Consider the following 71,501-nt stretch of genomic DNA (forward strand, 5'->3'; position numbering starts at 1 on the left):
TGGGAAATCTTGGCATCAACTTTGACACCAGGAAAGCGTGATTTCAAGTGTCAATCCTACCAGCTGTCATGAGATTGAAACTGCCAGAGTGGCTGCAATTTAGAGTAGCATGAACAAAGGAAACAGAACAAAAAGTATAATGAAAGTGAATACTTGGAACTAAAGGGAGAGAGGATGTCACATCAAGGAAGGTAGGAAATGCAGAGAAAGAGAGAAGGATTGCAAGTGCTGCACAGAGCCCTGGTCATGGAGAAAGGTAAGAGGGAGAGAAGCACACGGGGATACACACAAGGAGAACACTTCCCCAAAGACAGCAGCTGGGAAAATGGGAGAGGCTAATTGTGAGTTCTTGCGAACAGCAGGACTTAAAGCCTAGAGTTTTATTTATTTATTTTTTTTTTTTAAGCCTAGAGTTTTAAAGGTCAGTGGGCTTGGCTGGAATAGCATCCTGAGAGTACTATCCTCCTCCTGGAGAGAAAGTAGGCAGGTGGTGGGATGGAAAGAAAATCTGAAGAATGTTTGGTATACACAGGGAGGGGATTATTTGCCCTTCTTGGGATCCTCCCTGAGAGGGAAATGTTCAGGAGGATGCTCTCCAGGGACAAAGGAGCCAGCCAGCACCATTTTATTTCCCCATCTCTCAGCATAAACACAGAGCCACTCACTTGTGGTAAACAACACTCTTTCTGCCTAATTTGCTTATACCAAGTCCCACACCCCTGTGCTCTGGCAGTAATGCCCTTCTCTGTAAAGCCTGTCTGAATCCCAGTGCAGCAGGCCCTTTCCCCAGAAGACCAGCACAAGCCACTGCCCACACCATGTCTCCTATACAGAGAGTTCTACAGGGCCTCGGTTCAAGTGGAAGTAGTATCAGATCTCATTTAACAAGCAGACCAGAGCATACCTAATTAAAACTTGCCATGTTCTGACCAAGACCCAATTACTGGCCACAGCAGGCAAGGAGAACCTCTGTGGACAACTGGGCTGAAGGATAAAAGCAGCCAAAACACAGCAATAGAGTGCACATAGCACACACCAAGGACACTCCCTGAAGTGCCAGGCCCTGGAAACTGTATAACTTCTTCTTCACAAAGCCATTACTCCCAGAAGCCGGAAATATAATGAGCTCTTCTATCTAACACAGAGAAAAAGACAGACTTAGACAATATGCCAAGACAGAGCAATTCAACCCAAATGAAAAAAACAAGATGAGGTCACAGCCAGAGATTTAAGTGAAAGAGATATAAGCAACATGCTTGATAGAGAATCTAAAGTAACACTCATATGGCTACTTGCTGAGAGTAAAAAGAGCATGAAGACATCAGGGAGACCCTTACAACAGTGATAAAAGAGTTTTAAAAAGTAAATCATGGAGCCTGCTTCTCCCTCTGCCTGTGTCTCTGCCTCTCTCTGTGTGTCTATGAATAAATAAATAAAATTTTTAAAAAATAAATCAGAGATGAAGAATGTAATAACTGAGACTGGAAACAGACTAGATGTAATGACCACAACGATGGAAGAATCAAAGGAATGAATAAGTGATATAGAGGACAAACTAATGGAAAAATAATGAAGCTGAGCAAAAGAGTGAAAGAAGAATTATTATGGGACATAAGAACAGACTTAGGGGACTCAGTGACTCCATCAAACATGATGACGTTCATATCATAGGAGTGACAGAAGAGAGTGCAAACAGGGTAGAAAATTAATTTGAGGAAATCATAGCTGAAAACTTCTCTTATCTGGGGTGGAAAACAGACATCCAAATCCAGGAGCACAGAAAATTCCCATCAAAATCAACAAAAGCAGGCCAACACCAAGACATAATGTAATTAAATTTGAAAAATATAGCAATAAATTCAAAAAATCTTAAAAGCATCAAGACAAAAGAAGCCCCTTCCCTTATGGGAAGACCTATAAGGCTAGCTGTAGACCTCTCAACAGAAACTTGGCAAGCCAGAAGGGATTGGCATATTATATTCATGATAAATAGGGAAAATATGAAGCCAAGAATACTTTATTTTTTAAAGGGAATTTAGAAATTATTTTTATTGTTCAGCTCCAGAAAGCATCAACCCAAACACAGGCTCTCCCTGTCTTTTGCCTAGTGTACCTGTTTATTTTTTTTCATTTGTTTATTTTTTAAATTTAAATTCAATTTGCCAACATGTAGTATAACACCCAGTGCTCATCCTATCTAGTGCCCTCCTTAGTACCCATCACCCCATCCACCCACCCTGCTCCCCTTCTGCAACCCTTTGTTTTCCAGAGTTAGGAGTCTCTCATGGTTTGTCTGCTTCTCTAATTTTTCCAAATTCAGTTTCCCTTACAGTCCCTTTCAATATTTCTTATATTCCACACATAAGTGAAACCATATGATGATTGTCCTTCTCCAATTGACTTATTTCACTCAGCATAATACCCTCCAGTTCCATCCACGTCAAAGCAAATGGTGGGTATTCATCTTTCTGATGGCTGAGTGATGTCTCATTGTATATATAGACCACATCTTCTTTATCCATTCATCCGTCGAAGGACATCATGGCCCCTTACACAGTTTGGCTATTGTGGACATTACTGCTATGAACATTGGGGTGCAAGTGTCCTGGCATTTCACTACATCAGTATCTTTGAGGTAAATATCCAGTATTGCAATTGCTGGGTTGTAGGGTAGTTCTACTTTTAACTTCTTGAGGAACCTCCACCTGGTTTTCCAGAGTGGCTGTACCAGCTTGCATTCACACCAACAGTACAAGAAGGTTATTCTTTTTCCACATCCTCTCCAACATTTGTTGTTTCCTGTCTTGTTAATTTTAGCCATTCTCACTGGTGTGAGGTGGTATCTCATTGTAGTTTTGATTTGTATTTCCCTGATTGCAAGTGATGTGGAGCATTTTTTCATGTGCTTGTTGGCCATGTGTAGGTCTTCTTTGGAGAAATGTCTGTTTATGTCTTCTGTCCATTTCATGACTGGATTGTTTGCTTCTTGGACGTTGAGTTTGATAAGTTCTTTATAGATCTTGGATACTAGCCCTTTATCTGATATGTCATTTGCAAATATCTTCTCCCATTCTGTAGGTTGTCTTTTAGTTTTGTTGATTGTTTTCTTCACCATGCAGAAGCTTTTTATCTTTTTTTTTAAGATTTTATTTATTTATTCATGACAGACACACACAGAGAGAGGCAGAGACACAGGCAGAGGGAGAAGCTGGCTCCATGCAGGGAGCCCAATGCAGGACTCGATCCCAGGACTCTGGATCATGCCCTGGGCCAAAGGCAGGCACTAAACCACTGAGCCACCCAAGGATCCCCCAGAAGCTTTTTATCTTGATGAAGTCTCAATAGTTCATTTTTACTTTTGTTTCTCTTGACTTCACAAATGTGTCTTGCAAGAAGTTGCTGTGGCCAAGTTCAAAGTTGTTGCCTATGTTCTCCTCTAGTATTTTGATGGATTCTTGCCTCACATTTAGTTCTTTCAACCATTTTGAGTTTATCTTTGTGTATGGTGTAAGAGAATGGCCCAGTTTCATTCTTCTGCATGTGGATGTCCAATTTTCCCAACATCATTTGTTGAAGAGACTGTCCTTTTTCCAGTGGATATTCTTTCCTGCTTTGTCAAAGATGAGTTGATCATAGAGTTGAGGGTACATTTCTGGGTTCTCTATTCTGTTTTATTGATCTATGTGTCTGTTTTTGTGCCAGTACCGTACTGTCTTGATGACCACAGGTTTGTAATACAACTTAAAGTCAGGCATTGTGATGCCCCCCAGCTTTGGCTTTCTTTTTCAACACTCCTTTGGCTATTTGGGGTCTTTTCTGGTTCCATACAAATCTTAAGATGATTTGTTCCAACTCTGTGAAGAAAGTTCATGGTATTTTGATGGAGATTTCACTGAACATGTAAATTACTCTGGGTAGCATAGACTTTTTCAAAATATTTATTCTTCCAATCCATGAGCATGGAATGTTTTTCCATCTCTTTATGTCTTCCTCAATTTCTTTCATAACTGTTCTGTAGTTTTTGGAGTATAGTTCCTTTACCTCTTTGGTTAAGGTTTATTCCTAGATATCTTATGGTTTGGGGTACATGCAGCCAAGAATACTTTATCCAGCAAGGCTATCATTCAGAATAGAATGAGAGATAGAAATTTCCCCAGATAAAAACCAAAGGAGTTCATGACCACTAAACCAGCCCTGCAAGAAATATTAAAGGGGACCCTTTGAGTGGGAAAGAAAGATAATAGCAAAAAGACTAGAAAGAAACAGAAAATCTCCAGAAGCAGTGACTTTACAGCGAATTCAATGGCACTATATTCTTATCTATCAATAATTACTCTGAATTTAAACGGGCTTAATACCCCAATCAAAAGACATGAGTGCCAGAATGGATCTAAAAACAGGGCCCATCTATTTCTGATACAAGAGACTACATTTTATACTAAAGACACCAGAATATTGAAAGTGAGGGAGTGGAGAAACATTCATCGTACAAATAGACATCAGAAGAAAGCTGGGATCACAATATCTATATTGGACAAACTAGACTTTAAACCAAAGACTGCAATAAGAGTTGAAGAAGGGGACTATATAATAATAAAAGGGAAAATCCAACAAGAAAATCTAACAATTGTAAATATTTATGCACCCAACATGGGAGCACCCAAATATATAAAACAATTAATACAAACATAAAAGAACTCATTGGTAATAATACAATAAAAATAGGGGATTTTACACTCCACTTACATCAATGGATAGATCATCTAAATAGAAAATCAATAAGGAGACAATGACTCTGAATGACACATTGGACAAGATTCAGAGCACTTCATCCTAAAGCAGCAGAATACACATTCTTTTCCAGTATATAAGGAATAGTTTCCAGAACAGATCAAATACTAGGTTACAAATCAGGTACAAGTACAAAAAGATTGAGATCATATCATGCATATTTCCTTTATTTTAATAAAAGATTTTTATTTTTATTTTTTAATAATAAATTTATTTTTTATTGGTGTTCAATTTGCCATCATACAGAATAACACCCAGTGCTCATCCCGTCAAGTGCCCCCCTCAGTGCGCGTCACCCATTTACCCCCACCCCCCGCCCTCCTCCCCTTCCACCACCCCTAGTTCGATTTTTAAAATTTATTTTCAGGAGAGAAAGAGCATGAGCAGAGGGGCAGTGTGACAGGAAGAGAGAATCCCAAGCAAACTCTACTCTGAGCACAGAACCCAACGTTGGGCTCCATCTCACGACCCTCCCTGAGATCATGACCTAAGCAAAAAACAAGAGTTGGGCACTTAGCCAATTGCTCCACTCAAGGTGCCTCATACCATGCATATTTTTCTGAACATGATGCTATGTAACTTGAAGTCATCTACTAGAAAAAATTTGGAAAGATCATAAATATTTGGAGGTTAAGCAATATGCTGCTAAACCATAAGTGGGTCAACCAGGAAACCAAAGAAGAAATAAAAAATACATGGAGACAAATGAAAATGAAAACACAATGGTACAAAGCTTTTGGAATGCAGCAAAGTGTTCTTAAGAGGGAAGTACATAGCAATACAGACCTGCCTCAAAAAATAGGAAAAATTTCAAATAAACAACTTTACCTTATGCCTAAAGGAGTTAGAAAATGAACAACAAACAAAGTCTAAAGCCAGCAGAAGGGAAATAATAAATTAGAGCAGGAATAAATGGTATAGAAAGTAAAAAAAAAAAAAACAGGAGCTGGTTCTTTAAAAAAATAATAATAAAATTGATACACCCTAGCCAGACTTATCAAAAAGAAAAATGACCCAAATAAATAAAATCACAAATGAAAGAGGAGAAATAATAACCAACACAACAAAAATATAAACAATTATAAAATAATATTTTGAAAAACTACATGCCAATAAATTGGACAACCTGGAAGAAATGGATAAATTCCTAGAAAGGTATAAACTACCAAAACTGAAATAGGAAGAAAAAGAAAACTTGAACAGACTAATAAACAGCAAGGAAATTGAATCAGTAGTAAAAAATTTCCCAAAGCAAAGTCCAGGACCAGAGGCTTCACAGGTGAATTTTATCAGACATTTATTTTTTTTTAATTTATTTATGATAGTCACAGAGAGAGAGAGAGAGAGAGAGAGAGAGAGAGAGAGAGAGGCAGAGACACAGGCAGAGGGAGAAGCAGGCTCCATGCACCAGGAGCCCGACGTGGGATTCGATCCCGGGTCTCCAGGATCACGTCCTGGGCTGAAGGCAGGCGTTAAACCGCTGCGCCACCCAGGGATCCCCTTATCAGACATTTAAAGAAGAGTTAATACCTATTCTTACAAACTATTCCAAAAATAGAAAAGGAAGGAAAACTTCCAAATTCATTCTTTGAGACCAGCATTACCTTGAAACAAAACAGATGAAGACTATAGTAAATAAAAGAACCACCGGCCAATATCCCTGATGAACATGAATGCAAAAATTCTGAACAAAATATTGGTAAACTGAATTCAATGACACATTAAAAAGAATCATTCCTCATCATCAAGAGGGCTTTATTCCTGGGTTGCAACAGTGGTTCAGTATTCAGAAATCAATCAGTATGATACATTACATTAATTTTAAAAAGGATGAGAACCATATGATTCTTTCAATAGGTGCAGTAAAAGTATCTGACAAAGTACAATATCCATTCATAATAAAATCCCTCAACAAAGTACGGATAGAGGGAACAATCCTCAACATAATATTTAACGTAATACTGGAAGTCCTAGCCTCAGTAATCAGACATCACAAAGAAATAAAAGGCATGCAAATGGCAAGGTAGAAGTCAAACTTTCCATGTTTGCAGATGACATGATACTCTATATAGAAAATCCAAAAGACCCCACCAAAAAAATTGCTAACACTGATACATGAATTCAGTAAAGTCACAGGATATAAAATCAAGGTACAGAAATCTGTTGCATTTCTTTACACCAATAATGAAACAGCAGAAAGAGAAACCAAGAATCAATCCTATTTACAATTGCACCAAAAACTATAAAGTACCTAGGAATAAACCTAACCAAAGAGGTAAATGATCTGTTTTCTGAAAACTATAGAACACTAATGAAAAAAATTGAAGAGAACATAAAGAAATGGGAAAAGATTCCATGCTCATGGATTGGAAAAAATAATCATTGTTAAAATCTCTGCATTACCCAAAGTAATCTACAGATTTAATGCAGTCTCTATCAAATACCACTATCATTTTTCATAGAGCTAAAACCAACAATCCTAAAATTTATATGGAACCACAAAAGACCCCAAATAGCTAAAGCAGCCTTGAAAATGAAAAGTAAAGCTGGAAGCATCACAATTCCAGACTTTAAGCTACATTACAAAGCTGCAGTAGTCAAGACAGTATGGCACAGGCACAAAAGGAGACATAGTGATCAATAAAACCAGAATAGAAAACCCAGAAATGAACCCATAACTATATGGTCAATTAATCTTTGACAAAATGGGAAAGAATATCTAATGGAAGAAAGATGGTCTCTTCAACAAATGATGTTGGAAAAATTGGACAGCAGCATGCAGAAGAATGGAACTGGACCACTTTCTAACACCATACACAAAAGTAAATTTAAATGGATTAAAGACCTAAATGTGAGAGAGGAAACCATCAAAATCCTAGAGGAGAACACAAGCAGCAACCTCCTTGATATCATCTGTAGCAACTTCTTACTAGATATGTCTCCTGAAGCAAAGAGAACAAGAGCAAAAATGAACTATTGGGAATACAGCAAACTAAGAATCTTCTGCACAGCAAAGGAAACAATCAACTAAACTAATACTGCATGGGAGAAGATATTTGCAAATGATATATCTGATAAGGGTATTAGTTTCCAAATTATATAAAGAACTGATATAATTCAACACACACAAAAAAAGTAATAGTTTTTTTTTAATGGGCAGAGGATATGAACAGACATTTTTCCAAAGAAGACATCCAGACGGCCAGCAGACACATGAAAAGATGCTCGACTTCATTCATCATTAGGGAAATGCAAATCAAAACTACACTGAGATATCACCTCACACCAGTCAGAAACGCTGAAATTAACAACACAAGAAACCAACAGGTGTTGGCAAGGATGTGGGAAAAGGGGAATCCTCTTGCACTGTTGGTGGGAATTATAAACTGATGCAGCCATTCTGGAAAACAATATGGAGTTTCCTCAAAATGTTAAGAATGGATACACTACACTACAATCCAGCAAATGCACTACTAGGTATTAACCCAAAGGATACAAGAATACTGATTTAAGGGGGCACGTGCACCCTGACATTTATAGCAGCATTATCAACAATAGCCAAATTATGGAAGGAGCCTAAATGTCCATCAAGTGATGAATGGATAAAGACGTATTATATATATATATACTTGCCATCAAAAAGAATGTAATCTTGCCATTTGCAAAGACGTGGATGGAGCTAGAGAGTACTATGCTAAGTGAAATAAGTCAGAGAAAGACAAATACCATATGATTTCACTCATATGTATAATTTAAGAAACAAAATAGATGATCATAGAGGGAAAAAAAGAGGGAGCAAACCAAGAAACAGACTCTTAACTAGAGAGAACAAACTGATGGATGCCAGAGTAGAGGTGGGTGGGGGGATGGGTTAAATAGGTAATGGGGATTAAGGAGTGCACTTGTCCTAATGAGCACTGGGTGTCATATGTAAGTGATGAATCACTATATTGTACACCTGAAACTAACATTACATTGTATGTTAACTAACTAGAATTTAAATTAAAAAGGGATTTGTTTTTTGTTTGTTTGTTTTTTTAATAATTTTTTTTTAATTTTTTTAAATTTATTTATGATAGTCACAGGGAGAGAGAGAGAGGCAGAGGGAGAAGCAGGCTCCATGCACCGGGAGCCCGATGTGGGATTCGATCCCGGGTCTCCAGGATCGCACCCTGGGCCAAAGGCAGGCGCCAAACTGCTGTGCCACCCAGGGATCCCTGAATATTTGTTTTGTTTTAAAGATTTTATTTATTTATTTATTTGACAGAGAGAGTACACAAGCAGAGAGATCAACAGGCAGAGGCAGGAGAAGCAGGCTCTCTGCTGAGCAGGGAGAAGCAGGCTCTCTGCTGAGCAGGGAGCCCTGGGTTCATGACCCAAGCCAAAGGCAGACGCTGAACCAACTGAGCCACCTAGGTGCCCCAAAAGTGACTATTACTATTTGTCTTGGGATTTAGACTTTCAAGGATTTTTTTTCTGAATGGCCTTATTTAATTGAATCTCTTAAAGACTACAAGAAGGAAATGTCTGGACAAACACTAATGAAAGGATTTCTAAATGCCTGTTTAGTGCTCCACTGAAAAGAAGATTGCACAACCTTCAAATATTATTCAAACTGGTTTTGACCATTTGATGACAAAATTTCCTTTTGTGAAAATCGAATCAGTTTATCAGAGGCAGTAGTAACTAAAAATTGTTTTTCCCACAGCTGAATGACAGTGGGAATAGCATTTTTCTCCTTTATTACCATCCCTGGAACAGAAACTAAGGGCAATAGGAGCTCATGTGATAAAAATCCAATAAAGGGGCCCCACTATTTATGAATAACAACATTAAAATAGCAAGTAACCATCAAATGTCCCAAATGTTGCCAGATGAGAGATTATTCTAGGGAAGATCCCACAGTTAGTGATGTGATTCAGGACCAAAGAAAATGTGCACAAATAATTAATCACTTGGTTTCCCACAATAAAAGAAATGAATCATCCTATGTTTATAAACATAGTGTCTGAGGGCACTTTGGGCCTACAAAGGGAAATTTAACAAAAGTCTCTAAAAACAGTGGTCTATCAGTGAAAAAGAGAACTTGTATCAAGTGAGACCTCAGGGAAGTGCTCACTTAGTCCTTCACTCATCACTGGGTGAATATATGAAAATAAACCAAGAGCACTCCTGTTTTGAATAAAACCTATGTAAATCCTTAAAGTAAAACCAGTTTGGTCTCCTCAGAATAGCTGATTTATTTTCCTACTCATTCACAGAATTTCTGGATTTTCACTCCAGAAATAAAAATCTCATCTACGTACCGGTCTCTTCAAGCTCTACCCTGTTAGTTTAGCAGAGTGGCTCTTCAGGTTACTCTGAAAAGTTTCAAGGACTTTGAAAAGTAGCTATGCAATAACTCTGAAAACTTATAAGCAAGCATATTCTTCATTCCATCAGACCTACCTTGAAGAATCTGTCAGAAATAAAATATCAGGGCAGCCCTGGTGGCTCAGCGGTTTAACGCCTCCTTCAGCCCAGGGCGTGATCCTGGAGACCCAGGATCGAGTCCCACATCGGGCTCCCTGCATGGAGTCTGCTTCTCCCTCTGCCTGTGTCTCTGCTTCTCTCTCTCTCTCTCTCTTTCTCTCTTTCTGTGTCTCTCATGAACAAATAAATAAAATCTTTAAAAGAAAAAAAGAGAAATAAAACATCAGTAGTTACGAATGTATGGAACTAGGTGTTTATTGAAGCTTTGTCTTTATGATGACAATCCAGTAATGACCTAGATGATCATAATAGAGGAACATATTAACTGCTATATTATATATTATATTTAAAAATAATGACACAAGTACACTATCAAAAATACAGATCCCTATAATATTATTGACCTTGGAAAAATAATAAATTAAGCATGTTCATACCAAGAAATGCAGACTGTTTGGCCCATTTTTTAAATTTAAGTAGAGTTCAGTCAAACACTGGTCAAATATCACCTGGCTTCTCAGCACAGTCAGAATGTGTGTGAATCCACTCTTCTTCGCCATAGTTTCATCAAAGCTTTTTTCATCTCACTGTTTCTCAAACTGTAGATCAGTGGATTCAGCAGAGGTGTAAGTGATGTGTAAGCCAATGACATGAGTTTCTTAGTTTCTGGGGAGTAGCCAGATTTGGGTTGTAAATAAGTCATACTGGCTGTGCCATAGAAGAGGGTCACAGAAGTGAGATGGGAGGCACAAGTGGAAAAGGCCTTTTGCCTCCCAGTGGCTGATGGCATCCTCAGGATGGCAAAGAGAATCCGAATATAAGACAGGAGTATCAACACAAAAGGAACCATGACAATCAAAATGGTGCCAGTGAATGCATAGATTTCAAACAGAAACGTGTCTGCACATGCAAGTTCTAGCACTGGGGGAGTCTCACAGAAGAGATGATTGATTACATTGGGACCACAAAAAGGAAAACTGAAAACCCATGTGGTCTGCACAGTAGCCACCATGATCCCTGAGACCCATGAGAACATTACTAATTTCATGAAAACCCTTTTGTTCATAATCATTGGGTAGCTCAGAGGGTGACAGATTGCAACAAATCGGTCATAAGCCATCGCCCCCAGGAGAAAACATTCAGTGCCACCAAAGAAAAGGATGAAATACATCTGTGCAAAACAGCTCACAAATGAAATGGACGTTTTCTCCCTGGTGAGGACCACCAGCATTTCAGGCATAATGACTGCACTGAAACTCACGTCCACCACAGACAGGTTCTGGAGGAACAGATACATGGGCACGTGGAGGGTCTGTTCCAAGGCGATGATGACTATAATGATGGCATTTCCCATCAGAGTCACCAGGTAAACAGCCAGGAAAACCCCAAGGAGCTGCTCTTGGAGTTCAGGAAAGTTAGAAAAGCCCAAGAGGATGAATTCAACCACAGAGCTTTGATTTTGCCTTTTCATTTCAGTGGAAAAGAGTATGCTGTTTTTATGGACATTGTATACAAATTATGAGGTCACACAGTCCAATAGCTGGTAGTTTAAGTCTTAAATTCTTGGCAGAAGATGTAATAATGAATTCATTTGTCAGATCTTCAAGTTGGCAAATTTTGAGAATAACCAATATATTGGAAGAGTGAGTCGTTCAAATACAAATGAAGTGAGAAATTTTGGCTCAGAAATCTTGCTTTCAAGGTATGAAATAGCAGGTGTTCTCTGCAAACTTTTTTGCTAGGTTGAAAATAAATCCTATTCTTAAAACACAGAATCCATTGTCCATTACATTGATGTATGCATTTCTGTTCTTTTCTATTGTATTTCATATGTGATTTTTCCAATAAAGGCTTTAAATAAAAAATAGCCAAAAAAGGACAAAAATTTATAGCTATTAATCCTAAATTAAAACAAATTTTGATGAGTATTTATTACAAATGCCAAAGTTCAAAATACATTTATATTGCCTTATGAAAAACGAGATACATGAATAATATACCAAATAGAGAAACACTCAAAAGGGGTTGAATGCTCTTATCTCAGATCTATTTTTTGGTTAGAATGGATCTATTATTCTGAAATTTGCCTGAATGAAAAACTTTAGAGATCAGTTCTCCATCGCCCATCCTTATGACCATAAAATGAATTGGGGGGCTATACAAAATTCCATTTTTGGTTATTCTGGTCCCGTGATTTAAACTCTCTCCATTTCTCTCTCTCTCTCTCTCTCTGTCTCTCTCCACCCCCCACCACACACATATTATTAGCAAGTTCATCTAACCATTAACAATTAATTAAACACTGTTTGTGCACCCACCATGTGGCGCCCATATACCCTCAAAGATACATTCATGACATAAATTTGACAGAGAGGTCTTCCCGGAGAGAACAGCATAAAATAGCATCCCCTACGCCCCTCCTCCAGCACCCTATGACTTCCACCTCCCTGGTTTATATTTTGCCATAACACTTGTCACCAACTGAAATCACACATATTTATTAGGGTTTTATGCTTATTATCTAATTCCCCCTTCTGGAACGTAAGCTCCAGGAAGACAGGAACTTTGTTCTGTTCTTTTCTGTATCTTCGGTGCCTGGAATAGATAATAACTAGATATAATAGATGCTAAACCAGTATTTGTTGAATAGATGGAAGAATATTAAAATTCAGAAACCTGGACTCTGACCTTAGGGAATCTATTGTCTGAATGAAAAATAAATCAAGGGAATAGAGAGCCCCAGAATCAACCCATGGCTTTTTTGTAGAGGTTTGCAGCCCCTGTAGGATTGGAGATATCACTGAATTGGAGGGCTGGGCCACAATCCTGATTCTGCTACTACCTCCAAGATGAGTCTCTGAGTCTTCTTGCACTCAGGCTCCCCTGTGTGGTTGGGAGCAGGGCCTCCCTTCTAGACCTGACATGGTGTTTCTCTGATTTGTTCATAGAAAATTGCAGCCTTCCCTTCCATTCAGATGAGGGGGAGGCTGAAGGGAAGGTAGAAAAGCGGTGGGTGGGCACAGAGGAGGAGGCATATATGCTGAGTCCTTTGGGCTTACCAGTCCCAAGCACAGCTGACCATCTTCTTCCTGTCTAGCTGCTCTTCTGAGCCCCTATCTGGATGGAGCACCTTGCTTCTCCCCCCTCTCCTCCCTTGTCACTCGGACCTTCTCTCCCTCCCCTGTCCCCAGCATCCTCTTCACTGTCAGACCCACAGGTATTTAAAATCTGGAGTCATGGCCTCTTTCCTTCCCCTGCTTCCTCCCCCTCCCTACCCTCATCATTAAATGCTCTCCTAACTGGCTTCTCCATGTTTTGTGACTTCTTTTCCAATCTATCCCTCATACCTCTGCCAAAATAATATCATCCTTTCTCCCAGAATCTTCAGGGTCTCCTTTTAAGACTCCTAACTCTGGGAAACGAACTAGGGGTGGTGGAAAGGGAGGAGGGCGTGGGGTGGGGGTGAATGGGTGACGGGCACTGAGGGGGGCACTTGACAGGATGAGCACTGGGTGTTATTCTGTATGTTGGTAAATTGAACACCAATAAAAAATAAATTTATTATAAAAAATAAATAAAATAAAATGCCTACTTCTCAGACTGGCATTTAAGAGAAACTAGATGGGAACAAGTGTTTTAGAAATTTGAAAAGGGAAAATTACTTCTGAGTGGAGAAGGGAAGTAAACAACCATAATCAAAGGATGCTATGGGTGAAAGAGCCAGGAAGTAGAAGGAGGAAGGCAGATTTGTTCAAATCAGAGGTTATTTGTGACATCTTAATACTAGAGCGGGGGCCTCCTGGTCTTTGGATGGTGCTTTGAAAACTGACAATATTTCATTGTAGGACATGAAGAAGCCGGGAAGACAGAAGCTGAATATATGTATTGTTGCCTTGAACTCAGATTATTAGGACATTAACAGAGAGTAAAAAGCAAACCATGGTGATAAATCAAATATCTGTATTAACTTTAATAATTATGTTTTGGATATCAAGTAATCTCTAAAGTTAGTAAGGTGGACCCTGAAGAAAAAAAAAGCATTTAAGTACCATTTGTAGTAGATAAAAATATATATTAAGCTCCAGGTATATAAAACTAATAAGTTTTAAAAATATTAAAATTTAGAGTATCTTATTAAAAATAGATGAACTTCAGGGGACCGATAGTTATGAAACAAATCTAAATCACTGTCTTTATGTATGATAGAAAAAAGAAAGAAAGAAGAAAGAAAGAAAGAAAAGAAAGAAAGAAAGAAAGAAAGAAAGAAAGAAAGAAAGAAAGAACAACTGAACCTGAATGCTCCATCTTTTCCCTTTCACATGAGTTACCCTAATGGTGACCTGACTGATTCAATGACATGTCCTTCTGGTTCTACTGTTAACTTTCTGTATGACCTTGGCCAAATCACCCCCTTCTCTGGGTTTCATCTTTGTGCGTGACTGGCCTTATTTCTGATCACTTCCCACCCCAGCTACAAAGCTCTATGAATTGATGATTAGTGCAAGCAAACTACTTAAAGTTCTAATTATTGCCCAAAGTGTTATGTGACTATAAAAGACAGAGTGGTTGACATTCTCACTTGAGCAATGATAAGTATCTCCAATCATCAGTGAGAAGAACTTTAAATGGCAAACCCACTAACAGGCACATAAGCAGAATCTTCAGTTCCTTACCTTCAGTTCCTTACCTCTCATTTTCATTCAATCATCTGTTTCACTTCTTTAGTTTAAAAAAATACTCTCCCATAAATAAAACTTAGTGATTCAATGCACTGATTATATAACATTATATAATATTGAATGTTTGCCCTTGGAGAATTCTCTGGAAAACTTACACTCAATTTATATAGACTTCCCCCTATGGACATAAGAAAGCTCAATTACTCAAACTTGAAGCAACACTCCTTCAGGTTTCTATAGGGATAAATGTCTATTCACTCAAGAGACTCAATTTCACCATGATGCACCCAACACCACCATTAAGGAATGAAAGCAAAGGCTGAGTAAAAGTAAAGACAGTGAAGACAGGCAGGGATAGGGGTATAAGGAAAGGCAGATTTATCTAGATTGATTGCATGGGATGGGCAGTTTCTACAGTGATGGGAAACATGTTAAGACAAGTAGGTTGAAGTTACTTTGTGGAAAGCCTGGTGTCATTACCAGTTTTTTAAATATTTTCCTGTAGAAATATGGAAACACTGAAAATTCGGTGGTGGGGGGGTATTAGTCATTTAGGTGATTTTATAGATCGTGCTTTTTATCTTGAAGAGAAAATATCTGAACTAACTATATGACTGAGCAAATATATAACTTCTCTGGCTTACTTTTCTGCTAAAATGATATTATTAATCTCACAAGGTATGTGAAAGAACCAAGGGACTCATAGGTTAGCCTGTACTGACTTGAGCAATCAATGAGACCATTGATTCTGTCCCACCAGAATGTAGGGACGAATGAATTTACAGGCTTGGCTTTATCCTAAATTCAGATGAGGTGAACAGGATCTGGTTCCCTTTCTCTATTTTTCATCTCTGCTTTCCTAGAGTAGGTTCCATTCTCAAGGAAGCTCTCCCCAACTACAGACAATGTCTACCAATTCTTAGAGATACATCCTTTCTAATCTGTATCCAGTGGGAAACATACTAGTTATCCTGTGGGGAAAAGGTGTTCATTCACAAAAAACAATTCGAGGACCCCTCTCATATCATTTGCTGTAGGAGGATTACATGAGAAACCATGGACCAGACAATGTGATTGATGAGGATGGAGAATGCTGCCAAATGGTACCTACCCCATAAATGAGGATAGCATCTACCCCAACAGTGCATACTTTAAAAAGTTTAATTAAAAAAATCCCCAAGAGAAATAATGGTATTTTTGGCAAAGGAAGGAGACTAGGGACACCTGGGTGGCTCAGCGGTTGAGCATCTGCCTTCAGCTCAGGGTGTAATCTCCAGTCCGGGGATCAAATCCCACGTAGGACTATCCTGAAGGACATGAATGTAGAGGGTGAAGAAGACAGGATTTCAAATCTTAGTGAGGGAGGGATGGAGAATAAATGGAAATAGGGCAAGGAAAATCTGTAAATGAATCACTTCAAGGACTTCACACTCTTCGGGGTCTGGTTCTCAAGTTTAGGAGTGAATGGGAAAAGATTATAAAAGAAGTCAAGAAGTGAATAGTTACACATCCTACTAACAAAACGGACCTTCTTGAGATTGACCATCCCATCATTCAGGCTGAATTGGACTATACAGGGTATTGCTAAGAGCACAATATAGATGCCCCCATCACCTTCTCCATGGTAACAACAACAAAAAAAATCCACTGGGTCCTTGAAGTGGGAAATGGGAAGCATGAAACATAGAAATTATTGTCTTCCTGAGTCTCTAACGAATTAAGAAGCATGTTTTGTTTTGTGTGGGGTTTTTTTGTGTGTGGGGTTTTTGGGTTGTTTTGTTTTGTTTTGTTTTGTTTTGGTAAGGAAGGAGTTACATTTCTGCCAGTGTTCCAAAAAGGGAAGAGGAAATTCTAAATTATCTGAGAGAAAGCATAGTCACTGACAACCATGTCAAAAATCAATTTACACATGAGTCCAATCTCAAAATTGCCACAGATTTACTAATATAAATTCAGTCTTTTCCTGGCAAGTGTTCTCCACATATTTCCAAGAATACTCACATTTCTAACCTACTTAGGAGCCTTCCCCCCAGTTTGTGGGTTCTGCAAAAGGCCACTTTCATTTTAAGAGTCCAGAGAAGGGGAGAAGAAATAGGGGAATTGTCAGGACTAATTGAAGCTACAGCAGCAGATATGTACTATGTGGCTCATGGCTGCTGCCTGCCCCCACCACCCTCCTCTACTTAGGGTTGCCAGATTGAGCAAATAAAAACATAGAATGTTCAGTCAAATTTGAATTTCGTATAAACAATCTTTTAGTGTGTGTCCCATGCAAAAAAGAATATTTATAGTTTATCCGAAATTCGGATGTAACTGGGCATCTTGTGTTTTGTCTCACAAACTTCCACTACCTGCTACTCTCAAACCACAGTCTTTCCGAGGGGGTCCCCATGGTTATTCCCTAGGAAACCACAACCTTCTCTTTCCCATGGTTTGTACCTCTCCTTCTCCAGAGGGAGGCTAAGTCAGCACCAGGTAAAACCAGGGTCTCTCTGCACCTAGAATCACTGCTCCCTTCAACCACCAAGCTCTGGATCCCAGTTGGACCCATTCTTTCAGACTTCTACACACAAGTGTCTCATGGCCTCTTCCTCTTACCCAGCCCCTCAGGGAACCCCAGACCATTGTGTAATATCTGTGTGACATATTATTCTGTATGTTCAGAATCCTTTCCTTTGGGGAACCACTCTCCCATTCCATGAGTTTCAAGAAGTGCTGATCCTTTCTTACTTAGCCCGCAGGTGTGAGTGTGACCTAGGCCATCAGACTTAAGCCTATGTAATCAGAGAAGTTCATATTCCAGACCACAGTGGTTGTTCAAGGCTTGGCACATACCCAGGGTCAGGTCAGAAGCCTCTTCCAACTTCTCTGCTAGACCTATTGGTAAAGATGATTCTGTTCTTTTAGGGTTGTTGACTGTAAGGATGGCTTAAGTTGACACCCCTTATGTCCATCTTCTCTGATACATAAGAGCCACTCTATGAAATAAGAAGAAAGGGCAACTATAAAAAGAGCAATAGAGGGGAGAGAGAGTGAAAGCCTTGATGCCATTACCTATAAAGAGCTGGACATAGCTAAAACTAGAAGTCTGTTATCTGTAAAAAATAAATACAGTGGGTCATTTAATTTTTTGCTTCAGCTAGTTTGAACTGAATGTGAATCCTAATCAAAATAAATTATCTAAACCTCAATTGCATGTTAGACCTATGTTTTTTTTTTAATGGTCCTCCTTGACCCCATGAATATCCAGCAATGTGGCTGGGCACCTGTTCCCTTGTTCCCAGATTCTCTATGATATTCAGGAGTTGGTCTGCTGTGAATATCTAATCTCTTAGGGAGTGACACAACCTCACCCACACTGGATGCCAGCCAGCCTCTGTAACAATGCAGTACAAATTACTCTTTAAATAAGCACATGTACACACATACTGTTTGTTACACATATTCTGGACACAAACACAGTCTATGTGTTCAATATATCATCTATATAATTATCAAATTTGGAGCCACCAAATTTCCTGTGTGAAAAAGAGTGAATTGTTATGATATCCCAAATTGACCACCCAAGTGAAGTTCCCTTAGATTCAGAAGTTTGGGCATGTCCAGCAGTTTGCTGGAAGTGGTACGTGTGGAATCAACTTGTAAGGAATCATGACAGGAATAAAAATCTGTGAAAAGCAAAATGAGGGGTGTCTGTAACCTTTCTGTGGGGCACTGAAGGTCAAGGCAGCACTGGCATTCTTGGCTGCTCTGGCACCAGCAGCAACAGCTGGGGTGAGAGTAGGTTTGTGGTGCCCACACCAGGTCCTCAGGGGCCTCTACTGTGTTGGCTGAGGGGTAGGACCAAAGAGATCTCTCTGAGGAACCCCAGAAATTTTTATTTATTTATATATTTTTATTTAAATTCAATTTGCCAACATATAGTATAACACTCAGCCCTCATCCTATCAAGTGCCCTCCTTAGTCCCTGTCACCCAGTTACCCTTTCACCCCACCCACCTCCCCTTTTGCGACCCTTTGTTTGTTTCCCAGAGTTAGGAGTCTCTCATGGTTTGTCTTCCTCTCTAATTTTTTCCCACTCAGTTTCCCTCCTTTCCCTCATTGTCCCTTTCACTATTTCTTATATTCCACATATAAGTGAAACCATATGATGATTGTCCTTCTCCAATTGACTTAATTCACTCAGCATAATACTCTCCAGTTCCATCCACACTGAAGCAAATGGTAGGTATTCATCCTTTCTGATGGCTAATATTTTCTATTATATATATACCTCACATCTTCTTTATCAACTCATCTGTTGAAGGATATCATGGCTCCTTCCATATATTGGCTATTGTGCACATTACTGCTATGAACATTGGAACCCCAGAAATTGATGGGTCTCCTAAATGAACTTCAATTTCCTCATCTGTGAAACGAGAGTCAGGAACTGACCCCACCTATATTTAAAATTCCTTTGAACTCTTCTTGTCTATACAGAATGAGCCAGAGCAGAAAAAAAGGGATTATGACTTATCTCTGGGAACTGGCTGGTCTTTCCAAAAAGAAAAGGGAGGTAATGGCATCACTGGGGACGAGTGACATGGTATTAGTACAGAACTAGGTCAAATCACAGTAGACTTTAAGACCAAAGGTCTGTGACAGACATGGTTCATTTCCAACACAGAAATTCTAGAAGTTTCTAGAAAGATGGGAAGCTACTATTTATTTAAGCAGCAATTGATCACAAAACAGAGTCAAGGGGATATTCCCTTATAACCCAGTACAATATTTCTTTTAAATGTTGATATTAATATGCTTCACATTATCCAATCTTACTGAATGAGGACAATCCATAGTTTACCAATCACATGTTTGGTCACTAATATAAACATTAACATTAAATTCCACAGTAGAGGAGGTTATAAGCAGCTTCTGTAGGAGGAAGAGATGCTAAATAACTGAATTTGAGCCACTGATGGTAAATGTGATTGTTCCTAGGGACTCAGTCCACATGGCCTTTCCCTATGTCCTATATTCCAAGTTTTCTGATCCTGTATTATCTAATTTTCTTTTCTACTTGCTCTTCTGCCCTTCCACTCTTTCCAGTACCTATTAGTCTAATCTCTCATCTCTCCATTTTTTTTACACTCTGTCTTCCCCCATCTTCCTGTCCCTGACGCTCCAACCTTCCTGACCCTTCAGCTCTACTGTCCCATTCCTCCACTTCCCGTCCTACTGCTCCTACCCTCAGCATCTCTTGTTTCTCCATTTTTCTGCCTTTTCCATTAGAAGCCTCCATTTGTGTCTTTTCTATATTATCTTCGTCCACAAAAGGACATTTTTCCTTCTCTTTCCATCTATTAATCAAGCTGGTTTTGACAGAAAATGAGTTCCTGTCATGGGGTTTCTTTTTATTTGAAAGTTGCATCTTAAGCGATACATCACTTATCTGAACACCTTTTACCAGATTCCTTATTTTAGACTGATTTAGGGAGAATTCCAAATCCCAGGCCCCTTTATGCTTTATAGATTTCATTTGTTCTTTAAAATGCTTCAGATCCTGCTTTACCAAGGGAGAAATTTTGAGGGAGAACTTTAGCTCGAAGTTCGAGGAGGTCTCTTTTTTCAATATGTCCAATAAAAAATGCATACTGAGAGTCATCTCCTCATTCTCTGCCTGCCTTTCTTCATCCAGAATCCTCTTCACTTCTTTGCGGGACTCTTTCCCCAGCTGACTCTGGTCCTCTTTCACCAGGTAGGACATGGCATGAAAAAACTCCTGGAAGCTAATGTGGCGAAAGATATAGAACTTCTTGATGTCAAGTCCCTCTTGGTAATCCATGCTACTCAGAAAAGCAGCAAGTCTGGTCCCATCTAAATTGTGCTTCCTGAGGTCAGCTTCTTCAAACATGAACCTCTGGTGCTGGATCCCCTCAGCTGCTAAGGAGCACAGACCTTTCAGGACCCTGTGCCGAGTAAGCTTGGAGCAGCCTTCATTGTCACTGGGGGGCAGGAAGGTGGAGACATAGGCCATGAAGATGTCTGTGCCATTACTGGGAGTCTCTGAGATCTCTCTGCCCTTCTCCATCTGCTCCTTGATCCAGGAGCAGATCACCCAGCAAATGCCTGGAATTTGACATGATTTGTAGAGAACGTCATTTCCTCGTACAATGTCAAAGGCATTTCTGGCTTGCTCTTCATCCATGAAATAGGAGCTGAAATACCTCCTCCGCTCATCCTCAGAGAAGCCAAGGATGTGAATATGGTGTGATTGTTTCAGCAAGGGATTCAAATTCTGCAAAGCCAAGGGCCGGGTGGTGATAAGAAGTGAACATGTGGAAAGCACTTCTCTTCTAATTAGACAGTGCAGCACTTTCTCCATGGGGCTCAGCCTCAGACTCTTCAAGCCCCTTACAAAGGGTCTCTGCAGTTCATCAAAGCCATCCAGGATGAACAGCAGTCGCTCAGCCTCCCTCAGCATCTCTCTGACAGGTGCTTGGTTGTCCCCACAACACCAGAAGAGAAGCTGGTCCAGTACGCCCTCCTGCAACAGGACCACTTCTCTGCAGCTGACATAAAAGACATAATCAAACCGGCCTGGGTACAGGGTACCAGTGGCCCAGTCCAGCACCATTTTTCTGGCCAGTGTTGTCTTTCCGGTTCCAGCGGACCCCTGTAGCACCACTGTGGGTGGGGCTTGGTAGGACTTTTCTCCTGGATCAAACAGAGTCTCCACCAAGACAGAGTCCAATTCCTGCTCCAAGACAGGGCAGGCAGATGATTCTGGGCTCCCTGGGCTAGAAGTGGCCACCAGAAGCAGTTGACTGTGGCTGCCGCAGATTGACTCCTCTTGCCTCTCCTCTAGGCAGCAGCGCACATGCTCTCGATATATTTCTCTATAATCTGAGCCAGACACATGGGGTGTTAGTGGGTCAGACAGAAAGAAAGACAAAGAGGGCCCTTCAAACTCTAGGCTCTGCTCTCTAGTTTCATCTTGTATACTCTCTGACTTGTATCTCTTGAAGTTTATATTTTGGGCTTTAAGGGGAAGGACCCCTGGACATGTGGTGTGTTCCTGCATACAGACACATGCATGGTGTGTATATGCACATCCATGTGAGTGTGCAAGGGTGTGTTTCATGTGTGTGAGGATATCGGTGGGATATGAGTGAGTGTATCCACGCACACTCATGGGAGTACACTTACGCAAGTTTGTGTATTTTTGTGTGAGGAAGGTGCATCAGTGCGCATCAGCAAATGGGCATTTGTAAGAATACATGTATGTGCAAAAGTGTCTGTGCGTATGAATATCTGAGTGCTCCTGTGAAACATCCCCATTAGAAAGGTGAGGACAGAGTGGAGAAAGGAAAGGGAAGCTGGGGGATGGTGAAATAAGTAACAGGAGCCTGTTCTTGGTAATGATCAAGCTGTGTGCTCAGGATAAACCAGCTCCTGAGCTGAAGCTATGATTATAGGTCAGAAGAGCTCTTGGGTATAAGAGGGGCCCCTGGAGGGAGCACAGGCACCTCCCCTGGAACCCCACAAGAAAGGACAGGCGACCTTCTGGGCTTCAAGCCCACATTGTTCTCTAGGGCAGCATTGATGCCCCTGTTCCTTGAGAGAGCAGAGAGCAGGATGCAGGAGCAGGCTGTCCTCTGTGGAAAGGAGTCTGGGCTGCCCGCTGGGACAGCAGCTAAGGAAAGATCTGACCCCCACACCCTGAGGCCATTCCTGCTGATTAGTGGAAACCCCTTCACCAACACCATCTTCATTCAATCTCTAAGCCCTCTCTGCTACCCTCCTCTTCTCTGGCACTACAACTGGAAGTAGGAGGTGGGGCATTATGGCTAATGTAGTCTTTCTATGAATCTCCATGCCTCGGCTCAGGCCCTGTCCCTACACTTGTCAGAGCCTTTAGCTGGAGACCACCAGGTCCTTGGGCACTGGTGCTCCCAGGCACAGAAAGAGGGCAAAAGGGAGAGACAGCAAAAATTCTGGGCTATGGGAGTCTCTGGAAATGTCACGGGGGTGGGAGAGTCCTGGTGCCACCCTGACCTCCCCTCATCCCTGGCTCCACTCACCGTTCAGACAAATGTGGCTGAGCTGGTCCACTGGTTCCAACAGGTTCATGACCCTCAGAACCCTGACCACCACCTTCACAGCCTCCAGTGCTCCATAGAGTGAAATCAGCCGAGAAGCCAGGTCCACCGGGCTCAGGCCCTCCAGTTCCCCACGCGCCAGCTGCAGCCGCCCCTCAAGCAGGCTTCGGTCCCGTAAGTGAAACTTGAATAGCTTGAAGTTTTTCTCCTCAAGGTCACTCAAGGCCCAGAGCAATGCCTCCCGGGGGTTGCGAGTCAGGGCCATGGTGTTGGGGTGAAGGGTTGAGTTCAGACCCGTGATCTGGAGAAGCAGGAGAGCAGGGAAGAGAGGCGGGTGCTGAGGGAAGAGCAGCCTGCAGGCACCTCAGCCGCCTGCTTTACTTAGCAAGCTGCTGAGCGCAGGCCAAGGAGAGATGAGAGATGCGCGAAGTTCCAAGAAAGGCGAGCAGGTGAGACAGCAAGGAGCTTTCCTATGCATTCCCCACTGTGCCCCTTTGTCCACTGGCTGATGTGTGTCTGTGCCAGCAAATGAGAAGGAAGGTGTGTGGGTGTGTAGATTGTATCTCTCCATCTCTCTCCTCCACCCTCCTCTTGCTCACACCACGGTTTATCAGGCCCTAAGTGGCTGCTTAAGGCAGTTTGGGTTACATATAGACACTTTTTTTTTTTTTTTACATTTTACAAGTGAGCCTCTCTCTGACTTTGTGAACCTATACAGAATATTTACTGGGACTGCTGAGGAATGGCAAGAAGGTAGAAACTCTATACTCATCAGCCCCTTGGCTTCACACAGAATTTCAAAGCTGGAAATCTTCTAATTCAGATAAGGAGTTAAAGGCAGCCCGGGTGGCTCAGCGGTTTAGCGCCTTTAACCCAGGGTGTGATCCTGGAGACCCGGGATCGAGTCCCACATTGGGCTCCCTGCATGGAGTCTGCTTCTCCCTCTGCCTGTGTCTTCTGCCTCTCTCTCATGAATAAGTAAATAAAACCTTAAAAGAAAAAGATAAGGAGTTAAGTTCAAGTAATAAGAGAAACAGCTGTACTTTGAGGACTCACTAGTTGTTATCTCTTTTGATCATCACAGAAATTGTCTTGGGGATCGCTCCAGATGAGAAATTTGACAGAGAAGAATGGGTTTTCCAGAGCTGGACCAGTGGGCAAAAAGGCAGGATTTATATCATGGCCTATGACCTAGGTAAATAGGGACAGAAAAAGGTGACAAGACAAAACCATTCAAGACAGGAGAAGAAAGTAGGTCGTTAGACTAACTGCTATCCCACACCGGAGACCGATATAGATATGAAGCAGTAGCGAAGGGAGAGGGGGATCTTGAGTGGTGTTGAAAGTATAGAACTAATATGTTGGTGGAATGGCAGTCTTCGGAAGAAGACAAGCAAATATTGGCAGAAACTTTCAGAGTCCAGAATTATCCGCTCTAATCCATAACCAATGGGGAATCCATCTCCATAGCAAAATGGCTGAGAGTTAGAAGAAGGTATTTGGGAACAGAGACCATTGCTGAGATTCAAATATCAGCATTTTAACTACACACCAAAAACAGATAAAAAAGTTTAGGAGAATATTAGACTACAATGGACTATGGGTGCAAGTCATAGGGTCATTTGCAAAAGCAAGCCTGTTGACATAGGAGCGAATAAAGCCTCAGACTTACTGAAAATCTCTGCTGTTAGCAGAGCTAATTCAGGAAAGAGCAAGAAAAGATGGCACTATAGGATTCCATGGAGATGTGGGGCCTAGGCTTCAGGCCATTTGGACTCAAAGAGCTGGTGGTAAGGTGGGGATGACTCACCTCCCTGATGACTTCACCAGATTTTAAGCCATGACCTTGGGACTGAGTAGAAACAGATTTTTTTTTTTCTAGTCAAACAGACCTCAAGCCAAGCCTAGATCCACTTAACCCAAACCCATTAGTTCACTTCTGCTTTGTGGTGCTGGTATTAAAAGGATAAGTGGGGGTTCCTGGGTGGTTCGGTTGCTTAAGCATCTGACACTTGATTTTGGGTCAGGTCATGATCTCAGGGTCATAAGATTGGGATCTGTGTTGGATGAGGAGCCTGCTTAAGATTCATTCTCTCCCTCTCCTTCTGCTCCTGCCCCCCAGCTCTCTCCCTCTGAAAAATAAAAATAAAATAAAATAAAATAAACAGGTGGGACAACCCTGACACCTCTCCTTTAATATGTAAAGGCCCTGGTACACGTGGGGCTGGAACAGATGAAGTGCTCCTGGTCCTCCTCAGAGCAGCACAAACACCCACACATTCTATCTGTCGGTAGATGAGTACTGCTCACCAGAGGAGAACTTGACCTTATTCTTCCACATATTAAGTTGAGAAACAAAGGAGGGGCCAAAGGGATGACTTGCTCTGGCTCCAAGAAAATAAAAGAGCCCAACAGCCCCTTCATTTCTTCTCTGCAATCCCAGTGCTCTCCTACCACTTGATGTACGGCCAGACTGGGGAAGTTTGACTTGAGATGCAAAGGAATTGAGGTGCTGTCACCACCATGTCCACAGCCATGGCACCATTTTAAGTTATTGAAACCACTGGAGGATGTGCTTGATCGAAGTGAAAAGGGAGAAAGACAGAAGCTCCATGAAACAGGAATCCAAACAGGAGGAAAGCAAAGTCCCTCAAGGCAGCTGATCAGAGGACCTAGAGCATTGTGACAGTACAGAAGCCAGGACTGAGGAGAATGGGGCACTCAGACCATCTCCAAAGGAAAGGAAGAACTGACAGAGTAACTGATGCTACTAAACCCTCTGGACGACCCTACCAAGAGGCTACTAGGAGGTACGGAAAAATTAACATTAAGTACCAAGAATGAATGAAATAAAGAAATTACTCCTTCTGGGATAAAAAAAATAAGAAAGACAGAAGTTTATGTAAGAGTAAACTACAGGGCAGCCCCCCGTGGCTCAGCGGTTTAGCGCCGCCTTCAGTCCAGGGTGGGATCCTGGAGACCTGGAATCGAGTCCCACGTCAGGCTCCCTGCATGGAGCCTGCTTCTCCCTCTGCCTGTGTCTCTGCCTCTCTCTCTCTCTCTCTATGTTTCTCATGCATAAATAAATAAAATCTAAAAAAAAAAGTAAACTACAATACTCAGGTATGAATAATGTTTGCATAGAAATAATAGCAGAACCACTGAATATTGATCTAATTAAAATGTAAAACATAATCATGTCAAAAGGCTAGTGGTGGAATGTTCTCGAGTGTTCTGGCATAGGAAGTGCACAGATAATGCACAAAATTGATGAGTCAAAGGTAGCAGTAGACATGTATTATTTAGAAGTGCAGAGATGCAAGAAGGAACAATTTATATATATTAGCAGCTGCTTCCAAAAAAAAGAGAACCAAAGGTAGTAGTGTGGGGGTTTGAGGAGATGGACCAGGAAAGTACTGGATTTGGAGTGTAAGTTTTATAATGTTAATTGCCCTCTTAAACTATGAGCATATATTACTTCAAAAAAATAAAAATTTTCATGATTGGATTGTTTCTTTGTTGTTGAGTTTAATAAGTTCTTTATAGATCTTGGATACTAGCCCTTTATCTGATATGTCATTTGCAAATATCTTCTCCCATTCTGTAGGTTGTCTTTGAGTTTTGTTGACTGTTTCTTTTGCTGTGCAGAAAGAAGTTTTTTATCTTGACTAAGTCCCAATAATTCATTTTTGCTTTTGTATCCTTTGCCTTCATAGATGTATCTTGCAAGAAGATGCTGTGGCCAAGTTCGAAAACAGTGTTGTCTGTGTTCTCCTCTAGGATTTTGATGGAATCTTTTCTCACATTTAGATCTTTCATCCATTTTGAGTTTATCTTTGTGTATGGTATAAGAGAGTGGTCTAGTTTCATTCTTCTGCATGTGGCTGTCCAATTTTCCCAGCACCATTTATTGAAGAGACTGTCCTTTTTCCAGTGGATAGTCTTTCCTGCTTTGTCGAATATTAGTTGACCATAGAGTTGAGGGCCCATTTCTGGATTCTCTATTCTGTTCCATTGATCTATGTGTCTGTTTTTGTGCCAGTACCACACTGTCTTGATGACCACAGCTTTGTAGTACAACCTGAAATCCAGCATTGTGATGACCCCAGCTCTGGTTTTCTTTTTCAATATTGCCCTGGCTATTTGGGGTCTTTTCTTATTCCACACAAATCTTAAGATGATTTGCTCCAACTCTCTGAAGAAAGTCCATGGTACTTTGATAGGGATTGCATTAAATGTGTAAATTGCCCTGGGCAGCATTGAAATTTTCACAATGTTAATTATTCTAATCCATGAGTAAGGAATGTTTTTCCATCTCTTTGTGTCTTCCTGAATTTCTTTCAGAAGTGTTCTGTAGTTTTGAGGGTATAGATCCTTTACCTCTTTGGATAGGTTTATTCCTAGGTATCTTATGCTTTTGGATGCAATTGTAAATGGGATTGAATCCTTAATTTTTCTTTCTTCATTTCATTGTTAGTGTATAGAAATGCCACTGATTTCTGAGCATTGATCTTGTATCCTGCCACACTGCCGATTTGCTGTATGAGTTCTAGCAATCTTGGAGTGGAGTCTTTTGGGTTTTCTATGTACAGTATCATACCATCTGCTAAAAGGGTGAGTTTGACTTCTTCTTTGCCAATTTGAATGCCTTTTATTTCTTTTTGTTGCCTGATTGCTGAGGCTAGGACTTCTAGTACTATGTTGAATAGCAGTGGTGAGAGTGGACAATCCTGTCGTGTTCCTGATCTTAGGGGAAAGGCTCCCAGTGTTTCCCCATTGAAAATGATATTTGCTGTGGGTTTTTCATATGGGCAAAAGACATGAACAGAAATTTCACAGAGGAAGACATAGACATGGCCAACAAGCACATGAGAAAATGCTCCGCATCACTTGCCATCAGGAAAACACAAATCAAAACCACAATGAGGGCAGCCCGGGTGGGTCAGCGGTTTAGCGCCACCTTCAGCCCAGGGCCTGATCCTGGAGACCTGGGATGGACTCCAACGTCAGGCTCCCTGCCTGGAGCCTGCTTCTCCCTCTGCCTGTGTCTCTGTCTCCTCTCTCTCTCTCTCTCTCTCTCTCTCTTTTTCTCTCTCTCTCTCTCTGTTTCTCATGAATAAATAAATAAAATCTTAAAAAAAAATGAGATACCACCTCACACCTGTGAGAATGGGGAAAATTAACAAGACAGGAAACAACAAATGCTGGAGAGGATGTGAAGAAAGCGGAACCCTCTTGCACTGTTGGTGGGAATGTGAACTGGTGCAGCCACTCTGGAAAACTGTGTGGAGGTTCCTCAAAGAGTTAAAAATAGATCTGCCCTATGACCCAGCAATTGCACTGCTGGGGATTTACCCCAAAGATACAGAGGCAGTGAAATGCCAGGACACCTGCACCCCGATGTTTATAGCAGCAATGTCCACAATAGCCAAACTGTGGAAGGAGCCTCAGTGTCCATCGAAAGATGAATGGATACAGAAGATGTGGTTTATGTATACAATGGAATATTACTCAGCCATTAGAAATGACAAATACCCACCATTTGTTTCAACGTGGATGGACCTGGAGGGTATTATGCTGAGTGAAGTAAGTCAATCAGAGAAGGACAAACATTATATGTTCTCATTCATTTGGGGAATATAAAAAATAGTGAAAGGGAATAAAGGGGAAAGGAGAGAAAATGAGTGGGAAATAACAGAGAGGGAGACAGAACATGAAAGACTCCTAACTCTGGGAAACGAACAAGGGGTGGTGGAAAGGGAGGTGGGCGGGGGATGGGGGTGACTGGGGGATGGGCACTGAGGGGGGCACTTGATGGGATGAGCACTGGGTGATATGCTATATGTTGGCAAATTGAACTCCAATAAAAAATATATACAAAAAAACATAAAAATTAGCAAAGTAAGAATAGAGAGTAAAGAAATGGAGCTAGTAATACTGTATTGCATATTTGAAAGTTATTAAAAGGAAACCTCAAAAGTTCTCATCACAAAAAAGTTTCTGGAACTATGTATGATGGTGGATGTTAGCTATATTTATTGCTATATTTATTTATATTTATTGGTGGTGATCATTTCACAATATAAACATATTGAATCATAATGTTGTAAACCTGAAATTAATACAGTGGTGTACATCAACTAAACCTCAACGTGAAAGAAAGAAAGAAAGAAAGAAAGAAAGAAAGAAAGAAAGAAAAGAAAGAAAGAAAGAAAGAAAGAAAGAAAGAAAGAAAGAAAGAAAGAAAGAAAGAAAGAAAGAAAATATTGTGTATAGATATATCTTTCAGGAAACCTGGCACCAAAAGCAATTGAGAGGTCCTGAGAAGATGTGAGAAATGTGGGGCCAAGAGAAGATCTTGTTTGTTTTAACATGGAAGAGGGTGGGAAGGATTTGAATGCTGACAAAAATCATCTGACAGAAGAATTGGGTTAGAAATGCAGACAAGAGGGGCACCTGGGTGGCTCAGTGGTTGAGCGTCTGCCTTCAGCTTGGTCGTGATTCAGAATCCTGGGATCCAGGCCCACTTCAGGCTCCCTGCAAGGAGCCTGCTTCTTTCTCTGCCTATGTCTCTGCCTCTCTCTGTGTGTCTCTCATGAATAAAAAAAAATGCAGACAAGAGAGAGAAATACCAGGGGAGAGAATTGGGCTGTGGATTGAGGTAGGACTCAAAGTAAAGTCAAAAGACTGGCCTTTGATGGGAGGATGGAGGGTACATCTTCCATCCATGCCTAAAGAAAGTGACAGGGTCATTTGGCAGAGCAAGGCAGTTCCATGGGTTTTGTGGTCAGATGAGGGTACTCATGCCTGGTGGTCCCTGTATTCTCTATGAAGGATGAGTAGGAGTATCTCCTAGGGGTGCGAGGGCAGGTAAAATGGGGAGAAGCCATGAGGAAACAATTTAGAGCCTCTTCTATGCACCTTTCCCTCCCCCTCCAAGGCCTCTCATGCCCAGTGCTCAGTGACTTCTGCCAGAGTCCAGGAGAATAGGCAGGAATGGAAATTGGTCTCTCCCAGAGCCTTAACCAAGCTAAGGCTAGAGACAGAAGCAAGACAGAAAAGAACCAAGCCCGAGAGACAAAATGGGAAAATAGAGTGAGACACAGCCACACAGATCATGTGACACAGAGAACAGAGTCCATTAGCTGAGAAGGCTCTCAGATCGGCCTCTCCTAGAAGGTCCCATGTCTGGAGATGATGGGTCAGGGACTGAGAGTCACACCTGAAGGAACAGAAATGAGATATTTTAAAAAACATATTTTAATTGAAGAGTGGAGGCAGGACATGAAATGAGGCCTCCCTCCTGTAACACTGGCTTGGTTGTGGACAGAACTGGCAACTGGAGCAATTGAGTTCCAAAAGGGAAGGGGCAGAGACAAAAGAGACAGAGATACAGGGTGGAAACAGTAAGAAAATAAAAAACACAGAAGACAGGAATAAGCAGATGAAACAGAGGACCCTCGTGGCCATTTGAAAGTATCCATCTCTGCCAGGAGAGGCTGTCTTTTCTCAAGAGTACTCTTACATGCCTTGGAGGAGAAGGAAACCTGCATCCTCCCCAGTAACTTGGCAACTGCTAGCAAGATGGTAGTCAGAAAAACAGGCAGGCTAGCAAAGCACATGCACAAATCAGAATGGGAAATATCAGAGCTAGAGCATTTCAAAGCTCTTGTATCATTGGTGGAGCTGTTTAAACTCAAAACAAATGAGTAAAAATGCATGGTAATTTCTACACTTGACGGGATGAGCACTGGGTGTTATTCTGTATGTTGGTAAATTGAACACCAATAAAAAATTATTTTATTAAAAAAAAATTTCTACACCTGTGTGCTGCTGGAGCACCACCTCTCCAACAGTCAGGAAGGGAGTTGATGTTGAGGACAATAACTATCATGGCTTTCAGTGCTTTGACAAAACTTCAGATACATAGTTTTGGCAGATGCCAAGCCTCTGTGATTTCATCCTGTTGGAGCATTCACTGTATCCCTATAGGGTTCCACTTTCTCTTAGGTTTGCTGTGGCTGAGCCAAGAAAAGAAGTCTATACAAATCCCATGAAAGATTTTGAGGAAAAGAAGCTTGGTGTCTTTCAGAGCGCAAAATTATATTGGAATGCAAAGGAGTTGAGGTAGGACTCAAAGCAAAGGCAAAAGATTGGGTTGAGTTCCATGGAAGTTTGTCACTAAACTGTATTCCTGAACTATGAAACATGAATATTGTGTAATAAGGAAATATTTCTTTGATAAATGATTAACAAATAAGAAAAATGCATGGTAAAATCAAAAGTAGTCATTAAAATCCTGAAATTAGAATATGTGGTTCCTAGCAGCAATGTCCACAATAGCCAAAATATGGGAAGATCCCAGATGTCCATCAACAGATGAATGGATAAAGAAGATGTGGTATATACATGTGTGTTTATACATTCCATTATATATGTATATATATATATATATATACATATTATATATAAGTATTGGAACATTACTCAGCCATCAAAAAGAATGAAATCTTGCCATTTGCAACAATGTGGAGGGAACTGGAGGGTATTATGCTAAGTGAAAGTAGTCACACAGAGAAAGACAAATATATGATTTCACTCGTATGTGGAATTTAAGAAACAAAACAAAGGATCACAGGGGAAAGGAAGGCAAAATAAAATAAGATGAAAACAGAGAGGGAAGCAAATCATTAGAGACTCTTAACTCTAGGAAACAAACTGAGGGTTGCTGGAGAGGAGGTGAGTGGAGGGACGGGATAATTGGGTGATGGGCATTAAGGAGGGCACATGATGTGATGAGCCCTGGGTATAATATGCAACTGATAAATCACTAAATTCTACCCTGAAACGAATAATCTACTATATGTTAACTAAATTTAATTTAAATTAAAAATGTTTTTTAAAAGAATATTGTTTCCTAACCGGCAGAAAAACAAAAACAGTAAGAAAACACACTCAGTCAAATAACCTCATTTTACGGCCAAATATAAGTGAAAAAAGAATATGGAAAGTCAATCAAATAAAAACAAAAAATATATAATGTTAGAAATTAATCCAAATATGTCAACACAGAGAATGTTAACAGACTTGTGAATTCAAAGACACAGGTGGTCAGATTGGATTTTTTTTAAGTGTGCAAGTATATGCTGCTTACAAGAGATACTCCTAAAATATAAAGATATGAAATGCTTGAAAGGAAAAGAGTGGGAAAAAGATATGTAAGAATATACATATCAAGGGAAATCTGATAGCTATATTGATAGAGTTCAAAAACTAGCAGAGTGAAATAATATGTCATTTAGCCATCCATATATATTTGAAACAAACCATAATTTTTTAAGCAAATGATGTTGGACACAAAATTCAGGTAAGTAGTCATTTCTTGGGCAATGAAATATTGGGGATAGCACTAGGTATATGCAAAGCAGCAGTGCTAGTGCCAATTCATACTGGCTCCAAAATTCAGGAATTTTGAGAGCCAGTTGTTAAACTTCTAGTAGCTTGAAATTGGCCATGGTAGGAGTATTTATACTATAGAAACCGGCCAATGCCAAAACTAGGGCCATTTTTTTTCAAGGAGCTGGTTGTCAAACATTTACTAGCATACCACTGAATTATAATACTCTAATATTCATAATGATAATATCTGTTATTCTAATTTTCATAATAATAAATTGTATTGTATATCATTCTATTATAATAAATTTGTATTCTAATATATAATATTAATTTATAATAGTACTGTTGATAATGTTCTAATCCTTGGTTTGGGTTATAGGCTCTGTTCATTAGTTAAAAAATGAATGCAAATTCTAGTTCCTGGTTTGGATAATAAGTCCTGTTCATTACGTTATTTAAAAAATAATGAGTGAGGCGCTCAGTGGTTGAGCATCTGCCTTCTGCTCAGGATATGTTCCCGAGTCCTGCATCGGGCTCCCTGAAAGACACCTGCTTTTCTCTCTGCCTGTGTTTCTGCCTCTCTCTCTGTGTCTCTGATGAATGAATACAATCTTTTAAAAAAAAATCTTTTTAAGATTTTATTTATTCATTCATTTATGAGAGACACACAGAGAGAGAGAGGCACAGACACAGGCAGAGGAAGAAGCAGGCTCCATGCAGGGAGCCCGACACGGGACTCGATCCCGGGTCTCAACCACTAAGCCATCTAGGTGTCCTGATTCTGTTGCTTTTATTTTTTTTATTTGTTTATTTTTTATTTATTTATTTATTTTTATTCTGTTGCTTTTAAACTGTGTGGCAGCTGCTCCTCACCACCCAGTCCTAAAGGGCTTTCAGGCAGTGGGCCTTCCTTGCAAATTCCAGCATAGCAGAGGAGTGTCCTGGCACTAGTGGAGCCTGGATAAAGTTCACAATTTCCTGAAACCTGCTGGCAATGAGCAGAGACAAACAGTGGGAGGCAGCCTGCAAGCCCTCGCCTATGTGGGTCCAGTCTGCAGAAGGACAGGTGGTTGGCCACCCAGGTATGGTTCCCACACAGCCCTGCCCCACCAAGAAGTCCCAAGTCACACTTGCAGCCCTGAGAGAGCCTAGGGCTCCCTCTTGTGGCCCTCCCATAGTTGGAGCTATAGTCAGAGCTCCCTTCACTCCAGCTGTCATTGAAGAGGTGGGAAGCGTTTATCAAGCTACAGGCCCCAATTTTAACATGAGCCTGCAGCTATGACCTTTGATTTTTCAGGAAGGACTGTCAAGCATACTGCTTAGGATAGCCAGGATCCCAGGTGTGATGGTGAATTTTATGTGTCAATTTGACTAGGGCACAGGATCTTCGGATATTTGGTCAAACATTATTCTAGGTGTATCTGTGAGGGTGCTTTTGGATAAGTTTAACATTTAAATTGATAGACTGAATAAAGCAGAGTGCCAGCCCTAATGTGGGTGGGCCTCATCCAATCAGTTGAAGGCCTACATGGAACAAAGAGCTCGTCCCCACCCGGAGTAAGAGGGAACCTCACCTGCCTGACTCCTTGAGCAGGACACTGGGCTTTTCTAGCCTTCAGACCCAAAGTGAAACATAGGTTCTTCTTGGGTCTTGAGTCTGCCTGCTTTTGGACTAGAACTACATATTGGCCCTCTTGGGTCTCCAGCTTCTGACTAAATATCTTGGGACTTCTCAGCCCCCATAATCTTGTGAGCCAATCATATATATATATATATATATATATATATATATATATATATATATATATATATAACCCCATATATATATATAATCCCATATATATATAATCCCATATATATATATAAATGTATCATGTATACACAATACATTTCCTATATTTAAGGGAATAACCCATTTTCTTTCTCCCCATGCTTTCTGCCCTTTTTTGATGAACTTAGGGTCTCAGAGTGTCTGGTGTTTGGGTTTTTTTTTTTAAGATTGTATCTATTTATTTGAGAGAGAGAGAAGGGGTTGAGCAGAGGGAAAAGCAGACTCCTTGCTGAGAAAGGAGCCTGAGAACTCTGGGATCATGACCTGAGCTGAAGGCAGGTGCCCGAGAGTGTCTGTTTATAGCATTCAGCCTGCCTGGATCCCTCAGGCAATGACTGAAAAGCCAACATCCTGGATGTGTATGTACTTCCTTGTCCTGGCTGGTCAGCATTCCTAGGTCCTGCAACTTCCCTTATCATTCCCCAATTCAAAGTGTCTCTGATTCTTCATCCACTTCTTTTTCTTTTCCTGCCAGAGAGACAGGTCTTCAGGCCATTAATGTAAAGGCAAAGTTCTTGGTGGTGAAGTATTCACACTCAACTCAAATACGGAGATAGGCGGTCCCAAGGGCATGCATGGTCAGTTTGGGGCAGCAACACCTCTCCAGCAGAGGCAGCTCTCCTCTGGCCTTCTTCCCACAGAATGATCTCAAGGGATCAGCTCTTGCTAAGGCAGACTCCCACTAGGCACCCACAAGGGAGGCCATAGCCTAGGGCAGCCTCTCTAGCATGTCCCTCATCCTGTGCAAGACCATCTCTTTCATCTGTCTTCCCCCATTTCATTGGATGGTTCTCCTTCCCACATGTGTCTTCAATCTCTTTCCTCTAGATCCTTACCCTTAGTTTAAAAATACTTAAAACCTTCCCAGCCTAAATTGTGCCTTTCTCATCCTACTGTTCCCCCTGCTACTGCCTTAAAGGTCTCCTCTCCTTCCCACCAACTCTCTTGAAACATTAGCCAGCACTCACTGCCATCAGTTCAAACTGACCACTCTCACACCTGAATTCTGATCCTCCAGGCGCACACCCCCCCCCCCCCCGCAGTTCCACGGACACTGCTCTGCGAAGGTTGGTAATGATCCGGGTTACCAAATCTGAGGTCCTTTTCAATCCTCCTCCAATAGACTGTTCAACTGTGTTGCGGGGGTAGAAGTGCGGACTAAAAGAAGGTATATCTGCCCAGAACATTGACAGGGGAGCTGGATCATGTGAATTCTAATTATGGAAGGTAGCTCCAAAGAGAAGGCAGTTCTTGGACATAAGGGTCAGGGCTAGGAAGTCCAACCTCACCCAGTTTGGACTTGCCAATTGGATGCCAGGACTTGATCTAATTAAAAGGAGTTGATTGGTTTCCTGGCAGGTAGATATGACCACTCCCACTGTACCAAGAAGGAAACTGAGACTCCGAAAAAATTATAGATTGCCCAAAGTTACACACAATGTTAGAATCAGAGCTCTTTTCCATTGCATAGCGGTGGTAATAGCTTCCGCTTAATAATAGTAACGGCTGTAGGGGCACCTGTGTGGCTCAGGGGTTGAGCATCTGCCTTCGGCTCAGGTGGTGATCCCAGGGTCCTGGGACTGAGTCCCACATAGGACTCCCTGCAGGGAGCCTCCTTCTCCCTCTGCCTATGTCTCTGCCTCTCTGTGTCTCTCATGAATCAATATATAAAATATTTAATAATAATAATAACTTCTATGTATCAGGCACATGCTAAGAGCTTTACAGAGGGTTACTCCTTGAAACCCTCTCCCAAAGCACAGACTAGCATCTCCACCTGACCACTCAACAATTCTGCTGGGATGTCTAATGAGGGTGACACCTCCAAAATTGAACTTAGGACCTTTTCAAAAAAAAAAAAAAAAAAAAACACCTGCTCCACGGGCACCTGGGTGGCTCAGCGGTTGAGCATCTGCCTTCGACTCAGGTCACGATCTCAGCCCTCGCACGGGGCTCCTTGCTCAGCAGGGAGTCTGCTTCTCCCTCTGCCCCTCACCCCACTCATGCTCACTCTCAAATAAATTAAATATTTTTTTAAAAAAACAGCCCCCTCCCTTGCCTCCTTCAATCCACTCAGATCTCACGCTCTCATTGTTACCCACCCTACCTTCTGATTCTCCCTTATTCCCCGCTCGTTTTTCCTTTTTCATAGCATCCATCACCCTGTAACATACTATATACCCTTTTGTCTCTCTCCGCTAGATATTGGGCATTTTTGAGGACAACGATCCTTGTTCTGTCCTCTGATCTACATTCCGAGGGCCTAACACAGCGCCTGGCACCTATTCACACTGGTGACTGAAGAAGCCGCCGCACCCACACCTTCTGACGCGGTGAAGAAGTGCCTTTAAAACGCACTTTATCGTCCACTACCCCTTTGAAGTCTGGAAACTCTGGGTCCACCTGGCGGCCGCTGAGCAGTCGGAGCGGTTTCTTCTCTCATCGCCGTCTCAAGTTTGTCCGGAACTATTCAGCTCCGTCCTCACTTGAGTGCTCATCGGTCTGAAATCAAAGAGCACAAACTCAGAGCCGGAAACTGTGCCGTGAGAAGCATTACCGGTAGCCAATCGGCATAAAGATCTCGTTCACGTGGTGCATCTTCAGCCTATCGTGTTCTACTACTTTTCAACTCCCTCCCTTCCGCTCCCGGCTCCTTCTCTCTCGACAAGATGGCCACACCGGCAGCCCCGGCGAGTGCTCCTGCCGCCACCCCAGCCCCAGCCTCCGCCCCGGCCGCGGCCCCAACCTCGGTCTCAGCCCCGGCCGCAACCCCAGCTTCAGCGCCAGCGCCGGCTCCGGCTCCAGCGCCGGTCCCAGCTCCAACGCCGGCTCCAGCCTCTGCCTCAGACCCGGGGACTGCGGCGGCCACGACTGCGGCTCCGGGCCAGACCCCGGCGTCTACGCCAGCCCCAGCGCAGACTCCGGCGCAGTCACTGCCGGGTCCTGCTCTCCCAGGCCCCTTCCCCGGGGGCCGCGTGGTCCGGCTGCACCCGGTCATTTTGGCTTCCATCGTGGACAGCTACGAGCGACGCAACGAGGGCGCTGCCCGAGTTATCGGGACCCTGCTGGGTGAGTGGTCAAACCGCATTGACCCTCTCGCCTCCCGTTTATCCCATTGACCTCTTGACCTATTTCTGCATCCCGTCTTTCTGCCGCGACTTCCCTCCTTGAAGGAACTCGCACTTTCCTGCCAGGTTGCTGTCACTTTGGTCGACACAGAATACGTAAGCCGTAGTGCGTTACTGAATAAGTATCGTGTGCCGAATGATCGATCCCGGGTCCCCAGGATCACGCCCTGGGCTGAAGGCGGTGCCAAACCGCTGGGCCACCCGGGCTGCCCCTGGTTTTATGTTTTATTTTTAATCTCCCCGCTAGCATTTGAGGTCAAGTGTGATTAGTCCCAGACTGCCAAAAATGAGTTCAGATGCCGACGAGGAAGTCAGAAACGTTTGACTAAACGTTCGACTAAACGCTGCCCCCCACCCCCCCCGCCGCCTTCCACCCCCTTCCACGGTCTAAATGTCCTTATTTTCCAGGTGTTTACGAGGACGTTTTAAACCAGTTGGTAAAGAAGTAGGGACTTCTGTAAAAAGACATCCCTTTCAACAAGTTTGGCAGAAACCTATTTAGGTTTTTAATGATATTCTGCTTTTCTAAACATTTAATCCTGATCTTATGTTTTTTAATCTCCCTGATATGTTAATTTGTAAAGCTGAGAAGCTAAATAGGGATTACTGATAATAATGCCCTTTTCTCTTGGGAACTGCTGATCCCATCAAAGTCCTTTTCCTTCCATCCTTGTCACCAATTTTAGATCCCTTTGTAAATGGACTCTAGCCTCGTTTGTCATTTCTCTTATTCTTGAATATGTATGTAATAGTCTTTCTAGCATAGAAGACAACTGAATTGCAAAGGGGACAAGATTTGACGGTAGATTGCACCAAATATTAACCATGTGCCTTGGGATTCCTGGGTGGCTCAGTGGCTGGGTGCCTGCCTTTGGCCCAGGGCATGATCCTGGAGTCCCAGGATCAAGTCCCACATCGGGCTCCCTGTATGGAGCCTGCTTCTCTCTCTGCCTGTGTCTCTGCCTCTCTCTTTCTCTCTGTGTGTGTCTTTCATGAATAGATAAATAAAATCTTAAAAAAAAAAAAAAAAAAAAAAAAAAAAAAAACATGTGCCTTGAGACAAATTACCTGAAGTCTAGTTCTTTCGGGGCACTTAGACTTAGTCTTTGCAGAAACTAAACTATCACCAAAAGCATCTCACTGCTGGCAGACCATTAGGTACAAAACCGCGGTTGACTGCAGTCTTCCACCACATCAGGGCTACCCCCACACCCCCAATCCCTGCCTTGCAACACACACACATTTGCCCTCTCTTTGAAGATTTAGCATTTCACAGAACCTTCAGTTGATCCATTATCTTCCAAACATCAAGGTTTTTCTCAAACCAAGCCTTTGTATTCTGTTTGACATAAATGTCTTCCCTGCTCTCTCTCATTTAAGTTTCACTCATTTCCTGGGTTCCCAGGAAAAGTGTTAAGTGTCAGTTCTTTGTCTCACATTACCACCCTCACCTCCATTCTTAACCTCCAAAGTATAGTAGCATTCTGTAAATGTGTCCTGCTTTGAGCTTCTGAAATAAATGATTTTTGCAACAAAGGTTGGCACTTGACGAATACTAATCTATTTACTCTTTGAGCTGCACTGCCAAATTTTCCAAATCCACTGGAGCTATTTAAAGAAACCCAGGGAGAATGCTCAGAGCCCCCAGATACTCTAGTGACTCTAGTTAGACCAACTAGTCTAGCTCTTCAGATCCTCTTCCAGACTGGGATAATGGTATAATGCTCAGTGTTATAGAGACAGTACTTCACTGAAGAATTAAACACAGACTGCTCACGAGGAGCTTCTGAATATTCTCAGATGTTAATTCATGAAACATTTAATTTGGTTAAATGAAATGACTGGTACTGTTTAAATACCATAAAACTGTTACATATTTTGAATTCAAAGTTTGATAAAATAACTTCTGTTCTAACCTTAAATTCAAGATGAAGATATATGCAAATAATTAGAATACAATGTGATAAATGCTTTAACTGAAGGATATTGTGGCATGGAAATGCAGAAGACTTAAAACTGCTTCAGAAGTGTGAAATGGTCAAGTTTATTGAATTCCTGTTTAGAGGTCAAATAAGCATATTTATCCGCTGGGTTTGAAGACATAGTTTTAGCAAAGGGAGCAGAAACCATAGTGAAGTGGAATTAAACAGACACATGGGTGGCAGCATTGTGGTCTGTGGAGGAGGGGGAAGTGCTTGAAGCCTGGTATGGGTGGTGCCAGTAGATTAGAAAAACATGGAGAACTCAAGGGACTAGCAGTCTTAGGTCAAGAAACAAACTAAGTGGGAGTAAAGGTATCAGAACTAGAACAGAAATTTGTGGTAAAAGACTGATACTGATGTTTACAGTTCACAGGTAGAAGGTTTCTGGATGATGATGGGGTTAAGGACATGACCATTGGACTAGATGACTGAAGGGAGGTAAAGGTGAAGCTCCCTAAGATTGTACTCTGAGGCTAGGCTTCTGTTTGGGTGGCCTATGTAGACATTGTCAGAATTTTCCAAGTATTCTGCAGAATGAATTATAAGAGAAAGTCTAGTGGCTGAAAAATGATGTTCACAGAGTGAAGATCCAGAGCAGGGCTGGTAGCAGGAAAGACCAGGTAGGCAGAAGAGCTTGTAAAGGAAGAATAGACCTTGTTTATTGATGGTTAAAGGAAAACAGGCACTTCAGAGCTTCAGTTCTCTGGAGGATCCTGGTTCCATTGATGCACATGGCTGAACTTGGAGCGTATGAGTTCAATTTTTTGTTCATTGTCTTCAAGGAAGCCTCTGACAGCATTTGGAAAGTGGTCGGAGGCTGTTGAGAGCTCTAGGGTTTTATAACATGTGGACAATTCTCTCTCACAGGAACCGTTGACAAGCATTCAGTGGAGGTCACTAACTGCTTTTCAGTGCCACACAATGAGTCAGAAGATGAGGTGAGTAGGAGCTTGAGCTGCCAGTATGTCATCTATAGCTGTTCTTTTGTTAGGCTTTCCTCAAGGCTCCTCTTGCACAATATATTGTGCTCCTAACTAGAAGTCCTACAGTTGGAAGAGCTTTTTTTCTGTGTACATATTTGCTGGGCCTCTGCGGAGGTTGGCCCCTTGTCCTTTTCTTCCATATTTTTTCTCTGAACTTCTGGCTTCTTAGCTTCCTTTTCTGCCTTCCTTCCTAGGTGGCTGTTGACATGGAATTCGCTAAGAACATGTATGAATTGCACAAGAAAGTCTCTCCAAATGAGCTCATCTTGGGCTGGTAAGTTGGAGTGGAGTGAATGGGAAGTTTTGGTGATTGCCAAGATTTTTTGCCACCAGTCTAGATATTATACTCTCTTTTGGAGACAATATTGAAAGTGTATCACCTCAGGATCTATGAATTTAGTGTGTTTTGCTGGTAATTCTGATCTCATGAGGCCAAGCATATTTACTTTGAAATGTAGCTTTTACTGAGCAAGTATTTTTGGCTTGCTGGTGACTTGCAATGTTTCAAGAGCTCTGACAGTCAGCCTTTGATTTGATTTGATACAGTTTTCAGTGTATTCTTTTTGCATTTGGGGTGTCACTGGAGGTGACACTACTACAAGAGTGTCAGGTACCTAGAGACACCCATGTCATCATTGTGTTTGGTCTTAATGTCACATTTAGACATGAATCCACACTGTATTCCTTTTTCCAGGTATGCTACAGGCCATGACATTACAGAGCACTCTGTGCTGATCCATGAGTACTACAGCCGAGAAGCCCCCAACCCCATTCACCTCACTGTGGACACCAGCCTCCAGAATGGCCGCATGAGCATCAAGGCCTATGTCAGGTGACCAGTGTTTTGGGACACAAGAGCATAAAAGGCTATCTATCTAGTTCATACCATGCGTGGATGACACCCACCACCAACCAAAGCAGGTTTAATTCTTCAGTATATAATTCACTGCCTCCTAAGAAGGCCCATTCCTCACTCTCAACAGTTACCATTAGAAAGATTTTACTCAGAAACAAAATCTATTTCTGAAATATCCACTCACTGATACCTGGTGTACCCTAGATTTCTACTTATTGCTCTTAACCAATTTCAAATGACAGCCCTTTAGGTATTTGCACAAACTCTCATGTTTTTCGTGTCATCTTTTCTATAAGCTAACTCTTCACACCTCCTATAGCTGATCCTACTCGGTATTTTGGTCACAATCCTTCACCACATTCACTGTTTTTCCGAGTCACCCTTTAGTTTGCCATTATCCCGAGAACTGAACACAGGACTTAGGGTAGTACAAATTAAAGGGTGACTGTTCTTTTTTTAATACATCTGTTACCCCAGAGTTAAGTGCATTTTTGACAACAATAACATAGTTTTGACGCTGAGTTTGCAGGCAGTTAAAATACCAGCCAATGGGGGAAGTTGGGAAAGGCTCAAGTGGCATGCTACAGAAGGGGCTGCTAGAGGAGTTGGAAGGATTATCTTTTCCGGTTAGAGTGAAGGCATTTGTTGGTGCCTGTCTTATAGTTTGACTTTGTGCTGTTTCCTTGTGTGACGTGATGTAACCAGTTAGTCTTGATGCCGTGAGATAATGGTGGTGGATGTCACGTGCTTATGGGCTAGCTGGTGTACCACTAAGCTTTAGTCATCGCCTGATTTCTTAGTTTTTCCAGATATTTCAGACTCTTCATGGTCCAGTTGAAAAAAATAGAGTTGACGTAGTAAAGACAGTCACCTTTAGTAAGATCACTTACAGCACCCAGTCTCGTCTTGGGCAGACTGGAGTCAGTTGGCTTTTTTTTCAGTGCTGACGAAAGGCTCAGTCTCATAGAAGATCTTCCTTGTTTCTTCTCTCAATGGGGCTGGATATCTGGGCAGCCAGCTTCATGGGGAAATCCAGTGTCTTGTTTCATCACTGAAATTGCACAGTGAGTGAAGCAGTCCTCTAAAGGGCCAGGTCAGGTCTGAATGCTGAGTCCTCTCTCACAGGCCAGGGTTTAGTGTGTGGAATGAGCTAAAGGAAAAAATGACTTGTTCTCATGAGACCTCTGGGGTTCAGATGGTTCCAGCCTTCTTACCTCAGAACCGTGGAACCCATTCTCTTAGTATAATTGCTTTTCCAGCCTAGATTAGGAAGCTCTCTCCCAAGGCTATTTGTTTACCTTGACTTCTCTCTCCCCAGCACTTTAATGGGTGTCCCTGGGAGGACCATGGGGGTGATGTTCACACCTCTAACAGTGAAATATGCGTATTATGACACTGAACGTATTGGAGGTGAGTAACCTTCCCATACCCTCTTTTGAGGTCTGGCATTTTTCAGGGGAGGGGATTGCCACTCTAATGAGTGGAGGGCCTTGGGTGGGTTGAAAAGGAACCATTGATTGGTTTGTGAACCATTGATAAGGTTTGTGATTCAAATCACAGTTGTTCTCCTTTATAAATGGGCTTCCAGGAATTATTTGTGGAATTATTTGAGGTGGGAAATTTTCAGCACCAGAGGCTGTGTGGCCATTCGTATAAGAGCAAAACCAGTGATTAGCATACTGGGTGCAGAAGTTGAGCTTTGGCAGGAGGAAGAAAAGCTAATAAAGGCAGAGCAGAGGAGTTTAGAGAAATTGACTATGTCCAGAGGAGGGTGAAAGAGTTAGCAGAATTGTTAGAAATCATCTCTTTCCTGATGGGATGACTAAAATCTCTGTGCCTCTTATATCCCCCATCCCACTCTCACAGTTGACCTGATCATGAAGACCTGTTTTAGCCCTAACCGGGTGATTGGACTCTCAAGCGACTTGCAGCAAGTAGGAGGGGCATCGGCTCGCATCCAAGATGCCCTAAGCACGGTGTTGCAGTATGCAGAGGATGTGCTGGTGAGGAGGGGGAAGGAAAGAAAGGAGGAGGGCATAGATCTCCACTCTGGGATCACTGAGAGGTATGCTGGTGATATGGCAGTCCTCGGTGGTGGTGAGAATTAACTGTGCCTCATTGAATCTTTGTTTGGTGCTCAGTCTGGAAAGGTGTCAGCTGACAATACTGTGGGCCGCTTCTTGATGAGTCTGGTTAACCAAGTACCCAAGATAGTTCCCGATGACTTTGAGACCATGCTCAACAGCAACATCAATGTGAGTGCCTTTCCTGGGCTTCTGGGAGCTTACGTCTTCCCCCACCTCAGCTCATGCACACAAATATAAAGGGAGTTGGGGGAGATGACCCAGAAGGGAACAAAGGGAGGAGGGGCTTTGCCTTTGGCCCCTTGCAGTCCAGGTTGGGAGAAAGGAAGAGATAGTACATGTGCTTGGAGATGCCCCCGCTTTCCCTTCCTTGATTCCATTATCTCAGGTGCTATGGATACTACTGTGACTTGTTATCTAGATTCATAGTTGATAGAAATGCTAAGTCCAGAAGCTAATGACAATGCAATTTCTTCTTCTCCCTCTGAGTTCATAGGCAGCCCCCCGCCTCCATATTCTACCCCTGGGATCTTGGCTAAAGCACCCCAAGTTTATTAGTATATCAGTAGAGATGAAAAGGTGTTCTCAAACGTTTCCTTCTTATCTTCCACCTTCAACTCTTGCATAGCCTTTTCCTAAGCTGTCATTTATACCCACTTGTTCACCATGGAGCTGGCCAACACCAGACTTTCTTCTCCCTTTGCCCAACCCCTCACTCATTGTGGCTTCTTCCTCTTCCAGGACCTGCTGATGGTGACCTACCTGGCCAATCTCACGCAGTCACAGATTGCCCTCAATGAGAAACTTGTAAACCTGTGAATGGGTCCCACGCAGTACTCCTGCCAGTCTTGGGCCACCCTAGGACTCAGAATGGAGTGAAGTAGAATGGTTTACTTGTGGTTTGAGTCACACTGAGTCAGTCAACTGCTTGTGACTCTAAATAAATCTAGCCTACCTTTTGTAAATGAATCCATCTTACATGAGTTTACTGCTGGGTGGGGGGAAAACCTACTCTAGAGCTCATGCGGAAACTAGGAAGTGAATACTCTGGGTAGAAGTTGGTTGTGTGTGTGTGTGACTCACCATCATTGGTTGTGCCCAGAGCCCAACCCCACACCAGTTTATCTTCACCTGACTCCAGACCAGAAAGCCTTCTTTGCACACTGGTTTTACAGAGGTACTTTCCCACTCTTTTGGCTATAATTAGAGCAAATTGGATCTCCAAAAAATAGATATTTACCACTTCTCTTCTATAGCACTTTACACAAATGGCAGCACAAAGTGTTGCCCTATGAGCAGTTGGGAGTATCTAGGGCATGTGCTAGTGAGTGAGTGGGGAAGAAAGAAGGGAATGGGTACAAATCTCAGTCTTGGGGCCCCTGAGTACATGCTGGTAGAAATAGTATTCTGAGGATAAACTGCACTTTACCAAACTTTTCTTTTGGCTTTCAGTCTGGAAAGGTGTCCAGTGACAATACTCTGAACCATTTCTTGATGGGTCATGTGGTTTCCACAGGAAGTTAAAAATGAGAATCTATAGAGGAGAAAAAAATTTTTTTAAGTTGGATACTTAATCTGAAAAAGTAGAGGGTATGATCAGGGTTGCAAACTACTTATTATTTCAAGAGCTATTTTCCACTATGGGGAGGCAAAATTAGGATCTGTAGATTAAAGAGATTTCCCCAAAACTCCACAAATTTCTTGGGTACTGTATGTAACATGAGACTACCGTTAGGTTATGTTGAGATCTGTCAATCTAAGCAAGATGACAAGATGACATTTCCAAGGGATTTTGTAGGATAAAGGTGACTTCAGACAGCCCTTTTATTGGATATTCTAGAGTGTTCTGCCTGGGTACTGCCAGATGTCAGGTTGAAAAGGAGAACAGATCATTATTCAAGGACTGAGGGTTGGTTACATATTGGAGTAAAGAGGTGAATGAAGGCAAATGAGTATCAAAAAGATCTGCATTTTAATTCTAGTTTTGAGATCTGTAACCTTAGGAAAGACAAAATCTGGGGGTCTTAAGATGCGGATCATAATAATAGCCCATTAGGGTATTGTGTGAATTTGATGAATTAATACCGGTTTAATATGTGGAGAATCATGCCTGGTAACCGTAAGCATATAGAAAGTGGTAGCTGTTATGAACCCCAACCTGACCTTAATTCTGATTCTAATGGAATCTTAGGAAATACAAGTTCTGGGGGTTAGAAAATACAGACAGTAATACTTTTTTACATGTAGGCAGACATAAACCCACGAAATGATAAAAGTTATGCCAAATTGTGAGGTTAAAAATAGCATGCACAATGGAAAAATGGTTGATTAGAGTTCAAATATTTGTGTTCTATTTTTGGGGTAGGTGGTTTATTTATCTATTTATTATTTATTTTAGATTTTTATTTATTTATTCATGAGAGACACAGAAAGGCAGAGGGAGAAGCAGGCTCTATGCCAGGAGCCCGACACGGGACTTGATCCGGGACTCCAGGATCGCGCCCTGGGCCAAAGGCAGGCACCAAACCACTGAACCACCCAGGGATCCCCAAGGGGGTGGGTGGTTTAATATGAACTTTAGTTTTTTAAAATATGCGTGATAAAATTCTAAAGTTAACTGCTGAACATATATAACCTCCAAACCAAAGTGATAAGAAATAATGGAATAAGAAAAAGGAAAGATAGTTTTTAAAATTGGAGAAATGAGAAAGCATGGAAAAAGTGGGTAAAGCACATAAATAAAAATGGCAAAAATAAGTCTACATATAGGGACCGCAGTAAATGTAAAAAGGATTAAACTAATGAGGAAAAAAGATTGATTTTTAAAGCAAAACAAACCTGAGCCATACTTTGCAAGGGACAACATCTTAAAATGTTGAGTGAAAAAGACTAGTCTCAGGAGACGATATTATAGAGTCAGAATACAAAATCTAACACTTCCTCTTTCCTGAGAGGCTGCTCAGAGCCTGATACCCTTGACCCTCCTGAGAAGCATAGGACAGTGGACAAAAGAAATCCCATTTTTCAAGAAGTGTGCTGTCTTTAAGCCAACAGCAGCCAAAAACACTTCTGGAATTGAGATTATAAACCTACAGAAGCCCAGAAGAGTCACTGGGGAAGATTTTCACTAAGGAGGTAAACCTTGACCCTAGGAAGAGCTTGAAGGATGGACAGGAGGGGTTCCTGGGAGTGAGAATAAAGTGAATGAGGCAGACTGTGGCCTGGATACAGTGAAGAGATGTACAAAGGACAGCTAGCAAGAGAATGGTCAATGCAGGCTTGTCAGCGCCAGAATAGCTTAGGGAGCAAAGTTTCTGAAAGAGAAGTGCTTTTCAGGGTGATGTCATCTGTAAGGTAGGGGGAGTGGTCTGAGTGAGAGATGCAGGTAGCCTGAATTAGGACTGGAAGAGGCCCAGGAGATGAAGGCAGAACACGAGAGGCAATGGCCTGGCATGCTGTGGTTCAGTACGTGATCCAGGATCTTTTGCCACCTGCCCTGCCTAGTGGTTGCCACATACATTGCCATTCCAGACTAAGTGGCACGTGGAAGTAGTGACTCCCAGCAGTTCTGAGGATCCCATGACTAGGAGAAGCAGCGGCAATCTGGTGGGAACAGGAAATTAAGGCTAAAATGAGACTTACACAGTCTGACCAAAAATGGAACAAGCCTATACCAATGAAGAAAATTCTCCAAAGCTGGCTAACTCCCCAATCCCACCCTTCCTGTCACATGAGGTTACCGGTTCGGGGCTCTTCAGCAGTCTTAGCCAAATTTTCCTTACCTCTACTCGAACAGCTTTTCCAAAGAATCCCCTGGCCAGTTCCACACATTTCTCACACCAGAACCTTCAAATACTAATCTATCTACCCCAAAACTATATTCAAATATTCCACAGTCATTAGCCACCCAAACTAGTCTTTTCAATCAATCCTACAAACTATGCCAACCAACTACCCATAAGCCATGGCCCCACCACGTCTCCATTTCTCAATTCCGCTTCCCCACAGAAGCAGTTTAATACCAGTTTACCCAGTGTCAATGAGCTTCAGTCTGATGGTTGCTTTGGTAGAGAACATTAGCTTCATAGGCATAAATGGCATATTCTTGTACCTTCCTTGATGGGCTCCAATTTACACTGACATATAAGCATTTTGACATTAAGAGAATCCTGAATGGATGGCCTAACCCTAAAGTACCCTGAGCCCTTGGACATCTGGATCCTAGAAGTACATATTGACTCCTAAGCAAACAGATTGATCTCACCAGAATGCATCCTTCAGGTATACTGAGCCTCTGGACTTAACCTCCTAAGAACTTTGAATTTGGACCACTTGACCCATTGGGCAGATTGATGCCCAGTGGCAGTGAGTCTCTGCAGGTATCTCATTGACATACTGATAGTGCGTAGTAACCCTATGCACACTAACACCATTTGTTCTATATTCACTGTTTACTCATTTAGCACTAAGTTTTTAGTATTTGTCAGATATCATGTTAGCACTAGGTGAATAAATGTGCACTCTGTGTTACTGGTCTTGAGTTTACATTTTGGTGGGGAAAACAAATAGTTAGAAAATAGGAAGTGAGTGCTGGATCTAGCACTTAACTGAGCACCTATTTAGTTTGGGTCAGATATATTCCCTCTGGAATATGAACCTCTGAGAGGTTCAGAGAGAAGTTGAGTGCATTACTTTAGATAGGGAACACAGTGATGAAATGATTTTAATTCAAGTCTGGACTTTTTTTTTTCTGTAGCCTTCTGCTTCAGTTAAGTGGCCCAATGAAATAATAGGGTGAAAATGCAACATAATAGGAGCATATTATCTGTCCTAGGGAGTCTGGGAAGATTCTACCCAGGACATGATACCTGAGCTGGTCTTTCTTTTTCACTAAATTAGGAAAGGATAAACGGGGCAGAGGAAACAACACTTAAAAAAAAAATACTAACCTATTCAGAACCTAAGGGGGCATATGCGGGAGGCAGACCATAAGGGCCCTCAGACTATGGAGATTTTATTTTAGAAGTGGGAAGGCACCAGATAATTACATAGGGATTTCCGGAAGATCATCTGGTAGTAGTGTAGAGGAAGAACGGAAAGGGTGAGAAGCAGAAGGCAGGAAAACGAGTCAGAGGGGGCAACTGTGATTGTTCAGATGACCATGGCAATGGAGATGGTGACAAGACTCCATTTGAAGAAGCTGTTATAAGGCAAACTCCGGCGAGTGCAGAGACTGGTTGAACTTGGTTGGTGAGATGTGGGAGTTTACGGGGATGTTGCCTGGTTTCTGATAAGAATGATTGAAAGGATGATAGTATGTGGAAAACCTGGCTACTCCAGCGTGGCAGAAATTTAGAGGATACAGAGATGAGTCCAGAATTAAGGTTAGAAGGGTAGGTTGGGACCTGTTTAAAAAGCCCAAAATGGAGTCATTTGCTCCTCCCTCCCCCAGACTTCATTAGTTTCAGCGCATCCCAGAATGTCACCTTTTAACGGGCAAATCTGAAATTTCCTGACCAACACTAATAAGGCTTAACAAAGCCAATTAGATCTTCATATTTACTCAGTTGGATTTTGTTCTTTAACCAAATGGTGAAGTCTTAAATGCAACTAAGTAACTGAGATATCTTTGATAAACTACGGGCTGCACCAAATCTTGAGGAAAGGCTGAAGAAGTTAATCATTTAGTCATGTAGTACTTACCAAGTGCCCCCAAATGTGCGAAGCAAGAAGTCTTGGTGTCTGCTTAGAACCCACTGGAGGGGACAGACAAGTAGAGGTGATTGCATTGGGAATCACAAGGCATTGGAGGTCATGGATGGCTTCGAGTTAGGAAGTAAAATCCAAGCTGGACTTGAAGAATGAAGAGGAAACAGACTGAAAAAGGAGAGAGAGGAAAACAGCATTCTAGGGACAGAAAGCTGAGAAAGGCTCAGAGACAGCATCAACCATGTGCCTCCGTCATTGCTGACTCTTGGCTAAGGAGATGTAAGGAAAGAACACACTATGCCTAGGTTGAAGGAAAAAGGATAATATCTTATATATTTTTTATACTTTTATATTTATATATATTTATTTACAGCCTTGCTAACGTGCACAAGTTTGTTTTTTCTGTGAATGTGTGTTCACACATTCTCTTTGTATGTGGTTGTGCATATGCTAGAAACTTTAGAATGTGTCTGGGTGAAACAGTATGTGTTGCCAAAGTTCTAAGACACCACAGTCCTCTGATTTTCTCCAATCCCCCTTACCCAGTCCTTTACTGTGCTTTAGCCTCGTCATTCTGCTGTAGGAAAGACATTAGGGTTCAAAGCCAATGGCCGAGAAAGAATTCTTGAGATGTCTTTGGTGCAAAAAGGTGGTTTTATTAAGGCAAGGGGGAAGGACCTGTGGGCAAAAAGAGCTGCACTGGAATGGTAAGGAGTGCCCATTATATACTTTCAAGTTAGGAGGGGGTTAGGAATAGCACAAGCCTCCCGGGTATTTTGAAACAAGGTTTCCAGGATCCTGAGGGGGCCAGCTGTTGTCAGGAAAAGGTCATTTATTACTCTTTAGTGAAAACTCAGATGTGTATCAGTGAGCCATATGCTTGGAGGATGATTGCCAACATGTGGGGGGGGGGGGGGGGGCAGTAGAGATTAATTCCAAAGAAAATTTTTTAAAGTAGACTTCTAGGATCCTGGGGGTCATGCTAAGATTGTCTTTTGCCCTTAGCAAAGTGTCAACATCAGGGCAGCTGAGTTCCTAGAGGAGTGTCACTCTGCCTGTTTCAAGGACATGTTAATGGGCTGTAAGTAGTAAGGAAATGTAATGATTTTTCTTCTGCCTTTGCTTCCCACATCACTTCCTCCTCTGAGCCTCCCTCAAGGTTTCATTTCCCAGGGCTTCCATCCTGGACCTCCTCACTGTCTACACCACACCCTGTGCTGAGAAGATCTTATTGAATCCTTTGACTGCAATTATTGCCAGTTGGTTATAGATGCCCAATCTTCAGCTTTAGCATTGGTCCATATTCAGAACTGTTTGCAGGCTACTTAAATGGACACCAGATATCTCAAAAGCATCTTAAATTCAACATGCTCCATTTTGAACTGATTGTCTCTTTCTCCCCCCACAAGCCACCTCCTAAATATCCTTTCTCAGGTTGATGACACACTAGGTACTCTATTGTCAAAACTAGAAACCTTGGATGAATACCTTGATTCTCACCCCATCCCTTTCCATGATGTAATCAATCATGCCTATATAGGGAAGCTTCCATAAGAACCCAAAGGACAGAGTTTGGATAGCTTCTGGATTGGTGAAAAAGAAACTACATGAAACAACAACTATCTAGAAACAACATGCATGCCAGGAAAGTGGTGTACCCCCAAACTCCAGAAACAGGAGCTTCTGTCCTTGAGACCTGTCCACATCTCACACTATGGATCTCTTCACCTGTTATTCAAACACTTTAATGTCTTTAGTAGATCAGTGATGGCAAATAAACTGTCTTCTTGAGTTCTGTGAGGTGCTGTAGCAAATTAATCAAACCTAAGGAGGAGGTCCAACTTATACTTGGTATGTCAGAGCACAGGGGACAACTGGGACTTGTGACTGGGATCTGAAGGGGGTAGAGGAAGGCAGTCTTGTGGGACTGAGCCCCTAACATTCAAATCTGACACTATCTCCAGGGACTTAGAGTCAGAATTGAGTTAAATTGTAGGACACTCAGCTAGTGTCTGAGAATTTCTTGATGTGAGAAAATTACCTACACATCTGGTCACAGAATTATTTGGTGTGAGTAGTAAATGTAGGGTAGAAAGTTTTCCTGTTCACCCTCTTTGATCCATTCTCATCACAGCCCAGGATGAAGTCCACACTTCTTAACACAGCCTATAAGGTTCATCATGATCTTGCCTGACTCTTCACCACATACCTTACACTCTCTTACCTGGCTTACTACTGCTCTTCCTTTAGGTTTGTTTTATTTATTTATTTATTTATTTATTTATTTATTTATTTATTCATTCATTCATTCATTCTTTCATTCATTCTTTCATTCATTCATTCAGGAGAGATACAGAGCGAGCGAGAGAGAGAGGCAGAGGGAGAAGCAGGCTCCATGCAGGGAGCCCGATGTGGGACTCGATCCCTGGTCTCCAGGATCAGGCCGTGGGCTGCAGGCGGCGCTAAACCACTGTGCCACCAGGGCTGCCCCTCTTCCTTTAGGTTTTAGTCTAGGTGTTGCCTCCTCTTGGAAGGTGCTCCTGTACTATGATTGCACGACATGCTCATATCTTAGCATTTATCTCACCATTTACTTGTCTATTTACTCTCATTAAAAAACAAAATTTAGGGGTGGGAGAGGGGGAAAAAATTACATTTTAAAGATCTTACTGGCTTTATTCACAGATTCAGAAAACAGGTAGCCTCCCATCTAGCAGATAGAAGGGAGCTCTGAAGAGCTGTACAAAATGAAAGACTTAGGGGCAGAAGAAGTGAGAACAAGGAAATTATACAGTGGATTGATGGATTAGTTGTCCTTTAGGGGATGGCAGGCTTCTATGAGGCAGATTACCTCACTACTGCTGACCAGTTGACTCTTGATCTGGTTTAAGAGTCTATTTCTGGGAGAGGCCAAAACTCTAGCAGAATCTCAGTTTGGTGATGAGCATATGCTAAGTGGGCTTGGCATAAGTGACTCTTGTTTTGGACCTGTTCTGTTTTTAACACTCTATAGGAGCAAAAGCTCTGTAAGGGTCAGGATTGTCTATCCTGTTGATTGTTATATTCCTGGATCCTAGAGCCAATCAACAAAATACCTTCTCAAAAAATGTTTGTGACACGAATGAAGGAATACTGGGTGGTTTGCAGGATAATTACCACAAGGCACCCTGGACATGATGATTCATCAGGAGTCATCAGGATCCTTTGGAGAAGGCCTGGAGGGGGAGATCACACCAGATATTACGTTATTTGTTTTACTCATTTATTCTAAAAATATCTAATGATACCTGCTATGCACCAGACACAGTGTTTGGCACTGGGAATCTAGAAGTAAATAAACTGCTCTCTGCCCTCTCTGGGTTTAAATCTTATGGAGGAGATACACAAAAATAAGCAATCATGACAAAATGGAATAATTTTTATAAGAGATAGAAACAAGTCTTGGGAAGACATAGTACAGAACATGTTTAAATCTGCCTGAGGGTCAGAGAGGGGAATTCAGTCCTAAGAGACATAGGTAAGTGTCTAGGCACAGAAGAGGAGGAAGAGCTTTGAAGGAAGAGGGATGAAGATCAAATTATTAATTTTACAATGGCCCACATGTGGAGTGTTGTGCTTCCAAGGATACAACAGCCTAGAGGTAAAATAAGGTGGCAATAACAGCCACAAGGCAGTATCTCTGTCACTCCTACCTTCGGTGGGGGGGGGGGGGGGGGGGGGCAAATGTGACACCCACTTACACATCCTCCAGAAAGTCATGGGGTATCTTACAAGTTCTCTGAACTTGGAGTCAACTTTGTATTTTGAAATTTTAACCGAATTTTACAAAATAATTTTTAACATAAAATAATTGTCCATGTCATTAAATCTTCAAAAACCTTATTTTGAATAGTTTTATGTTTCTATTATGTAGACAAACTCATTTATTTAAGCAATTTTTTAGTACTGAACATGTGGGCTGTTTCCAGCTTTGTGTGAATACATCACTCCATGGTGAACAGCTATGTGCAGACACGAATGCCTTGAGTTCTATTTCTTTAGAATAATTTTTGTCCTCTACTCTGTGGCACATTGTCACCTGGGAAACCTGCACAGTGCCACCCAACTTATGCATGTGAAGGAAACCATTATGAAAGTACATCTCCAGCTTCTCTTACCCTCTTTCTACTGTGGAGGGAGGGAATGGGAAGCTTAGAGGGAATGAGAGAAAATACGATCCTTCTGCCCTCTGTGAGTCCATAAATGCCACAGACCTCTCCTCCTTCATCAGCTTATACCAGGGTCCCTCTGAAAACTCAGAATAGCTTGGAGAGCAAGGGATTCTAGGAATGTGGAAACCTGAATGTGATTCCTTTTATCAACCCCACCTTATCTGCTCTACTGAGCCTAGGGCTGCTTGTGTGCAAGAGAGTCTCCAGGCTCTTCTGGAGTCCTGAGAGAGGGCATTGCTTTAGGGCTCTGTCCCTGGTGGGCAAGGGAGGTCCTAGGAGGCTGGTACAGAGGTGTCTCTAGCAAGGATATGGCCCAGTGATCTGTGGGCCCTTCAGGGAAGCAGGTGTGGGCTCTTACTGGACTCTTGCTCTGGCCAAGAATAGTTAAGGTAAACTTGAGTCTTCCTGTTCTCCTGGGGCAGGGTGTGTAAGACGAAGGCTTCAGCAGGGTATTGGCATCTTGCTTCGTTCTGCCCGGCCCATACTGGATGGAGAGACCATTTCACCTTCCAATACCCACAAAATAGCTAACAGTCAGGCCTAACCCCAACAAGCCTCACTCAGTCCTCCTTGAAGAATCAAGGGATCCATTCTTACTGGAAGTTTACTTGGCACAGCTAATTACTATGATATCAGGTTCTAGTATAGAAATTAGCATTTCCTCCAACACACTAGCCATGGTCAGCATTTCCAAGAATGTTCAAATAAGGCTAAATCCCTGAAACTACGTTGCTTCTCCTTGCAGCGTTTAGGAATTCATGCGTGCTCGGCGATGCAAGTCCTTCCAGGACTAACAAAATTCCACTTGTCTCCCTCTACCCCGGTGTATCTCCCAGAAGGGAAAATAATTGCATTTAGTAATGATCTAGGCTGTGATTAGGTCTGTTTGTTTGTTCGTTCCCGGCTGATCTTTCTGATCTGTCCTGGTATATATTCTGGTATATATTCTGCCTCATGGGGTTTGCCAGCCCCATGCTTCTGTTTCTGTCACATGTTGATGGTCATTAGTTTTATAATGGTCTCTGTCCCACTATGTTGGCCCTCCTGATCTGCGTAATAATTGGAGCACCGTTCTATGCCTGAGGCCTTCTGAGTCATGGCCACTAGAGGGCTGCCTTGCACTTCATAATCCTTGTTCCTGAGTTTTCCAAGGGGGTCTTGTACAGAAAAAGCACCTTCTGCTTTGCAGGGGCTAGGTTGGTGCAAAAATGAGTGACCATACCTTCTAGAGATGCTTCACCTCCAGAACCACCTTTGGTCACCTTTGAGCCACAGAGTGATGACACCAAAGGATCTTAACTCTGTCCCCACCCAAAACCACTCAAAACACAAACTAGTTTTCAAAACATGGTTTGGAAACACAGTTTTAAATAAAACAGCTAGGATCCATTCCCTTTCTCATCAGATTGTAATATACAAGCCCTTGTATACAAAAATCCCGGAGCTGCCACTTCCCGGGATAAACCCTGGCCCAGGCCCTAAAGACCAAAATGAGGTCTCTGGGGCTTTCTATCCAGGGAAGGGGTGGTGCCAGAGCTAGTGTGTAGTCCCAGGACTCCTATAAAAGAATATGGCCTTTCTACATGGTGCTAGAGTTTTTTGGCAGGTGAGTGAGGGCCTCACCAAACTCTGAAGGTTGAAAGAAGGGGCAAGGCAGGATTGTGTCCAAACCGCCCAGGTAAGACTGCTCAGCTGATTGAGAGGGCAGGACATGGATTGAGGTGTTAGCTGGGAATGGAAACCCCAAATTTAGACCTAAAAATTCAGCTGGAGGGGGAACATACTTAATTTGGGTCCCCTGATAGCAGAACATGTGACAGGGACGTGGGGGAAAAAAGTAGATTATGTGGAAGGTGATCTGTATTAGAAAAAATACCATGAACTTGATGTCTGATAACAAACAACAGAAATGTGTTCTCTTATAATTTATAGGGGCTAGGAGTCTGAAATCAAGGGGTTTGTGGGGCCATGCCCCCCCAGCAGGATGTTCTTTGTTCTTATAAGGACACCAGTCATATTGGATAGGGCCCACCCTAATTAATTAAAATTAATCTTAATTTTATTACCTCTGGGGAGACCCTATTTCCATGAAAGCTCATATTTACAAGTGTCAGGGCTTAGAACTTCAACATATCTTTTGGGGGGATACAATCAACCCATAGTATGATCCAAGAAGCAGAAATGAATGAAGACAAGGAAGGGAGGAATATCAATACAGTTTACAGTATTAAACTGGTTATTTCTGTTCCACTGAGAACCCTCTAAGGAACTGTGTAAAATACCCCTCAGAATTCTGAAAGACGACTGAAAGGCTTGAAAACTGGGACATATAGCCAGTTCTCCCATTGGTCAGAGAATTTCTGAGGAGGTTAACTTCTTCCTACTTGTATGCTACGTCCACAGGTGGGCTGTCTGTCCTTTCTTAGCTGGTTAAGAGAACTGGAGACAACAGGAGAGCGACATGCACGAAACTGTCCACTTAATGATTGTGTGGAAGTTGGGAGGCTGCGTGCTGTGGCACGGGGCACCGAAAGTGTCTGCAAAGGTATCCTTGCCTTGCTGAGATCTGCTCCTGCTCCACTCTGTCACTGGCTCTTTAGGGCAGTGGTCAGCTGCAAGCTCTTTTTTTAAAGAAGGGGGTTTCAACAGGAGGGTTAGTAGAATAAACTACGGTTGCCCTACTGCAGCTACTTCTAAGCAACAATTAATATTTATCATCTCCTCCCCCCCCCACCCCGCCCCGCAACCCCATCAAAGCTGGTCTGGGCTGCTCCCCCTGGGGCTGAGCCCTTGTCTGCTTTGCCATTACCAGGCTTTGTTGGCTGTGATTGCCTAGTTACCATCATCCCCAGGGCTGAAAGCACCAAGAGACACTCCGGTACACACGCTTCAGATGGATCTCTCCTGATCCCATTATGCAGCAGCATCCTTAGCTCCTCTGGACAGTCAGGGATGATTGCTCCCTTCAGTATAATAAAACTTTTTTACCTGATGGTCCACTGCCTTGAGAAGCCCAAAGTGGAAAAATCCTGTGTTAACGGTGAAAGATGTCCCCTGAGAATCAGGATCTCTAATCCAACAGAGCTGGTCACAGAAATGGGAAACAGTTTCTGTAAAGAGATCACCAGAGTGATGATAAAAGGAGCCAATCCTGTTCTCACCCCTTGGTTATGTGGCCCTGTGTATTCTGACTACTGGGGACATAAGACTATATGTGACCTGATAGTTTAATGCATATACTATATCCTGGAGGAGAGTGACCTATTCCACAGGATGTCACTTCAAAGCTGGCTCCTTAGCTAAGCCTTTAATTTAAAAGGGCATTCCCACTTTCTATCCTTTGTTTCCAGGTAATGAAGTATATAGAAAGACCATTTATTTTACAAAACCATTGTCACATACCTTTACCATAGAATACACCCTTTCAGCTGAGACTTCACTATACAGAATCCCAGGTCAACTATTATCCACTCTGTAAGCCCCTGGAGAAGCACTACAAGCATAGAAAATAAATCCATATTCCAAAAAGATTTCAGTTCCAGTAAGAACACATTGCTGCCCTCTGCAGGGTAGAAAGAGTCTGATTAATCAGTTTACCACCACTTGTTGGGACAGTCTACTCAAGGAATGACACCATGATGAGGATCCGGCCTTTGTGAGTGCAAGTTAAACATTCACCAGCAGCAATGGTAAGTCAGCGTTGGTGAGGGGGAGCCCTGGTTGGTGGGCCTGTGCAGAGCCTCCATCTCTGCCTGTCACACCTCCACTCCATTCTTGGGTCCATGCACTTATTTGGTTGAGACAGAAACCAGCAGACAAGTCATCCTGTGTACGCTTCCTCTGCAGCAGAAGCTTTCTGATGAGGAACAACACTCAAAGGTCTGCATAATCCGACACCTATCCATCTTCCCATGCACCTTTTCTGCAGGCTTCCTTCTCTACTGTTCTAATCTTGCTTCATCCAGACCTCTGACCAACCAGTTGAGTTATTCTCCACTGCCCAGAGGTCCATGTACATTCTTGCCTCAGGCCATTCCCCCTTTCATGCAAAGTTGTTGGACAAATCGCCCATTAGGAGGATTAGGACTTGTTCTGAGTGGGCATGTGGTATGGCTACAATTCATTTTTTTTTTTTTTTTTTTTGTACAATTGTATGAGGTCAAACATATTCCGGCCTCCATTCTTCCCATAGCAGTGTTGTGGGGAACACTCACACAAGCATGATTATGAGCTAAGAGAGCAGGTTGGTGCAACAGGGCTATAAAACAGAGTCTAAATCACGTTTTCATGCAGCTTACTTGTTGCTCTCTGGATCTGTCTGGACCCAACCTCAAATGTACTATTGTCATCATACAATGAACTGCCCACTTATGACTGGTGAACTAGTCAACACCAGTTTATGACTGCTGGCCCAGATTACAATGGGTATTTCTAGACATATAGTGTCTTGATATCCCATTATCAGGTATTAACAGGCTCTGCTTGGGCCCAGCACACAATGAGCTGCTTTTTCAAATATGAGTCAATCTGTGCTGTAGAAGGCATGGCTTAGCTCTCAAGCCTAAAAGATCTCCTATTGGAACTTTTCAAAGACTCCATACAGTGTTCTTGTCTAATAGGGACCTCTGGCACTAATGGACTGTCAGGTTATAGAACAAAGAGTTAGGGAAACTGGCACCTCCTAACACTTAACAAAACTTTTCACTGCATATATAATCTGACTCCTGCAATTGCTTTTAAAATCTCTACCATGAATTTTTTAAATAAATTTATTTTTTATTGGTGTTCAATTTGTCAACATACAGAATAACACCCAGTGCTCATCCCATCAAGTGCCCACCTCAGTGCCCACCACCCAGTCACCCCCACCCCCCACCCACCTCCCCTTCACCCCTAGTTTGTTTCCCAGAGTTAGGAGTCTTTCATGTTCTGTCTCCCTTTCTGATATTTCCCACTTATTTTTTCTACCATGAATTTTAAAAGCATTTTGGTGGTGGTGGTGGTGGTTGGTTGGTTGGTTGGTTGGTTTTGGAGCTTAATGGTTGAACATTGACACTGATTTGCAACCAGCTATTAGCCCTGCCTGGTCTCTTGCTCAGGTTTCCAAATAGTCCACAGCAAGCATCTCCCAACCCAAGGAAAGCCATAGCTAGCAACTATGGGACCACATACCTGGGGATAAAAGGTCTGTTCCTGCCTTAAACAACAGAGTCCGGGATGTTAAGAAAGATTATCTGTCAATTTGTGTGGAATTCTTAGATCTCTATGTTCACCAACCTTGTTTGCCTATAGAAAGTCCTGAGGATTCAAAGTAGACTTAAGAGGGTGTTCTTGTCCTCCTGTTACTGTGTGTTTGGGATGGAGAAGAGAGGTGGAGGTTAATGGGTGAGACTGTATTGTGGCTGTTTTAAGTGGGCCTATGAAAGTGAAGCCACACTCTGAGTGTGGGAGGGGGATGGCCCATCACATCAGTGATGCTATTCAAAGTGCCATTCACCTGGAGATAAAGCCCATCTCTCAGAACATAAATGGGTATCTTCACCTCTTGACCTTGGGCATGCAAGTGTCAGGATGTCTAGGTAAGAAGTCCTATAGGAGATTCCACCTTTTAGAATCTGCGGATGGCCAGAGGAATGGTGCATGGTCCCGCACCCTGCATTTGTGTATTTCATGTGATGGCTTGGTTTATTTTCCTGTTGTTTTTCCTCTAAAATTAATGAAGTCTTTAAAGATCTAGCCTGTTCGAGCTACACTAAGAAAATAAAGGGATTGTGTCTACCAGGGCTAGAGTGTTCAAGGTGAGCATTGCCTTTCAGGGTAACAATGGGAATAGAACAATTTTCTCTTCTGAGAAAATGTGGGCCTTAGGGGCAGAGAGTAGTGTGTACATTTTCTGGCCAGCAGTGCTTTTTTCCAGAGTCTTATATTACAGGGTACAGAACTTGTAGTTTGAGGGGTTTTTTCCCTTTAGAGCCTTCCACCTCTATTACAATGGAGGACTTTTCTTTCCAGGGTTTATTCTCCAGGGACATAGACTCCCAGGTCCTGTTCCTCATTTTGCCGTAGTGACTCTTGGTCCTGAATCCCAGTTTTAGATTTCTCCCTTGCTTGTTTGCTTTCCCAGAGACATGCTAGCCAGTCTGACCTTGCATGGCTGAGGGGTTCCACCTGGCTATAGGGTAGCTAAGACCCTAGTTCCAGGACCACTGTCTACAGCCAATCTCCTCCTATTTGGGAAGTCTAGAAAGCCCTCCCTAATATGCCCAAGGATTTCCAAGAAGGGAAAGTTCTCCTGATCTCCTTTGCATTCCTGCTCCTAACTTAATCCTCAGTCTCCAACCAGCTGCTCCACTTGCCATCCTCCAGCTTTTCTTTGTTCCGTGTGTGGATCATGCTTGGCCTTCCGTGGTCCCCAAGCATCATTCCAACAAGGTGGCAGTACACGCAAATCAGACTTCTGAAGATTTGGGGCGAATAGAACAGATCGGTAGAGCAGGAGGCAACTTAAAATAGCATAGTAGATACCTTTGTTCCTCGAGTTCCTTGCTCAGCCCTGACTAGAAGTTTCTCACCAGCTCTTTTCCTTCTCAGACTCCAGCCCTCTGCCACTTCACCTACTCTTCCTACCCAGCCTTCCTCTTGTACTTTCTCTCCCAGCTCCAGCCATATTCTTACCCCCAATCAGTTAGCCACTAGAGGACAACGCCTTCCCTTCCTGTTGCTTTACCATGCAGAACATTCAAGTTTCCTTGTCGTAGCTCTTCCGTGTAAACTAAATGGGAGCCTTCCTCTCACAGCCAAAAGGCCCATTATTCAGCTTTCAAGGAAAAAGAACCAGCTCCTCTGAGATGAAGTCTGCCTGTCTGGTTATCTATAGTGTAAAGGAACAACCGTTTCTGTGTCCCCACAGATTTTCTAGGTCAGATCAGGGCACTCACAGATGTCTTGTCTCTCCTCCATAATGTTTGGGGCCTCAAGCATCTGGACATGACTTGAAGGGCTAGGGTCTGCCAAAGGCTTCTTTCTTATATGTCTGGTGCTTGGGTGACATGAAGGCTGAGCTCAGCTGGGACCATCAACTGAAGCATCTAGGTATGACCTTTCCTTTAGGTTAGGCTTCCTCACAGCACAGTGGCCACATGGTTGTCAGACTTCTTATATAGTGTCCCTTCCAATAAACTGAGAGGCCCTTTATTACTTCACCTTAGAAGTCACATACCATACAGATTCACAGTGAGGTAACAGACCTTACTTCTCAATAAGAGGAATCCCAAAGGTTCAGCAACCCTGCTTTAAATATGCCACAGTCTCCCTCCCACAGAATGCTGACACATGGGTCCTGCCATTGATAAGGATCAAGGGTCCTTTCTCTGGAGCTTTGGTAGTCTCCTTCAGAGAGCATCCCAGAATGTCTGGGATGTAGCTTTTCTACAGTTCAGCCCTGGTTCAGGACACCTGGCTTTGGGCTTCTTCTTTATACATTTAGGGGTGTCAGGATTTGGAGGTGAGGATCTGGGAGTCCCGCATACCTGCTATTGGCTCTTAGAGCTATAGAACTCTTGTTTTGTGCCAACCACCTGGTTCTCTGATGATGTAGAATATGTGTTTATTATTATTGCCTCCAGTGGCCTCACCAAGGCAGGCTGCAGGGGCCCAGCAGCCAGTGCCCCCTGTCATCCTCAGGGGATCCCTATGACTGGCTCTGAGCTAGCATGGCTTAGAGTGGGATGATGCTGCTGGAGCAGGACCTCTCTTTTTGAGGGAGTACCCTTAATTCTGTTGCCCTTCCATTAGTCCTTTGGAGAAAGAACACCCTTGGACACTTGTCTAATAACATATGGGTCAGGAGCTGTGGCTGCTGGTTCTGCAGCATCTGTGGGAGGCCCCACAAACTCCACACATTCTCCAGATAGGGGCATCCTCCACTCACCTTTACCCAAACAATGAAATAAGGCTCCACACACTTGTAATGAGTTGCTTCTGGAGTCCCAATCCACCACTCCCGAGATCATGAATATGCCAAGAGTCTCACCATCCAGATGTGGTTCAGAAGCAGTGGTTCCCTTTGGGAGTCAGTTCATGCATGTCAGTCTATAAGCCTCACAAGGAAGTGACAGTGTCTGCTTCCTGTTTATAGCATTTTGCTGAGGACCCGATCCTTGGTAAATACTGGTTAATGATGCATTTGCACAACTCTGAGGGCCAGGGGAAACCATGGCTTACGAGATGACTGTTGCCCAGGGTGGCAAACTCCAAAGCTGCAGGGACCAGTTATGTAAGTAAAAGAAGGTGGCTGGCAGGGTCTGAGGCCCGTAGGAGAACACATGCTGCCTGTAAGGAGAGCAGCCACTTCTCGGCTCTGTGCCTGCTGCGCTGAAGGCAGGTACAAGGGTTTCCAGATTTTCTTAGTTTTCAAAAGAGGACAAAAAGTCTAATCTATTAACTCTCTCCTTTAAGTGTTGCCAACTTAGTCAATGAAAACAAACCAAACCACAATTGCGGGCTGGATGCAACAGGTGTGCTGCCATTTGCAAGCCTGTAACCAACCTGCAGTCACAGAAAGTCTGGCTTCACCCGGTTGCCCCTGATCCTTGGATTAGGGTAGCTCAAAGGCTATTGCCCTATGCTCCCCCCTATGCTCTTCCCTTCCTATGCTGGCACCTCCCCCCTGCCCCTGGTCTCCAGCCTCCCCTACAACAGCTGCCCTGAAAGGTCCTTCTTAGGCTTCCACGACCTCTGCAAGAAGATTATACCTGTAAATCCCCGCAGCCAGCAGCCCAGAGTGGGGGAAGGGAAGGCAAGGAGGGGCCAGCCCTCCCTCCCTCCGCACCTCTCAGCCTCTCTCCCCAGGGCCTTCCCCGGGCCACCCTCTGCCAGGTACAGATGACGAAAACACGCTCCGCTAGTTGAGCCAACACAGCTGGATTTTTTCCAAAGTAATTTTAGTAGGAACAAAGGGAAAGCACAAGGAAAATAAACTGAGATGGCCTAGAAATGGGAGTGTTTTCAGAGCTTGGTCCTCCCAACCCCAGGGCGCCACTACATGCTAGATGGTGGGGCCAAGGGAACTCGGCGAGGGACTAGGGAAGGGGAGTGGGTTTTCACTTGGGTAACGGGGGCTGAGTCTCGACACCTTCAGAAGAGGGGGGCAAAGGTAAAGGCCGTAAGCGCTAGGGGGAAAGGGGCTGGCAGACGGCGGAAGTCCTCAAAATTCCGGGGGTGGGTATTCCCATTCCTGAGGCGGGGGGGGGGGTAATTTAAGTGGAAAATTGGAGGGAGTGAATGGAGGAGACTCCAGGCCAGGAAGGAGGAGGCGTCTGTGCAGCGGGGGGCTGAGTCCGGCGAGAGAAGGGACGGCCTCTTAGCAATCCCTGTCCCGGGAAGGTTTGAAAGCAGCGGTGCCCTAGTGACGCCGGAAAAGATGGAGCAGTTGCCATGGCGACGCGGAGCACACATCGGAAATAAATAAATAAGCCGTCCCGGCTGCCGCAGCCGCGCCCCCGCGGGACTGGAGCGCGGGGGAGGGGGCCCCGCGGGCCCGGGTCCCCGCAGCCCGCGCGTCCCCGCCATTGGCAGAGCCGGAGGGGGGGGTCACCCCCCGGGGGGGCGAATGGTACAGTCCTGCGCCCGCGCCCCGGCCTGGCCCGCAGCGAGCGAGGAGCGCCGAGCCCACCGCAGCCGCCGCGGGGCCGGGAGCCGAACCCGGAGCCGGCGATGGAGGGAGTCAGCAGCCACCGGACCCTGTCCTACAGCCGCTGGAGCTACGACAGGTAGGGCAGCCGCCTGCAGGGTGGGCTCCCCGCGCCCTCCCCCGCGCCCGCCCCCGCGCGCACCCGGCGCGAGCAGCGGCTCCGGCTGGGAGCCCGGCGGTCCGCGCCCCGACCCCGGGCGGCCCCCGCGACACCCCCCGCCCCCCGCCGCGTCCCGGGAGCAGAGGGGAGGGGAGCCGGAGGCGGAGCGGGAGCCGGAGCCGAGCGGCGGGGGTCCTCACACCCGCGGGGCAGAGCCGGCCGAGGAGGGCCCCGGGCCCCGGGCCCCGCGAGCTGCCTCCCGCCCCCCCCACCCCCCGGCCCAGTCCAGCCCCCGCCCCCGCCCTCGCCCTGCGGTGGCCCCGGCGCCGCGGCCGCACTAGGGAGCGTGGAGGGGCTGGGGGCGGGCCGCGCAGGGGGGCGGGCGGGGCGCCCCGCGGCGGGGGCAGGCGAGGGCGGCAGGCGAGGGGGCCCAGCGGGGCGGCCCGCGGGGACCCGGAGCGGCTGGCGGCGTGGGCGGCGGGGCGGAGGGGCTCCGGGGCGGAGGGGGCGGGGCGGCGGGGGCGGCGGGGCTCCGGGGCGGCGGGGGCGGCGGGGCTCCGGGGCGCCGCGCTCCCCACGCACGCGTCCTGCGGGGAGGAATCATCCTTCCCGGTGAAGTGAGAAAACGAGGACAACGGAGTGAGTTGGTCATCAAGCAGAGATTTATTCTGAGATTTTTGTCCTTTCTACCTATTTTTGGTGTGTGTTAAATGTCATCTCGCTTTTTGAAGTGAAACCACAGTGATGGTAGTAGATAGGTTGTTGTTGTTGTTGTTTTCAAAGTTCATTACCCCATGAGGATCCCTGGAGTTAAATTTTCTGATCCGTGGCCCTAAATGGTGAGGACCGGAGGAGAAACTTGATGAACTGGGCTGCTCTCAGCTCCCTCAAGTCCTGCTTCTGGCGCTCTCCTTCCCTCCACTCTGCTAAATACCTTCCTGCGTCTCCGACAACAGGTCTTCGGAGATTAAGAGGAACAGGTGGCCCTCCTGCCCCAGCTGCATCCCCCTAGGACCCTATTAACTCTCCTCCAACTGATCCCATCTTTCTCCCTTTTCACCTTTCCCCTTACTGTTGATCTTTCAGCCTGTAAACCTATACTGGCTTGTCAAGGCGAGTGCAACTGGTCCATGACTTTCTTTGCTTTCAAGGCCTTCTTTGTGGGGATAATGTGGTCTGCATTGGTTGATTTTGTTCCCTCCTGAACCCTGCGCTGCACAATCCTAGCCATCTGGTTGCTGTCCACCCTCCAATTCCAGGGAAGGGGCCCTTCTGAAAAGTAGTGTTTCCTATGGAGGGGAACTCTAAAATGATCAGAGTATGAAACTTAAAATTACAAACCCTCCAAGCTTGTGTTCAGATCCCAAACCACACATTCATTCACTTATTCAACAAATACGTATTTACTGCAATCTATGTGTGGGGCCTTGAATATAAGGAGAGAAGAAGACATAATTCCTTCCCCCCCAGATGAGTTCACAGTCTACATTCTAGTAGAAACCAGTGGTAGCATATGCCAAAGGCCTAATACATATATAGGAAGAAAATTTCAAATTGAGGTAATTCTGTGTAGTAACTAAACTTTTTTCCTGCAAAAACAAATAAAAACAGCAAGACTCTGGAATCAGCCTGGGTTCAAATCCTGACTCCACCTAGCTCACCTGGAACAGGTTACTTTCCCTCTCTAGGCCTCAGTTTTTTTCTGTGAAATGGGAGAAAATAATCCCATTTATTATTTGGGATAATAATAAATTATTATTATTTATTATGAGGATTAGAAAAGATAATTTTCTAATAAATGGTACCTATTGCTGTTTTATTCATAAATATTGTAAATGTCTCAGAACAGAGAGGCTGAGTTTGTAAATCATTGTTCTCTTTTTTAGACTCCTAAAGAAAGACCTTTCCTGGGGTTCTGTCCTCAGCATGCTTTTCTTCTTACCCTGACAGTCTCAACACCTGGGAAGCCATGGAAAGAAAGTCACTTTCCTGGCCTGTGTCCAAACTAACTGAATCCATATCTCCAGACGTGGAACTCTGGAGTCAAGATTTGTGTAAACCTTCCCAGATGATTTGGATATGGCTGGTTTGGCTTTTCCTCTGGAAACATTGATCTATATGACCTACCCCCACTCTCCAGTTAGTACTTAGTTTTTAAAGGTTTTAAAGAATTGAATTATTTAAAAATTGCACAGTTTAATAAACTGTTAAAAATACTATATAAGCAGCACATGTATGTAGTACCTGGGTATTAAAAGTGAATTCTGTGATCATGCTGCCACCATCCCCATCCGCAGCTCCTAGAAGCAAACTGCCTCATCAACAGTTAACACTTTCTGACTCTGTTCTCTGGCTTCTGCCCCCACCACATCTTAGAAGCCAGGAAACTGCTCTCCTTCACATTCCCATAGAAGGTGACCTCTCTGCATTATATAATCTGTTCTTTTCATTTGTTTCCCCCTTTGCTTCTCAGGCACATATATATCAGTTATCTATTGCTGTGTAACAAATTACTCTTAAATTTAGTGTCTTAAAATAATCTAGTTAGTGCAAGATTCTGTGGATCAGCGATTTGGGCTGGGCTCAGCTGGGCAGCTTTTGTGGTCTGACCTAGGCGTGGCTTTTCTTGGCTGCATTTGCTTCCATGTGTGGTGCCTCAGCTATCTGGAGCCTCTTTCCTGAGAGGTCAAGAGAGAGAAATGGTCTCTCATCTTCCAGCAGGCTAGCCCGGGTTTGTTCACATGCTGGTAGAAGATTCCCAGTGAGAAAGCAGAAACTACAAAGCCCCTTGAAGCCTAGGTTTGGGACATGCACATCACTCTGCCACATGGTATTGGTCAAAGACAGTCAGAATGTCAGCCCACGTTCAGGAGAGAGGAATAAGCTTCACTTCTTGAAGGGAAGAGCTGTAAAGAATTTGTGGCCATGTTTTACAATCTACCACGATATGAGACCTACATTTCTCTAATTGCTGATTCCTCTTGGTCCTCACTGCCCCAATGTGAGCACACGCCAAAGCTCCCCTCTCTTCCCTTCTATCCTATTCCATTCTATTCTTGGGTTACACCCTAGTCCCAAGTTATCACCTCAGTGCTTTTAACATAGCAATTCATATCTTCAACTCCAATCTTTTTGCTAAGCCCTAACCACACATCTCTAAATGCCTGTAGACCTCTCCATGTAGATATTCTAAAACCCCTAATTCAGTGTATTCAAAGCCAGACCCTTCGCTGATAACTCTGTTTTCTCTATTCAGCATCCTTCTAGTCAAACGAACTCAAAACTTTGACAGTTTCCTTGAACTCTCAAAGTCTAACCATTTCATCTGTCCATTCTTGTCTATATCACTGAGTTTTATGAAGATAAAATAAACCAATATATGAAAAATGATCAGTAATGTACCATCAAGTCCATCTGTCCTCAAGAGCTTGGCACTTGGTTAACGTTCTTGCCTCCATTCAAGCTCCAGTCATCTATCCCAGAGATTTCAGGGCTTAGTAAGTTACCAACTAGAATGGACCTTCCCATTCTAGAAAATTCTCTTTAGTTATTCACAGGATACATTCTTAGATGTTGCCCCCTGAGATTGCCTCACTTTTGATACCTTACACACTAATATCCCAGTCTCTGGCCTCCTGCACCTCCCTCATACATCCTTCCCACCATATTATTGAACCATCCAGTGCCTTGGTGTCTGCATTTTCTCCTGCCAGCCTTTTCCTGACCTCTCTTCTTCCTTTCCCAGCCCAGACCACATGGATGATTATCTGACTTACACTACCATCACTTTCTGTTTTCTTGCACATGCTCACCACAATTCCAGCCCTGGGTGAACCAGCATTAGAATCCCCACCTCCTTTGTCGTCATGGTGTCAGAACACTACACAAAAAGTACACAACCCTCCTGATTTGTCACCACATTGGGGGGCTTCCTCTTCAGCTGTGCTATCAACAGTCTTCCCCTTCTCTCTGCTAAGAAGCTTTACTCCCATTCCCCACAGAGGCTCTTCTGCATCATACTCAAGGCCCCTCTTACTTGACCCTACTCCATACCCCCAAAGCCTAAGCAGATAATTGTGTCTCCTGTTCCTTTGAGAAAAACTGATCACACTGGGCATGACCTTCTGCAACTTCCTGACTCCAAAATCACTGCCATGCCACCTCAGTCACTTGCTTTGGGGAGTCCAATTCTTTCTTATAATAAATAATTCCATGATAAACATCCTTATATGCATAATATTCTTCCCTCATCTCTGGTTATCTGATTAGAATGAACTCCTTGAAGAGGGGTTGCTGGTTTTTTTTTTTTTTTTTTGAGGGGTTGCTGGTTTCACATTTGGGTGATTGTGGCCATATGATCATCCAGAAGAAGTGGATTGATGTGTATTCACAGTCTGAGGCTCTACCTGCATTGTTTCATGGTGATCTCTTTGGAGCCTGGCCCCCCAGACTCTGAGACAATGATGTACATAAGTGCTTGCAACTTGGATTTTGGAAGACACAGTGGCTTGACATTGAAGCCCAGCTCCCTAGTAATTAGTTTTGTGACTTTTGATAAGGAACTTAACATCTACCTGCAGAAAGATAGTAAGAATGGTAGCTGCCTTTGAAGGTGGTCCGTTCACTCAAAATGTATTTTTTGAGCACCTTCTTCTGTATGCTCCACAACGTTATAGGCAGAGCAGCAAACAAGACAACTCTCTAGTCCCACGACTCTTAACTGTCTACTCAGGGGGGATAGACACAGAAATGTGCATATATGCCATTGCTAGTGACTTATATGCTAAATGCAAAGAAGAAAAATAGAGCTGAGCAAAATGGAGAGATTCTGATGGCGTGGAGTTGGGGTGGGGGTGAATATGTTGTATTATATTGTCTGGTTGGGGAAACCCTTTCTGATAAGGTGATATTTCAGTAAGGGAGTGAGTGTTCCATGGAAGGGGAACAGCAAGTGGAAAGATCCTAAGGTAGGAGTGTGCTTAAGTGTATTTCAGTACAGCAAGGAGGCCAGTGTGTCCTCGTGTCCCTTTATAATACTTATAATACTTCCTTCCTGCTCCTCTGCCAACCCCTACTCTCCTCCTATCCTCAGGGAACCACTGATCTGATTTGTTTGCATATCCTAGAATTTTATATAATTGGAATCATTCAGTGTGTTCTCTCTCTCTCTCTCTCGCGCGCGCGCGCTTTTTTTTTTTTTTTTTTTGGTCTGACTTCTTGCATGCAGCCACAGTTATTTTTATATTTCTCCATGTTGTTGCATGACTCTGTTCATTTCTTTTTATTGCTAAGTAGTATTCCATTATGTGGAGATACCATACTTTATCCATTTTTCTATTTATGGGCACTTCAGTAGTTTCCACGTTTTGATTATCACAAATACAACTATTATGATTGTTTTATGTACAGGTCTTTGTATGGACATATGTTTTTATTTCTCTTGGATAAATACCTACAAGTGGGATGGCTAGATCACCTGGTAGGCATACATGGGGGGCTTTTTGGTAGGTATACATTTAACTTTTTAAAAAACTGCAACTTTTCCAAAGTGGTTACACCATTTTACATTCCCCTGAGCAGTGTATGAGACTTCCAATTCCTCTATATCCCTGGCACAGACTATGGTCAGTCTTCTAAATTTTGGCTATCTAATAGGTATGTAATAGTGGGTCATTGTGAGTTTATTTGCATTTCCTTAATGATTAATGATATTGAGCATCATTCCATGTGCTTATTTGCCACCCATGCATCTTTTTTGGGGGAAATATCTGTTAAAATCTTTTCCTCATTTGTTATTGGGTAATTTGTGTCCTTACTACGGAGCTTTGAGAATTCTTTGCATATTCTAGATGCACGTCCTTTATCAGACATGTGACTTGCAAATATTTTCTCCAAGTCTGTGGTTTTCTTTCCAGTCTCATATATTTTGAAGAGCAGAAGTTTTGCTTTCAATGCAGCCCAATTTGCCGATATGTTCTCTTATGGACTGTGCTTCTAGTGTCTTATCTAAGAAATCATGGCCTAACTCAAGGCAACAAAGGTTTTCTCTTAGGAATTTCCTAATTTCAGGCTTAACATTTTAGGTCTGCACTTCATTTTTAGTTAACTTTTGTATGTAGAATGAGGTTCATTTCTTTTTATTATTTTTTTAATTTGAGAGAGAGAAGGTTCATTTTTTAAAAATGTCTAATTGTTCAAGCACCATTTGTTGAAAGGACTTTACTTTTTTTTGCACTTTTATCAAAAACCAATTGTCATTGTATTTATATCTATACTCTCTATTCTGTTCCATTGATCTATTTGCCTTTCTTGTTGCCAATACCACACAATCTGGTTGACTATAGCTTTGTAAAGCGTCTTGAAACCAGGTAGTTTAGGATCTTCAACTTTGTTGTTGCTGAAGACCCATTTATTACTCTAGAGTTGTGATGATCTCTTTGCAGTTATTGCAGTGTTTATGGCCCTGCCCAGGGCCCATCCCCAATCCTCAAGCTACTTGGGAAGTAAAGTCAAAAGGTTACTTGATGAGTGTGGAATCCAAGCAAAATCAAAGGAATGAGGGGGAGAGGCTCTTTCACCCAAGCCCTGGAGAAACCAGGATGGTCTTCTTCAAAGCTGTTGGGCTTTTCCGGGTCCCTGTTAATTTTACATTCCTTTTACAAAGAGATTTTCAAGCTCTGCAAAAACAAACTAAACAAAAGCATGCTGGGATCTTGATTAGGACTGTGTTGAATCTACAGATCAATTTGGGGAGAGTTAACTCTTGGTCATATTGGGCTTTCCAACCTATAAATGTGATATATCTTTCTGATTATTTAGATCCTCTCTCATTTCTCTCAGACATGTCTTATAGTTTTCAGAGTATACGTCTTTCACCTCTTCTATAAGATTTATCCTGAAGTATTGCATAGTTTTCAGTGATACTGTAAATGATATATTTTTTATTCAGTTCTCAAGAATTAATTGTCAATGTATAACAGTCAGGCTTTTTTAAATTGTAGCAGTGTATATAGAACAAAAACTATAGAATATAGCAGTATATATAAACATAAGATTTTAAATTAGCCATTTCCTTGATTTCTAAGTGTACATACAGCTCAGTGGCCTCAAGTATATTCACAGTGTTGCATAGCCATCACCACTATTTCCAAATCTTGTTCATCACTCCACACAAAAACTTTGCACTTAGTAAGAAGTAACTCTTCATTGACCCCTCTCTCTAGGCCCTGGTAACCTCTAATTTCCTTTCTGTCTTCATGATGTTGCCTATTCTAGATATTACATACAAATGGAATCACATGGTATTTTTCCTTTCATGTCTGACCACTTCACTTAGCACAATGTCTTCCAGGTTTTTGCATGTTGTAGTGTACATGCGTCCATCATTCTCCTTTTGACACAATAATGCTGCGCTGTATGCATGTACCACATGTTTCTCTGTTACTCTGTTGATGTAACAACATCATGATGTAATTTGGGCGGGTTTTGCCTTTTGGCTATTGTGAAAATGCCGCTGCCAACACTGACGTACAGGTATCTGCTTCAGTCCCTGTTTCCAATTGTTTTGCGCATATAATAGGAGAGAAATTGCTGCACCGGGCAGCCTGGGTGGCTCCGTGGTTTAGCGCCGCCTTCAGCCCAGGGCCTGATCCTGGAGACCTGAGAACCACAGGATCAAGTCCCACGTCGGGCTCCCTGCACGGGGCCTGCTTCTCCCTCTGCCTGTGTCTCTGCCTCTCTCTCTCTCTCTCTCTCTCTCTCTCTGTGTCTCTCATGAATAAATAAATAAAATCTTAAAAAAAAAAAAAAAAGAAAGAAATTGCTGCACCATATACGGATTCCCTGTTTAGCTTTTTGAGGACCCCGTCCCTCCCGGAGCTGTTTTTCACAGCAACTGCACCATTTTATATTTCCAGCAGTGCATGAGGTTCCCATTTCTCTACATCCTCGTCGACACTTGTTATTTTCTGGTTTTAAGTCATCCTGGGATGGGTGAAAGGGTTTCTTACTGTGGTTTTGGTTTACATCTCCCTAATGAATAATGTTGAGCATCTCTTTTCATGTGCTTCCTGGCCATTCGTTTATCTTCTTTGCAGAAATGTCCATTCAAGTCCTTTGCCTGTGTCTTTTGTTGTCTTTAAATAAGATTTTATTGAAGTATTTAACCTGCATATGAAAAAGTGTACAAGTCATAAGTGAAGAGTTTGATGAGTTTTCACAAAGTGAATATGCTCTTGTAATCAGAACCCCTCCTATCGATGCCCTCTCACACAAGGACTACCACCATCCTGACTTCCATTATGCTGATTTCTAACTGGAGAGATTAGTTTTGCCAATTTTTAACTTAATTTAACAGTACAAGGGTTACTCTTCTGTGTTTTTCTTATTTAGTTTAACAGTGGAGTCATCTGTGTTTTTGCATGAAATTTGCATGAAATTGCATGAAATACTGTGTAGTATTCTGTATGGAGTTACCATAACTCATCCATTCCACTGTGATG

General features: G+C 43.0%; 3 protein-coding genes across 6 annotated transcripts; 1 reads left to right on the forward strand and 2 right to left on the reverse strand.

The window, feature by feature from the left end:
* Nucleotides 1-10,789: 10,789 nt before the first annotated feature.
* On the reverse strand, nt 10,790-11,734 carry OR10A3 (olfactory receptor family 10 subfamily A member 3). Its single transcript, NM_001017439.1, is given in 1 exon segment — nt 10,790-11,734. A coding segment is annotated over 1 exon segment (945 nt).
* Nucleotides 11,735-19,221: 7,487 nt separating this feature from the next.
* On the reverse strand, nt 19,222-36,800 carry NLRP10 (NLR family pyrin domain containing 10). Of its 4 annotated transcripts, XM_038568951.1 has the most exons (4): nt 36,579-36,800; nt 24,083-24,217; nt 23,009-23,327; nt 19,222-21,830 (listed from the first exon to the last, which is right to left on the reverse strand). In XM_038568951.1, the coding sequence occupies exons 3-4, from the start codon at nt 23,289-23,291 to the stop codon at nt 20,053-20,055; spliced, it is 2,061 nt and encodes a 686-aa protein (XP_038424879.1). In that variant the 5' UTR covers nt 23,292-23,327; nt 24,083-24,217; nt 36,579-36,800; the 3' UTR covers nt 19,222-20,052. The 4 variants fall into 4 exon arrangements, with proteins under 4 accessions (XP_038424879.1, XP_038424880.1, XP_038424878.1 ...); XM_038568952.1 differs by lacking the exon at nt 24,083-24,217 and having other exon boundaries at nt 36,615-36,800; XM_038568950.1 differs by lacking the exon at nt 24,083-24,217.
* A 101-nt stretch (nt 36,801-36,901) lies between these two features.
* On the forward strand, nt 36,902-44,258 carry EIF3F (eukaryotic translation initiation factor 3 subunit F). The gene is made up of 8 exons (XM_038568954.1): nt 36,902-37,325; nt 40,234-40,304; nt 40,544-40,623; nt 41,044-41,181; nt 42,524-42,615; nt 43,072-43,208; nt 43,347-43,460; nt 44,031-44,258. The coding sequence occupies exons 1-8, from the start codon at nt 36,926-36,928 to the stop codon at nt 44,106-44,108; spliced, it is 1,110 nt and encodes a 369-aa protein (XP_038424882.1). The 5' UTR covers nt 36,902-36,925; the 3' UTR covers nt 44,109-44,258.
* Nucleotides 44,259-71,501: the final 27,243 nt, after the last annotated feature.

This window comes from Canis lupus, chromosome 21 (assembly GCF_011100685.1).
Source record: "Canis lupus familiaris isolate Mischka breed German Shepherd chromosome 21, alternate assembly UU_Cfam_GSD_1.0, whole genome shotgun sequence".
NCBI lineage: Eukaryota > Metazoa > Chordata > Mammalia > Carnivora > Canidae > Canis > Canis lupus.

What these genes read in the sequence shown, in the direction of transcription:
- NLRP10 (XM_038568952.1), bottom strand. Translation starts at nt 23,291, where the DNA reads ATGGCCCTGACTCGCAACCCCCGGGAGGCATTGCTCTGGGCCTTGAGT. An exon ending in CAGCCACATTTGTCTGAACG is followed by an intron (nt 21,831 to 23,008) that starts GTGAGTGGAGCC and finishes TGTCTGGCTCAG; the next exon opens with ATTATAGAGAAATATATCGA.
- EIF3F (XM_038568954.1), top strand. Translation starts at nt 36,926, where the DNA reads ATGGCCACACCGGCAGCCCCGGCGAGTGCTCCTGCCGCCACCCCAGCC. An exon ending in AATGAGCTCATCTTGGGCTG is followed by an intron (nt 40,624 to 41,043) that starts GTAAGTTGGAGT and finishes TCCTTTTTCCAG; the next exon opens with GTATGCTACAGGCCATGACA. An exon ending in AGTATGCAGAGGATGTGCTG is followed by an intron (nt 43,209 to 43,346) that starts GTGAGGAGGGGG and finishes TTTGGTGCTCAG; the next exon opens with TCTGGAAAGGTGTCAGCTGA.